At 37.4% G+C, this 72,089-nt stretch overlaps 1 protein-coding gene and 1 non-coding gene across 2 annotated transcripts; one reads left to right on the plus strand and one right to left on the minus strand.

Moving 5' to 3' along the window:
• Positions 1-3,408: 3,408 nt before the first annotated feature.
• CYTIP (cytohesin 1 interacting protein) lies at positions 3,409-33,225 on the plus strand. Its single transcript, XM_055572518.1, has 8 exons — positions 3,409-3,624; positions 11,288-11,337; positions 11,574-11,628; positions 15,540-15,642; positions 15,851-15,944; positions 18,725-18,794; positions 27,174-27,240; positions 29,876-33,225. The coding sequence occupies exons 1-8, from the start codon at positions 3,448-3,450 to the stop codon at positions 30,334-30,336; spliced, it is 1,077 nt and encodes a 358-aa protein (XP_055428493.1). The 5' UTR covers positions 3,409-3,447; the 3' UTR covers positions 30,337-33,225.
• Positions 33,226-51,149: 17,924 nt separating this feature from the next.
• On the minus strand, positions 51,150-51,344 carry LOC129648115 (U2 spliceosomal RNA). The gene has a single exon (XR_008712698.1). It is a non-coding gene; the product is annotated as a U2 spliceosomal RNA (small nuclear RNA).
• Positions 51,345-72,089: the final 20,745 nt, after the last annotated feature.

Genomic DNA, 72,089 nt, shown 5'->3' on the forward strand with positions numbered 1-72,089 from the left:
AATTTTATAGAAAATGAAGTAAATAGTAAAAAAATCTTTGTAAATCAAGATTTGAAGGTTGAAATCACATTTGTATGGAAACATTAGTTTTCCCCCACATTTATCACAAAGGATGCTTTTGATCAGGGTAGTTATTAAAATGAAAAATTTCTAACTGTGGTGCTGGAGAAGACTCTTGAGAGTCCCTTGGGCAGCAAGGAGATCAAACCAGTCAATCTTAAAGGAAATCAATCCTGAATATTTACTGGAAGGATTGATGCTGAAGCTGAAACTCCAATACTTTGGCCATCTGATATGAAGAGCCTACTCAATGGAAGAGACCCTGATACTGGGAAAGACTGAGGGCTGGAGGATAAGGGGGCAACAGAAGATGAGATAGTTGGATGGCATCATCGACTCCGTAGACATGAGTTTGAGCAAACTCAGGGAGACTGTGAAGGACAGGGAAGCCTGACATGCAGCAGTCCATGGGGTCACAAAGAATTCGACACAACTGAGAGACTGAAAAATGAAGTTATTAAAATATTTACTAATTAGTGTGATACATGTCCTGATAATCAGAACAGGGAACTGATCTATTTTGATCAAAATAGACTAAGTCATAAACATGTGAAAGGTTGTTGTTGAATCACGCAAAGACACCGGGATTCTTGGCCCCCAGAGGAGACGAATTCAATCCGGGGCCAGAGATGAGGCTTGATCGCTCAGAGCTTTTGTGTAATAAAATTTTATTAAAGTATAAAGGAGATAGAGAAAGCTTCTGACATAGGCATCAGAAGGGGGCAGAAGAGTACCCCCCTGCTAGTCTTCAGCTGGATGTTATGTAGTCACTAGCAGTCTGTTAATGAAAGAAAGGAATGTCTTAAAATTCAGAATGGCACCAGGCCCCTCACCCATAAGATGCATTTTGGGATAATCTTGGCACCAAATGGTTTATCCTGGGCCATAAAATGATTAACTTGAATCTTGAAGAAGGGCAGACCACCATACAAATAGTTTCATTTACATAGATTAGGGGAACAATATCTGAGTATAACATACTGGTTTGTCAAGTAGGTTCTGAGCCAAGAGGCAGAACCGACTTGAAGACAGAGTTTGGGGGTAAATGCATAGTACATTACCATAGCTTAAGACAAACATTTCCATAAGAAAAAGGCATTGGTTAACTTCAGGTGAAACCAGGTGTCATTATGGCAACACAGTATTTTAAGAGAAACCTCCTTTTAAATTTGTATAGAGAAGGAAAATATATTGCTAGTTTGTTTCCACCTGCCGCTTTAGAGAGATAAAAATGTCTGACACTTGCAGTCTATTTCCACCATTTCGAGACCCCTGGCCTTCCTGCCTGTTACCCTCTCACATATAATTAACAAGGGTGACCATACTGGTATGTACGGGCTGAATGTCAAATTTGCCCTTGACTCCGATTTTACAGTCATGGGATCTCATAATCTAAAATATTCTACTAGTTAAACACATTTCATAAATCTAGTAAAATTTTTATTTTCCAATTTCTGAATTTAATGTATTTCTCTAGAATCTATTCTTTCAATAGATTTCTATAATTTATACTGGTTTAAGATTAGTATCACACAACTTAATTGATACAATTTTAACATCTGTCTGTAAAACCTGATTGTTGGTTGGCTTAGTGTCCTTATATCAGACAAACATGTCATGTATATTTGGTTTCTTGAAATATTAAAATGTTTACCTAATTTTATAAAATTCCCAGAAGACGGGTGGACTGCTGTCCTCAAGTAATAGTGTTAATTTATTTCATGTTCCTTATAGTAACCTGGAGATACTTTAAAACTCAATCTCTCTCTCATCTCTCTCTCTCTCTCTCACACACACACACCCCCGATAAATGTCTTTATAATTGATCATATTCATTAGTTGCCAAAGTCTCTACCACTCCCTTTTGTATTACACATTTATATTATTTTATCCAACTAAACCTTGAAGGCATATGTGTTTGTCATCCCTGATTTAGATCTTTATAGGGCTTCCCTGGTGGCTCAGATGGTAAAGAATCGCCTGCAATGTGGGAGACTTGGGTTCGATTCCTGGATTAGGAAGATCCCCTGGAGAAGAGAATGGCTACCCACTCCAGTATTCTGACCTGGAAAATCCCTATGGACAGAAGAGCCTGGCAGGCTACAGTCCATGGGGAAGCAAAGAGTTGGGCACAACTGAATGACTTTTATTCATTCATTCAGGTCTTTGGAGACATCATTTTGTTCATGTCATTATATAGTTCCAATCGTAATGAGTCATGCTATGATAGGGTTTTAAAAATTTCTGAGGTGACTCCATCTCTTAAGCACCATTAACTCTGAAGATTTTATGATTTACATTTGGCAGATTTTGCTCGAGCTGAATTTACTTTGACTTCCATTTTAAAGACTTTTGACTCTTTAATATTCTACTGTTGAACTTCCCAATGATTTTGAAAATGACAATTCACTTTTTATACTATACAAAACTTCTCATTTTGACTTTATTTTGAATCTTTCTTCTATTTATGTCTTCTGCTCCTCCTCTGAAACTAATTTCCTTAAAACTGCCTTTCTCCAACTTCCACCAATAAAAGCATCAGTGAAAGTGAGTAATTCATGTTGTTGCCCTTGGTGCATATACATTGGCAGGGACCAAATGGAAATGTTCTTGTGCCTGTTTGGTTTGCCTGTTACTTTTATGCCCTCTCCATTCCTCCCTTGGACCACTTGCTGATGTTGTAACTAAGTCTAGCCTGAGACATGGCCAACTTTGTGCTCTAAATGTGCTTCCCCTCCCATTGCTTTTTGTAGACATGATGGATAATTTTAGTGAGGATGAACTAGTGGAAGTACAACCAGAGGAATGCTGAACGGTCACAGCCCAAGTGGCAGATATAATGTTTTTTCATGAACATTAATGAGCTAAGATGTACTTTGGCAAAAGTACATTACAAGGACTTCGTGAGAGGACATTGTGACTGGACCCTGTAGGTCTTGCTTATACTCATGAGGAATCAGTATCCGCACATCCTGACCTTTACACTACACTGGACCATATTAAGTAGGAGAGTGGATGTCAAACTAATGGCAGAATTTGGGGAAATTTTTTTTTCTTTTACAAAAAGGTAGATGGTGTTTTGAACACAACTTGCCATAGAACGTGAAAGCGTAAGAGTTCTGGCTGTTTGAAGAGAAAAAAATAGAAATCTATTTATTTTAATGCTAGAAACTAGCCTTCTCTCAGGGGCCTAAAGAAAAAAGCACTGAGAAATGGGAGTGAACTGCAAAATAGTGTTTGTGTAACAAGTAACCTCAAACCACAGAAGTCACATGGGCTCTTTCTGCTTTGCTACTTTGGATTACTTGTCAGAGGGTTATACTTTTAGCTTCCCCCACCCTGCAAGGCCACTCAACCATGTGCTAGCTGGAGTTATCTTTACTCACAATGTCTTTACAAAAGCTCAGGAAACAGAGCAGCAATGGCAATTTCATGGAGTACTGTGCTGGTCCAGGGCACAGCTCTTACTCCACACTCGCAGGCAGTTTTACCGTGGATGATGATAATAGAAGGCTTCAAATGCTGGCAGATACTGTGGCTACTTTGCCTCGGGGAAGAAAGCAGGTATGAGTGCTATTTTTTACCTTTTACAGTGTTCTTGTTCTCTTGAGAGCAGAGTGATATGTTTGTCTGACTGCATGTTAAAAATGTTATTTCAGATCCTTTGATATTAGTGGCTCAGAGTATGGGTGAAGAGAGAGGCAAGGAGCCCAGAGAACTCACACTCTAGTCATTAAGTCTTAAGATTTAAGACCATAAGAAAACATTTTTAAGGCAAAACCTGAAAGAAGATTATTTTCTCACTACAAGAGGTATTCTGATGACTTAAAAATCATTAAGCATATCAACTTGAAGATGGTGTGTATTGTAGACACAACCAGTTTGAGAATTATTGTTCCTTTTTCTTGTATGTCTCCCATTGAGTCCTTCCCTCCCAGCCTCTCTCCCAGTCTCTAATAGTCATGTCAATTCATAATCCAAGGAGAATACATTATTTTTTAGTGTAAGTTTTATTGACAAAATTATCTTTAGTTCTGGGCACTGGCATGTACCTCACATTATTGGGAATTAAGACTTTTATTGGATAAATGAGTGCAAGATCTGCCACTTAGTAGCTGTGGAACCTTGAGTAAGTCATTTTCTTCTCTAAGATTCAGTTTGCTTTTTTTCTGAAATGAAGATAGTAATAGAACCATCCTACGGAGCTCTTCTGCAGTGTAAGTGAAGAAATGCACAGTGTTTAACAGAATGACTGATATGTAGTATGTGCTAAATAACTCAGTGATTATGTTATTATTTTAATTGTGATTGCAAAGTATTTCCCTAGAGAGGAAAACTCATTTGGGAAAATCCATGTCCAGCTGGATTTGTTGCAAGTTTTTTCAATTTCCAACTTGTAAAAAAGAATTAAACCAAAAAATCTCTTTAGATTTTGGTTAGTTAGCTTGCTATAATGCTCCACGTACACATCTGAATACAAAAATATTTAAAATTTTTTTAAAGCATGAAGTTTTGCCCTTAAATCTTGCATGCACATTGTATGTTCCTCTTAAGCCTTCTAATTTCAGGATTACAGAGTTATAATAGTGGAAGAGTCATGATCTTTTTTCAGTGATGCACATAGCTGATTCTTGGGTATGTTTCAAAAGAGATAAGGGAATAATTTGTTCTGGTTTGGATGACTGATCTTTTTCAACTCCAAAGTGCCTTTATGACATTAAATTTAATAAAAAACATTCCTATCGAGTTACTGTCTGAAAATAAAGCCCCTGTGGGAAGTACCAAAACCTTTATTCACTTTTCAGGTGTATAGCAGTGTAGGGTGTATAAAGATGAGAAGGAAAACTTCCTGGCCTTATAGGGTTTACGATTGAGTAGACAGAACAAGTAGGTGTTATACAACATAAAGTAACATACATGCTCTAACCCAAGTACATGTCTGAATACAACCTTCAAGGATAGATATACTGGATATTGAAGGGTATTCCAGAGCAAAGGGATAATTAAAATGCTGAGGTACAGATCTTGGGGCCCTTAGGGCAGTTTAAGTAACGGTACATCACTGTGTTAGGTAGACCCGATAAGTGTCTGTGTGGGAGAGGAGGGGAGACCTCAGAGCTGGGCTGCTTTTCATAAGATTTGGACACTTACCCGAGGAAGTAGTAATCTGACCAGCACACAGGGAACCAACTGAGCATGACTGAATACAAGGTTTTCAGTCTAAGGTTCAGTCCAGAACCTTACTCTGGAAACTTGCTTGTTGATAAGTGGGTAGAGACTGGTCGTGCGGGAGCAATTTTTGCAGTAGTTGGAGAAAGAGGAGCTGAAGGAATGGAGAAGAGACACAAAGACTTGGCTGTGAAAAGCAGTGAAGAAGAGGGAGCCACATTTGGTTTTAAGTCTGAGTGAAGAAAGCATGAACTGAAAAGAAGCAATCAGGGAGGCTATAGGAGAAGATGAGAACGATTTAGGTATATGAGATACAGATGTGGGGTGTGTGTGTGTGTGTGTGTGTGTGTGTGTGTGTGTGTGTGTAATCTGTATATCTATGTACACATACACACACACTTCCTCACCAATTATTTTATTTATATGTTCACATCTTTTGTAGATCCTTTCTTCTCCCTCTCCTCTTATTCTTTCCTGTGGTGAGACTCCTCCTATTTAGATGGCTTTTTGTTACCGTTGTGAAATTTACTGAAGGAAAATAAAAAGCAAAACAAAGCATTTGTATATGATATATTTGATTCTGTACAATTATCATCAATGAGACTTGATGCAAGTTTATTCCAACCATTTAGAATTTTCCAAATGGATGTTCATTTCCTTTAACTGGTCTTTAGAGAATAACTCTTCATTTGGCACTGAGTGCATTGCAGGCAACGAGATCTCTGTGAAGCAATCCCACAGCAGGTGTTTTCTGCCCACTGTTATTTTCAACCCTTTCAGTGCTGACGTCAACAATTCATACTTCTTGTTATCGCTGGCTCTGGTTTGTGCAAAGCTGTATCTGGTTAGCCTGTAGTTTCAGATTAATCTTCAGAATCATTGGGTGTTTGCACTCAACATTATTTAAAAATAGATTTCTCTGTGTTTATATTATCTCGATACCTGTATTTGTAGGTGACATACTCCCAGTGAGGTCTCCTACTTTTGAACACAGTTTTAGGGAAAAAAAATCCCTGTAATGGAAAATGCTGTAGGAAGGAGATGGTATGAAGTAAGGTTATCTTGATGAATGTTGTGATACTAAGAGAGTAGCCATGGGCCTTACACCCATTTCCCCAAGGGCAGTAGGTCACCCTTGGAAAGCAGTTTTCACTGAATGCTATAGTGAAAAACTGACAAACAGAGGGGAAGACTGAATCTGCATTCGTGGAACCACAAACTGCTTCTCTTTGTTTGCTTTTCTTTGGTTATCAAATTATTACTAAATAGACAACTTCTGGAAGGGTGATTTCAGTTTTAAGTCAGATATAGAATATTGTGCTGACTTTGTATGTATTTTTGAGATGGGTTCTGCCCTTCAGGAGCTTTTATTTTATTTCTGGCCACACACTCATCTGTCACCAAAATTCCTAAGTGTTCTTGATGACAACAAGATATTTTGATCATTTAATGAATACTTTTAGTAGAAAACTGTTAACTTCATTACAAAAGAATTTGATAAGTATTCTCTAATCCATATTGTGGTGCGCTTGGAGAATATATCCAAAAATTTTTCTTGAAAGAGATTCATGAGCCCACAATAAGATTTTCTTGAGAAGCTGCAGCGTTGTACAGTATTTACATTCCTCAAGAGCACTTATAGTTAAGAAATTGAGTTCAGCTCCATTATTTTGTTAGTCTTAAAATATTTCTGCAGAGCCATGTTATTCTAAGCCTCCTGACTCGAAAAGGGGAAAAACCTGTATTCATGGAAGAATTGGGAGAATGAGGTAGGGTACTGGAAAGGGAGCAGAACACATAATTTGTGGACTTTTGAAACAAACAACAAAAATATCTCATCTGTGAATAGGTATCTGCCCCTTCCCCCACTCATGACACTTTCAGGAAATGAGTACACAGTGGGGAGAGGAAGTAGCAGGCTGTTACTTAGCAGCAGAAGTGTCTACAGTATGAAACTACAAGCTCCTCTACAGGGCTGACTATCTGGCTCTGCTACAGAGTATTCCTATTTTTTGCAAACTGACTGTTGAAATATTTGGTATTTGTTTCCCACTAAAGAGGGACATTGTGAATCATCTCATAGCAGCAAAAACTACGTTACATTTTTTGGTGAGCTTTTAAATCACCTGACTAAAAACACAAGAGTTGGGATCCTCAGCCCAAACCCTAGGCATCTTTATATTAGAAGCTGAAAAAAAGTGAAAGCGTTCGTTGCTCAGTCATGTCCGATTCTTTGTGACCCCATGGACTGTAGCCCACCAGGCTCCTCTGTCCATGAAATTCTCCAGGCAAGAATACTGAAGTGGGTAGCCATTCCCTTCTCCAGAGGATCTTCCCACCCCAGGGATCAGAAACTAGCAAGGGGTTAAGGAGCTTTGTCTTCTCAGGAGACATAATTGAATGTGCAGTTTGCAGCCCTGCCAAATTGCTAAACCTAGACTTCTCATATTAGATAATGTGTAATAAAAGACAGCTGTTGCCAGCATATGCTGTTTGTTGCATACCAGTTCCTCATTCAAGAGTTTTGGTGTCATCCCTCCAGCCCCGAGATAAGACTCGGGTTGGGAGGGCAGTCTAGGGAGCAGAGACTCCACTGGTCAGATTCTAAAAGAAGGCTGCTCACTCCAGGGAGAGGGCTGCAGACAAAACTTGTTCTAAAATGTAAAATCTTCGATAAGACTTCAGATATACTTCTTTTCACTTAGACAGATAGTTTGGTTGAACCCTAAGAACATTCTTTTGGTTGAACCCTAAGAACATTCCACATTGCCTGAGTCTGAGAGTTCAGATCAAAAATAAGTAGGTACTGTGTCTGGATGTGGCATGTGTCAAAGAATTTGATGGTTTTAATTTAAATGTTAGGTGCCTATGACAGGCTCATTGCTGATCCAGAGTGGAAACTAATTTATAATTTGATTTAGTTTGAGTTTTTTCTTTTTCTCACTGAACCCAAGTCAGTCCACAAGAACTGAGTTTCTGCTCTGCATCTCATGCTGTGCTAGGTAGAAATTTCCATTTTAATCTAATTAGCTAGAGTAGAAAGGTTAGCCCAAGAGAGGTGGGGAAATTTCCTTTTCTACAGAGGTCTTGGATTTGTCTTGTGGACTTAATTTTGTATTTGAATCTATCTAGAATGATTTTTTTGATTTAGAAGGCAGGTTAATGGAGGATGAGATGAAATCTTGAGATTCTCATCAATGCTATGATTATTTGCTTAGCAAAGGTGTATTTAAAATTGATGAGGAAAAAGTCTCAAAACTTTAAGAATTCATTAATTCCTGCTAAATGAATGAAAATGAACTATTCATTCATTTATCAGTTGTGTATTTAATGTTAAGTGCCTATGACAGGCTCATTGCTGATCCTGAGTGGAAACTAATTCATAATTTGATTTAGTCTGACTTTTTTCTTTGTTTCACTGATGACCCAAGTCAATCCGCAAGTGCTGAGTATCTGCTCTGCATATCATATTATTCTAGGCAGATATTTCCATTTTAATCAGGTCAATTAGCTAGAGTTTGACTGACTTTGTTTTCTATTAGTTCTTTTGCTATGGTTCTTGCTGTTTTAGAATTAAGGTGTGTGTGTTTTTGTTTTTAATCCTTGTTTGTTTTCTTCCATTTTAAATTTTATTTTATATTTTTAAAGTCTACCTTTGAGCTTTTCCTATGAATATTTAATTTAATGGACAGAGTTGAAGACTCTTTTATAAAACTTTGCATCTCCCACTACCACTTACTTGATTGTATTGTTATCTAGTGGTTTACTTCTGTTTTTCTGTTTAGCTGTTTATATGGTTGCATTCTATTCCAAACCCTGTGCTAGGTGTTGGGGTAGAAATAAAATGAATACATCCCCTAAAAGGCCCAAAGGCTACAAGTAATTCTGAACAGAAGTGAGGTATTTAATCCCATCTGCCCTTCATATAAGTATACATATATGCTTCCACATATATAAATATGAGACATAATCTGATGAGTATTGATAGCAAGAATAATATTTTTAAATATAAACACATTATGATTTACAGATAGCATGATATGACCTGCCTAAGTACTTTACATCTGAAATAAGGATACAAGCCAAGCAAATGGAGATAATGAAAATAAATTAAGAAAATATGAATACAGTATAGTTGAGAGGTTGAGAATGCTTGGGCATATCAAGTTTATTGTTCTCTTCCACGAGAAGGCAGCCCACTGCATAGCTGAATGGTCCCCACCCTTGTTAATGGTACTTATCAGGACAAAATCAGGCTGAAACAAACCATACAAACTGTAATAGGCCTTCCACAGTTAGTCCTTATAAATTAAAAATAGATTGTTGTTCACTCGCTGTCGTGTCTGATTCTTTGGGACCCCATGGATGCAACATGCCAGGCTTCCTGTCCTTCACTGTCTCCTGGAGTTTGCTCCGATTCATGTCCATTGAATCAGTGTTGCTATCTAACCGTATCATCCTCTGCTGCCCTCTTTTCCTTTTGCCTTCAATCTTTCCCACCATTAGGGTTTTTTTTTTAAGCAAATATAGAGAAATGTTTGTTTGTTTGTTTTTTTCCTCTGTTCTGAGCCTTCTCTTGTTCTGGTCTTCAAGATGATATAAATGATTTCAGTCCAGAACTAATAAAAGAGGAAAGTATAATAAATTTATTATTATTGTAGGAAGATGTCAGTTTTTTCACGGGGTTAGCAATACTGACCAGTGGCCAAATTCTGAACACTGAACCATTCAAGAAAATTCGTGAGAATGCTGGCATTTTATACTTGGTAATTCAAATTCCTTACAGTGATGTAGCTTCTCTAACAAATGCCTTAATGAAGATTTCATTTGTGCATTAATTTCTTCTGCATACTTTTCTCAATTTGGCTGTTAGCTTCTATTTTACCTTTATTTGTTTGGACTCCTGCATTATCTCCTGGTATTTTCTGTAGTCACTGATACATAAGAAGCATAATAGGTTGCCACTTAAATAAACACCTTGGAATAACCAGTAGCATGAACTTCTGTTTTGGAACCCTGGACCAACACTTGAGAAAGAGCTGATTAACATTTGTTAATGCCTAAGCAAAGAACCAACACAAAACACACAAAACTCACTATAATTACCTTAAAAAAAAGATGATACCTTTCAGCAACTTTTCCTTTATTTATAATGATAGACTGTATCCTGGAAGCTTATCTTTAAATGATCTCTTCCCAAAACATGCAGAGGAGTAAAGTGAGAGTGTTAGTTGCTCAGTCCTGTCTGACTCTTTGCGACCCCATGGACTATAGCCTGCCAGGCTCATCTGTCAATGGGATTCTCCAGGCAAGAATACCAGAGTGGGTAGCCATTCTCATCTCCAGGGGATCTTCCTGACCCAGGGATCAAACCCAGGTCTCCCAAATTGCAGGCAGATTCTTTACTGTCTGAGCTACCAGGGAAGCAAAAGTTTATGCCATTTACAATGTTTATACCATTCTGAAGTTCCTTTCCTTTCTTGGATAGAAATCTTACTGTACTCTTTTAAAATGATTGCAAAAATAAATCATAAAAATTATTGAGGTTTTGAGTCCCTCATTTTACCCAAATTATGCTTCTAGGTATTAGATGATTTTATCCTTCTAAAAACAGTAACATATTGAACGATTACAATAAACAGTCATTTCATGAGCATCTCCCCAAACTATCAACTATTTGGTTTTATATGCCATTCTATGGGTGTTATTTTTCCTTTGGATTTCACTGTGATTATAAACTGCTGTGGTTAAACTTTCAGAGGCTATTTTAGATACAGATTAGATATGAAGTTCTTTTTGGAAGCTTTGGAATTTTGCCACATTACATTAACTCTTTTGCCATAGGGTGTTATTAATCGAAGCCTGTTTTAATCTTTCAAATGGAATACCTGAATGGTTCCTTTCCCAGCTGTCCTTTGCTATCACTAGAGAATGGAAATTACTGTCTTTCTGTAACAATTTCCCAGGAGTGGGGCCAAAGAAGAGTCCTTTGTGATTTAGAACATTTTACAGTTGTGTCTTAAGGATCTTTCAATAACTGTGTACTTTTATTTTTCAGCTTGCTCTGACAAGGTCAAGTTCTGTAGGTGACTTTTCCTGGTCTCAAAGGTAAAGAATTTCATTTATTTTTTGGTGTCTCATCAAGATGTTTAGGAATACAGCTTTCCAGGACATTGATATCTCATACACACACACACACACACACACACACACACAGTCATACATACTACAGTTTATACAAACATCAGCTATTTTTTATTGACAGTTATTTGTAATGATAGATATGTGCCAAATGTGACACTTTGATCTTCATTCCTAGCTTTTTTTTTTTTTTTTTTTTACAGAAAGCTTGTTATTGTGGAAAAACAAGATAATGGAACATTTGGATTTGAAATTCAGGTGGGCAGTTTTCAAATTTTCCAGACTTTTAATTAAGAAAGTGGCACTGGCAATGTCATGATATTTACAAAGAAAGAATGTAGAGGCTGTGACTTGTGTTCTATGTGTGGCTGTTTTTGGTAGTTTTTCGGTTTGTTGGGTACCATCAAGGAAAGAAAACATTCAAGCAGATAAAATAATCACCCTGAGATTTGCTCAACTTCTTGTTTCTCTTTGCTTTATTATTCTTGTCGGTCTGAGACTGATCAGAAATTCTTGCTATCAGTCAGCTCATAAATAAGAGAATGACGTACTCTTTATAAGTGAATCTTATATATTTGCATTAGTGATGGGTTTTGCCTAATAATTTCTTATAGTGTGCATCAGATTTTGCCTACACTTCAGTATTCAGAGATAGTTGAAGGAAATATATTTGTGTATATGGACTGTATCTATTCATTTATAGTTATTATTACATTTGAAAATACTAAAGTTTTCATATTGGACTCTATGAGAAGTTTGTACTCTTTTCCTTAGTGATAACATTTTATAACTATTATTTGAAAATACTTAATATTTGGCTCTATGTGTGTATTGCCTCATGCTGTAGGAAATTTTAAGTCTTTATGGATTTCTATTTAAAAGCCTAAGAATTTAATATCTTATTTGCTGTCTGCTTTTTCACAGCTATATTTGTAAGTATGATGCATTAGGTCAAACAAAGTCTTGTCTAATTAAGCGCAACAGAGTAGTTTAAGTATTACTGTGTTCTTTTTCCAGTACACTTTTGCATTTCTTTTAGAAGCAGTCTGCATAATCATATCCTCATACAAAACATCAGTTTTTATATCTTAACTTTGGTGTTGGCTTCAGAAAACTTTGGTGACTAATTATCAGCACAACAATTGGAAACTCAGTGTGTTTTAAGATTAGGAACAGGATGCTGCTCTGTAAGATGCATTTGAAGAATAAACAAAATGGAACTTTAGCTGCAATGGGCAGGGAGAAGGCTCTCAGAGAAAAGAAGAGACCTTCTCCTTTCTGAATTCTACTTTTGAATTTGGTGAAATCTCTAATTCTTTCATTGGGCTTTAGAAGCATAGTACTTTCTCTTATTACTCATTCGCATGAAACACTCCCTATTCTGTATTGTTGAGACACTGTGCTTTTTGTGACCACTTCTTTTCAAATGAGAATTATGCCCGAGGATGTGCAGTGATTGCTACTGAAAACAGAAGCAGAGACTACTCATTTATCCTTACTTAATGTGACCAAGGAGAATCTCTTCTCATCTTTCTATAGATGTATCACTGCTTCTCCCACATTTCTCCTTCATACCATAAACACTACATGGAGCAAGAATCAAAACTTTCATTAGTAGACAGCAGGTTATAGTGGCCTGAACCTTTGTGGATTCATGTGAATGATGGCTTCACCTCTGGACTGTAGCATATTATTTTAGTGATGCAAGGGTCCATTCCTCTGCAAATTCCCTATGGGTGTATGCTTTCCATTACTAGCTCTATGCGTTACCTATTACCTAGTACTCACAAGGTTTATAGTGATTGTCAAATAGGGGGCATGCTCTGAGAATATTTTAAAGGCCAAGTAGAAACTCATATACCCTTATTGTGCCTCCATTTGTTAACATGTATTTGGGTCCTGGTCAGTGGGGCACAGGGCATGCTGGGAGAGAACAAGTCGACCTCCTCTGGTTTCCATGGATGTTAGTGTTTTGCTGATATGGAGAGTAATGTAGCAAGACCAGAACACATACCTTAGATTCATTTACAACTGAATTTGTGTTCTTTCAGTGCTACTTTAGTAGGTTCTTAGGCATTTTAAATGAGATAACATATGTGAAGTACTTAGTAATGTGCCTGATTCCAGTAGAAGGTAGGCAAATGACAAGTGTTAGAATGAAGGCATGAGAAAGTAGTGTACTTTTGTGTCTCTAGGAAATGACTGAGCAAAAGAAAAATATCCAACTGATTAGTTCTTTCCAAAGCTTTGGGACCTCTGCCTATCTCTAACCACAAATTTTACACCTGTGGCAAACATATACGCAAGTGTGCGCTACATCAACTAACGTTTCCCCTTCACGGTACTTACTTTGCTTCCTGGACATGGAGCATAAATTCTCACTGCTAATGAGAATCATTATAACAGTGGTTTCCCAAAGGAAGGTCTCTCATAGCTTTGGTCCATGTGTTGTATGAACCAGACCATGCTTCATTTCTGGAAGGGCCTGGGCAGTGGCAAGAAGATTCCCTGGGGAAAAAAAAAAAAAAAATCTGTTAAAGGAATCTGTGATATTGATGGAAAGTAAATTCAGTTCAGTTCAGTTCAGTTTGCCAGTCATGTCCGACTCTTTGTGACTCCATAGACTGCAGCATGCTGGGCTTCCCTGTCCATCACCAACTCCTGGAGCTTGCTCAAACTCATGTCCATCGAGTCAGTGACACCATCCAACCATCTCATCCTCTGTTATCTCCTTCTCCTCCTGCCTTCAATCTTTCCTAGCATCAGGGTCTTGAAAGTAGATTACATGATCTCTAAAAGTCTCATCTGCCTTTAAGATAGGGGGACTCTAAATGCCTTTCAGAGTGAATAGAAATCCCTTCAAGGTTAACAAAGTCAAGTTTCTAGAAGTTTCTTGCATTGATTGACTTCTGGTTCTGCTGGTTCTGGAAACTGTATGTCTAAAATATAAAGGAATGGACACTGGACATTAGTTTTTCCACAAGGCAGCAGTACTGGGATGTGGTTTAATTTTAGGAAACAGATATTAGGAAGACTTACTCAGAATGCTGATTTTGATTCTAAATGGAACTAGACCTCATAACTTTAATATGTGAAAAAGAAGAATATAGATCACTGGGCCACTCTATTCATCAAACACTGGTGCTGTGTTCTTGGTACAAATCGAAAGGAAAAACAAAACCAAGTTGCTTTTGCCAAATTGAGGCAAGAGGCGAAGCATAACTTTTTATCTTTTAGTCGAGTGGCTAATGAATTGGTGAGTATTCAGGGCAGGTGTACCAACGAGCGTTCAGGAATGAAGATAATTGAGTCAATTATAATACTTTTGAATTAATGAAGGGCAGATTGTCATTATTTGCAGAACTCTGATTTAAAATAATTAATGTTGGCATATCTCCCTTGCTGGATGTGTAATGTTTCCTACGCTCCTGTAATAAGTACTTTAGCTTGGAAGAACCACATAGAGATTTTTCTCTCTGCTCTTGGCTACTGTTGTTTTATCCTACTGGGGAAAGAGAAACTGAATTTTTCTTGTTAAATACACAATAGCATCAGGTGGTCTCTTAGGCATGAAAGTCTTACATCTTAAACCAGTCTTACACTGCTTTCTTTCTTAAGCGAGATGTGTTTTTTTTTAACATTTATTCATTAATTTTTGGTTGTGCTGGTTCTTTGTTGCTGTGTTGCTTTTCTCTAGTTGTAGTGAGTGGGGACTACTCTCTAGTCTCAGTGAGTGGGCTTCTCATTGCAGTGGCTTCTCTTTTTACAAAGCACAGGCTCTAGAGCATGTGGGCTTCAGTAGTTGCGACTCGCAGGCTCTAGAGCATGGGCTCAGTAGTTGTGGCACGTGGGCTTAGTTGCCCCTGGCATGCGGGATCATACTGGACCAGGGATCCAACTTGTGTCTCCTGCATTGGCAGGCAGGTTCTTTACCACTGAGCCACCAGGGAAGCCCCAGAGGTGTTTTTTTATGAATGGGGTCAGCTACAGAATGTGTGGGAGAAGTGTCAGATTGGTCCTTATATTCAATTTATACTCAGAAAAGCTTCCCGAATTGTTCTTTGTACTTATGTATCATGTTATGTAAGGTAATTGACACTGCTTAATTTTTTTTGACAAATAGATTTTGAGTTTTTTAATAGTAATTATGTATCTTTCTCATTTTACAGACTTACAGGCTCCCAAACCAGAACACCTGCTCCGCAGATATGTGCACCCTGATCTGCAAAATCCAGGAGGACAGCCCAGCACACTGCGCTGGTCTGCAAGCTGGTAAGTCAGAACTATGCTTATGTTTGGAATTATTTAAATAGCAAGAAAAAAATTTTTTTTCGATGGTGAAGGTCAGGATGTTGCTTTGAATTTCCTCAGCTCCTTTATGTTGCCAAGGTTTGGGGCTTGTGTGTTTTGTTTCATATGTGGGTCAGGAAAGATTATTTAACCAACCATTTTAACACTCATTTTTCTTGGCATCTCCCAGGTGATGTCCTTGCAAAAATCAATGGTGTGAGCACAGAAGGCTTTACCCACAAACAAGTTGTTGACCTGATCAGATCGGCAGGAAACCTGTTAACGTAACTATCTGGTTGCTTCCCATGGGGCTTAAAAAATTGTTACGGTCTCTCATAATGCCTGTTGAGTGAATGAATAGGTTTTTTGTTCAGGATCACAAGGGAGGCAGCACACCATAGCTTGGGGATTGGGTACAGACGTTTCTATCGGTTCCTTTTGTTTCTCAAGGTTTCCTCAAACTTGAACATGTTGTCAACATCTGAAGTCAGAGGGCATCAGTAGCCCAACGTCTGAGTGGGAAGGATAGCATTTTTAAAATTTTATTTTTGATACAAATTAAACTGGCCCACATTCTCTTTAGACAGAGAGGAATGAATCCAGTTTCCATGGCTGACATAATCCTGTGGTTAGAGCAAACGAAAGTTCAGAAGGGCTGAGCTTTTTCTTCTTAGACCACCAGCCAGTTGTTTTTCCCTCCTAGGGTTCTGTCTGAAAGAGCAGTCTGCTCAGCCCTCCTGGCCTGCAACATGTACACTGACACCTGCTGCTATTCCCAACTTACTAATGGGAGGCTTGCTTCCCCAGTAGAGATTCAACTGACGTTTCCACCCTTAGAACCTAACAAGACAAAGATGGAATTCACCCATTCATTAAAATAATATTTATTGAGCAAATACTATATTTCCAGCTCTGTGATAGGCTCGGGGAGACAAAGACTCTTCTATTGCTTTATTAATTATGGAAAGAGATAGGTAAGAAAAGCCCACAAAAATAAGATATTTTGATATTTAAATTATGATAACTATTATGGAGAAAGTAGCAAAAGGGATGGGATAAAACACTGAGTGAGAAGGCTGCATTTTTAGCTTAAGGGTTAAAAGTGGTCCTTTCTGAGAAGGTGAATTTTGAGCTGAGAGTGAAATGATGAGAAGGGTTGGTTCGATGAACTCCTGGTGAGAACATTTCAGGTAAAAAGAGGTTTGAGTTATCAAAGTAGGCTTGGCATGTTCAAGGGATAGAGAGATAGCCAGTATAATTAATTGGTGGCTGGTGAATTAAGAAGAGTAGAGTAAGAAATGAAGACAGAGCGTTCTCCAGCAAGCAGAGCATGGGTCTCACCAGTCAGGTTTGATAGTTTAGAATTTATTCTGATTATCTCATTTATTCTTTACAGTCATCTTGTGAAGTTGATTTTATTCCTATTTATAAACGAAGTGACTCAGGCTGAAATGAGGTTTAGTTAAAACCAACCACCTAGTAAGTGCCTGAGCTGGGATCTGACCATCTGCTCTGGATGCCAGGATCCTTTCTCCAGCTCTCCCACAGCTGTTCCTTGCAAGCTGCCAATAAAAAATTCCCTGGACACTCTTTTGTGATTCTAGTCTAAAACTTCAAAGGGTGTTTTTTTTGGGGGGGGTGGGGGAGGTTGTGTGAGAGTAATTTTGAAAGATGACTGGTGGTGGAAGAGGCCCGTGTCCAACTCTATGGTTGCTATGAGTTCAGGATAAAGGATGGGGCCCACTCTAGCTCCAGAGAAATTTCAATCCATGAGGTAGGAACATGTTCAAGGGAACGTGCTGGTGGTTAGAATCAGAAACCTGTATTCCAAATGGGTGAAGTGGGCAGACTGCAGGTGTATAATTAAAGAGTAGTGGGTGGAGACAGGTGGAAATCCAGAGATCAGGGAAATGAGAGACAATTTGTACAAATACTGAAGACAGCGGCCAATCTATGCCTACAGTTCTGCCCACAGATATCTGTTGCTTGGGTAGGTCAGATCAACAGGAAGGTACCAAACAGATTCACATGGTCCTCCCTAACATCTAGAGTCAAGAGCCCGTAATGAGAAAGCTGATGTGTTGGCTTGCTATCATCTCATTGTCTTGAGTATAATGCTATTGGAAACAGCATTATACCCAATAGATTGCATTTAATATTATTATTTTACCAGGCCTTGACAAATTTCTTGCATCCTTATAGAGTTGCAGCTTATTTATCAGAATGGCTTAGAACCAATGCTTAAAAAGATGCTTAGTTTTGTAACTCATACGTCATATTTATCTTATTCAGAATGACGGTTTAGTAGTCAAAATAAAGTCTTCTAACTTGAGCCCACAAAACAAATAAATCACTCAGGATAGAACAAGTCTCTTTATTTTTAGAAAGGCATTTGGTATAGGGAGAAAGAACACCATTAAATTGATAATTCAAGGATTAAAAGTTGTACACTTAAAAGTTTTGAGATGAGTCATTTGAAAGTTAATATCTCAGTAGTGTTGATCCTATTTGTTCTAGTTCTAAATTTCGGGCAATTTACAGAGGTAAAATTTTCTAGACTCTTAAGGTAGAAGAGATTTTCCCATTTCAATAAGTAGTTTTTTGATTTCATTGTTTGAAAGGCCCTAGTGCGGGTTTTCAATTGCTGTATTCCTCACGCTTAGCATGATGTCTAGAGTCTGGCTCATAGTAGATGCCCAATGAATACCCACCAAATGAAAGAGGTGGTTCAGCCAGACCACACAATACGTTCTAGTAGAGAACAACCATCATTGCCCTAGAGTGGCTTCTATAAAATGAGCTACAGTTTACAAATAAACCAGGGCCTTTTCTTCTAGTCACCCTCTCAAAAGGTGTGTTTTTTTTTTTCCATATTCGTTCTTTGAATGTTGTCAGAAGGTTTGGCTTACATCCAGATACTTGAAGTGCCATGAGAATGGTGACATTTATGTTGCTTTTTGAGGATAGTCTGTGCTCAGAGTGTAGTACTCCGTAAGGGATGGTGCTTGTTTGAGAGAATCACTCATGTTATTTCCCACCCCCCTCCTTTTTTTTCTTAAAACAGGATAGAGACTCTTAATGGAACAATGATTCTCAAAAGAACAGAGCTTGAGGCAAAGCTGCAAGTTTTAAAGGTAATTTAATTTAATACAGTGAGGCAAATTTTTCATCCTTGAATGTGTGAGTGGAAGAATAAAGATCTATTTGAACAACTGAGATAGCCCTTGAAGATGAAATGTCGTGATGAGTCTAAACTGCTGAATTATCAAGAGCCATACAATTACCTTTGCAGGAATATTAAATTTACAAACCAGGGCAAATCACTTCCTTCCTTCCTCCTTCTGTGTGTCTATGGGGCTCAGAAAGGCAACAGGAAAGCACATCTCTTTGAAGAAGTTTTCATTAATGCACCTGTGACCTCTTTTGATTTACATTCTGTTTGGAAAAAAACAAAGATGGAGGAGCTGTCATTTTCCCAAGTGCTGTACATGGGTGTAGGAAGGCCTGGGACTTTCGTTTTCCGTTGTTCTTCATTTCGCCTCCTTCTTACTACAAAGATCAAGTTCCTCTACTCCTGTGGATATCTTTGAATCTACTTTTGCTGGCAAATACACTGTCAACTCTGGAGAAGAAATTGAAGTTTTCAGGAGATACTGCACAATGCAGGATGTTCAGTGAATATTCTCTGGGCTCTTTGAGGGTCTTAAAAATCTGTTTCCTAGAGTGAGGAAGTTCTGGCAGGCCATGAAATCTAGGACCTCACTTATGTGCATCTTAATTATTGAGCCCAAGAGGGTAGAGTTACCATATTTCTGTATTATCTTGTATTCCTCCCTTCTCCCACATCTAATTTATCAACAAGCCCTGTTTTCTTCTTTCTCAACATTAGTTTTATATTCTTATCATTTTACTTATTCCTCTGATCTTTTGAATCAATTTATAAAATTCTTTGAAAAAAATATCCTCTGTTAGATTGTGATAAGAATTGAATTGTCTTTATAGAATAAATGAGATCAATGAACATTTTTATGATTTTTGCTTTCCTTACTTCAAACACAGGGTCTGTGTCTTTCCATTCAAGTCTTTTATGTACTTCAAAAACATTCTGTATTTTCTTCATCCATTTTATATTTACACTGATTATACATTATATAATGTATATTACATATGCACTGATAGATTTATTCCTATATAATAAATAAATTTAAATCGTATTTTTAATTAATAAATATAATTATTTCTAAATTTTTCTTGCTATAATTAATGTGGTCTTTTAATTTTTCAATTGCTTATTGCTATTGATATTTATATAAAGTTTTAAATCCAAGAGTCTTGCTGAATTCCCTTTATTCTGGCTATATGTGTTTGCAGATTCCCTTGGATTTTTTATATAAACATATTATCTGAACATAATAAAAGTTTGCCCCTTTACTCCCAATTATTCAACTAGTTTATTTTTTTCTTCTCTTATAATATTGGTTAGGACCTTCAGGATATTGCAAATAGTGAGTGTTAGTTTTCAAGTTAAAAAAAGTCTCTAACATTTTATCATTGAAGTTTTGTAAGGAGTAAATAGCTCATCATATTATCTTTAGGTTTTTTAAAACTGTCGAAAGCTAATTTGTTTCTGCAGAAGAGAGTCTTAGTGAGAATCTTTTTTGAAAAAGTAAAACTGGCTGTTTCAGCCTTTTGTAAGAAAAAAAGGAAAGAAATGTAGAATATAAGCTAGTAATGTTATTTAAAACATAAGTGAAAAATAGGTTTATGTTTCATGGAATAAAGAACTCTCTTGCACGACACATATTTGCATGTTTATAAGCATTTTCTGTGCTTTGAACATTTTCTCTTAAAGTTTTAATATATATACTTTAGTGTTTTTCTAACCTAGAAAATTTTCAACACCTCCATCCTCTCCCAGAATATCACGAATCTTAACATCTTTAAACATCCATTTAAGACTCCATCTTCCTTATTATTGCTTACTTTAGAAAATTCTATCAATTTTCAAAATAAAAGACAGGTTTTTATTCCTAACTGCTGGTAATGAGCAAGTATACCAACCTGTGAACTGATGGGCTTGCCCCGTTTCTCATATTCTGTTCTTTACTTTTGGGTTCACTTTCCTTCTTGCCATAGTGTTTCTTTCAGTGAGAGTGGGTGGGTCTTTATTGAAAAATATTTATTTTACTGCTGCTATTTAAAGAGTTTTATAGGTAATTGGATTATTCTAAGGTGATGTTTTGTCTCCTTAGCACTTTGATTCTATTGTTCTTTGATATTTTGTTTGTGAGGGATCTCCTAATTGTTTATCTTTTGTAGGTAATTTGCATTTTCTATATTTTCTTCCAAAAAATTTAAAGTGTTATTTTTTAATATTGAAGTCTTTAATTTACTTAGAATTAATTTTTTATGTAGTATAAGTTAGGATTCCAATTTTATTTTATTTTTTCTCTTTGGAAACTCAGTTCTCCCAGTACCATTTATTTTATACAGTCTTTACTTTTCCCCAGTGGACCTGAAATGAAACTTCTGTTTTTACACTAGTTCCATATATGAATGGGTCTTACAGGCTTATAATTCTGATTCATTGATTAACTTGTTTCCCTTAGACTCAGCTATTCTACCTTTGTAATAAATATTGATGTTTGATTGGGCAAGATTTTTAGGTTATTCTTGGCTCTTTAATTGTCTGTGCACATTTTAGAATCAGATTGTCAAATTCTATAACTAATTTTGGAGTTTTGATAGGTAGCATCGTTTTATATAAATCAATTTGAGGAAAGCTGATATCTGTATGCTATTGAGCTTTCTTACTGACAGACTATCTCACTAGATAATTTTAAATTATTTTTTGTATTTCAATAAGGTCCTATATTTTTATGTAGATAGATCTTATGAATCTTTTATTAGATTTATTCCTTTGTAAAATGATTTTTATTGTTATATAGTTACTTTATTAAAAATATTGTTTTGAGGTTTATGCATAGCTGTGTGAAATAAATTTTTCTACGCTGTTATTATACTCAAACACTTTGCCAGACTATATAATTTCTAATTATCTATAGATTATTTTGAGTTTCTCATGAAGATAGTAACTATCTATTAGGAATGATATTCAGCCCTTATTTTGCTATGTTGGGTAAGGTCTATAATACAATGATGAATAGAAACTAAACTAGTAGGCATCCTTGCTTTGCTCTTGATCATAAAGGGAGTTCTTTTGACTCTTTCTTATCTCTAGGGATATACTTTTCATGTTAAGAAGGCTCCCTTCTATACCAAGTTTGCTGGTCTTTTTTACTTGTGTAAAAAAGTGCTTGTATATTATCTTGTATCAGATACATTTTTTTCCTGTAAGTGTTGAGATGGTCTTATTTATTTTTAAAAATCTGTCAGTTTGGTGAATAACATTTAAAGATTTTTTAATGTAAAAACACCCTTGCATTTCTATAATAAATCCATAATTTACATAAGTATAATAAGTATAGCATAATTATGTAAATTATGGTCATAATTTATATTTTTTATATACTTGTAGATTTGGCCTGCTGACATTTTCTTTAGAATTGTTGAGGGTAACTTCATTTTACAGGTAGAACGGCCTGTAATTTTCTTCTCTCAGACTATCTTTTTTTTAATCTTCTTTTTTAGTTTTGGTATCGAATTTACTAGGCCCTTAGCATGAGCTGAGGAATCTCTTCCCCTTTTTGTCCTCTGGTAGAATTCTTGTAACAGTATCTGAATCACCTGGCCTTGGGGTTCTTTTTGATATGAATACTTCTAAACTTGGTTTTGGTTTCTTTATTAAGACTACTCGAGGTTTCTGCTTTTGTTTGTTTGTTTGCTTGAGCCAGCTGTATTGAAGGATGTTTTTGCTAGTAAAGTTTTGAAATTTTCAAATTTATTGCACAAAGTTGATAATAAACATTCTATTTTCATCTTTTTCTTTTCTAACAAGCTGTGCTTATGTCCCCATTTTCATTTGTACTACTTTTTATGTCTTTTTTTTTTTTTCCCCTTGGCAATTCTCTCTAGAGGATTCCCCATTTGGGGATCTTTTAAAAACCCAGTATTTCAATTTTGGTCAATTATTCATCTTTTTCCTGATTGCTTTTAAGGAGTTTTTTGTGTTTCCTGATCTATAGTTTCACCACAGTCTCATTAGGCTTGGATTCATTTCCAAATTTATCCTGCTGGGAACTTGCAGTGTCCTCAGTTTTTGTGACTTTCTTCGGTTTGGGGTAATTATCAGCTTGACCTCTGTGAATATACCTTCCTCATCATTCCCTGGATAATCTTCTGAAACTCCTGCTAGGCGCATTTCAGAATCTTTTGATTTACCTTCCATGCTTCTTAACCACCCTTTCAGATTTTGTATCACATTATGTTTTTGTTTAATTTTTTAACTGAAGTATAATTGATTTGCAGTCAATTTGGTTAGTTTCAGGTGTACAGCAAAGTGATTCATTTATACATATATATGTGTATGTATCTACCATATCTGCATTCTTTTTTCAATTCTTTTCATTGTTATGTTATTTTTTAATTCCTTCATAATATCTTCAGTAATGTTGTCTGTGTTCTGTATAGAATGTGTTCTTTCTATTGAGTTTTAAAAATTAATTTTTTATTTTCAAATAATTCTTTTTCATGCCTATCTTTTCTTTTCTTCCTTTGTTTAAAATTTCTTGTTCTTAGGAACATCACATTTCTCTCTCAGGATTGCAAATACTCTTTATTTTAAAGTCTTTGAACACTTTTCTATTTTTTGTTTGGAGAGAATTCATGTACTGATTATCAGTTTTGTTGTCTTTCTTATCATTAAACTTCTGTGGAGTTCTGGAGAGTGTGGATTGCCTGCTTCTCTTGGCCTCTCTGTGCCACTCAGTGTGAGTTGGGCAGTGGCCTCTGCTCTGCAACTCAAGACTTCCAGTACAGAGCCAGGTCTGGCAGCTTGGATGCCTTCCCTGGGGGCCAGTATGCAGCTTGGGTCGTGAGGCTGCGTTCATGTGCTCCTGGCCCTGTGGGTACATGCTTTCCATGAGCTATAGTCACCCTTAGCAGCTTTGTTCAGCCTCCTTTTCATGGTGGTAGAGCTTAACCAAGGTTCTTCTCTCAAGCAGGAAACCTGTCTTTGTCTCTGCCTCACATAGGGTCTAATTTTCTCTTGACTTCTTTCTTTTTCTCCAGGTCTAGTAGAACTTTGGGTTCATTCCTATTCATCATCTTTCATTTCTGTTGCCTTTCTAATCTTGTAATTGTGAGGTTTCCAGCTCATCACTTGGGCTAGAAATGTCTGGGTCTGACCTATTAACCAGAGTCAGGTTGGCTTCCCCTTCACGCAATGACATTTAGTTTGCGCATCCTGCTGCGTTAGTGGCATTGTGTCTCACAAAGGTTCCTTGTGTGGCCACGACCTCTTCTTCAGAAACAATGGTCCCTTTTGAGCTAAATTTTCAGGGATTCCCTTTCTTGTGACCTATGATTCAAATGTTTGACATGAAAACAGCACATCTAATGGGCTAACTAAGGGAGCTATTCTCTGATATTTACTGAGTTTGTAGCCCTTGGGAATCATTTTGCCACATTGAACCTTTATTTTTTAATCTGGAACTTTTAGGACAGTTATTTATGAAAACATGATAAAAGTAGTGTTAGTTGCTCAGTCTTGTCTTACCCTTTGTGACCCCACAGACCATAGCCCATCAGGCTCCTCTGGCCATGGAATTCTCCAGGCAAAAATACCGGAGTGGGTAGCCATTCCATTCTCCAGGGGATCTTCCTGACCCAGGGTTCAAACCCAGGGTCTCCTGCATTGCACTGCAGGCAGACTGTTTTCTGTCTGGGCCACCAGGGAAGCCCAGGTGGTATATAAGTAGTAAAGTGCCACGGAAATGTTTATCTAAAGTCTCATGGAGAATGAAAACATTGGAGACATATTCAACCAAATATCCAGTCTGTGACAGCTGAGTGTTGTTTCAGGAAGCCACCCTTTCATTTTATTCAACATTTAAGGAGCAGCTTCAGTATGATAGGCACTGACTTAGGCACAGTGAGCTGAGCTGATGTGGCCTAGTAGGGTTAGATCTCACCTATGCTTCAAATTTCTTCTAATAATGAGAGGTTAGATTTGTCCAAATACACCACTGTGATGTTAATAATAGACCAAAACAGACTTTGAACAAAATAAGGAAGCTTCAGTACAGACTAAAAGCTCTTAGTCACTTTGACACAGCTGCTCTTTACACTGGTATTTTCTTGGTTTAAGTGACGACATACTGAGATGACTGGGACAAATCAACAGATTTGATACTTAAAAACCTTTATTTTCGCAGAAACTATTTGGCAAGTCCTGACTTTGTATTTATAGGTAGTAAGTACAGAAATACAACTTCCTCTTCTGCCTATAATTAGTGTTGAGTATTGGTCTATCCTTATGCTCCCCAATTGGACTCTATTCTCTTGTTAGAGATAAACCTCTTTAAGAAAGAAAAAAGGGCTTAGTGTATATGCCAGATCCCTGCGGGTTCTGTACTTCCTGGTTTCCTGACTCTGACCTTCACATGACCTCAGGTTTATAAGAGCTATAATTCAGGTAGCCCAGCAGTCTTAGAGCCAGGTAGACTATGTTATAGTATAGAAAGAACAAGGAATTGACTGAGCGAGGTATTTTATGTCTTTGATTTATTGATTACATATTATACTGACGGGCATAAGGAGTGCTGTTATATATTACTGTTATCAAGGCTGAGAAAGTCCTGCCCAGTGATTGTTCATTCCCTGAACAGCCAGAGTCCCCCTTAAACATTTAATGGCATTCTTGTAATATTTTCTTTTCCTTTAGTCTTCCTCTTCCAAATGTACTTTTCCCCCACTCTCCCATTTTAGCCTTCGTCTACCCCTTCCAGACTGATCTGTACAAAGGACCACTTGTTTCTAATTAGGCTGCCTTTCCTTCCTGATAAATGTCCACAGGCAAATCTGAGTGGTGGGGTACCTAAATCTGGGGGCTTGCTGTGGACCTGAAGTGGCAAAGAAGGGGTGGAGTGAAAAGCAGAGAGAAGGGAGAAGGAGCCTTTTTGTCTCGTCAGGTGCCTTCTCCTTTGTTGACGTTCGACTCCCATCCGCAGCCTGGCTGTGGGCTAGGCCAGGCCTCATGTGCAGTCGTGACCATTATAGCAGCCCCTTCATACCTCCGTGGGCCACTGTTCTCATGCACGGGGCAGCCAAGGAAGGAAGCAGTTAAGAAGTCAAGAACTGTTAAGAAATGTTCTAAGTTTAGTCCTCCAAGGATATCTTTTACAGTTGGTCAGCTTCCCTTGGAGGGGAGGGAGGAGAGAGGAGGGTTCAGGATGGGGAACACATGTATACCTGTGGCGGATTCATTTTGATGTATGGCAAAACCAATACAATATTGTAAAGTTAAAAAATAAAATTAAATTAAATTTAAAAAAAAAAAGAAAAGAAATAGATATCCAGCAGAAAAGATAGTGTTAGTGATCCAGGCTTATAGAATGATGGTGGTATTTTTTTTAATCAAAATACAGTTGATTTACAATATTGTGTGAGTTTTGGATGTACAGCAAAGTGATCCAGTTATACATATATATATTTTTCAGATTTCTTTCTATTACATGTCACTATAAGCTACTGAATGTAGTTCTCTGTGGTATATGATAAATTCTTGTTGTTCATCTGTTTTATGTATAATAGTGTGTATGTCTTAATCCTATACTCCTAATTTATCCCTCCCCTGCCCCATTTCCCTTTGATAAGCATGTTTGTTTTCTGTCTGTGAATCTGTTTCTGTTTTATAAATAAGCTTATTGGTATCATTTTTTAGATTCCACATATAAGTGATATCATATAGTATTTGTCTTTCTCTTTCTGACTTGCTTTTTGCTTAGTGTGACAATCTCTAGGCCCAACCATGTTGCTGCAAATGGCATTGTTTCATTCTTTTTCATAGCTGAGTAATATTTCATTGTATACATGTACCACATTTCTGTGTCCATTCAAAATGATCATGGCATTTTTTGAACATTTACTAAGCTGTATCCACCATTCCACCCATTTTCATCTACTAATGCTTATAATCCTCATGAAAATCCAAGGGTTTAGGTTCTTTTGTCCTCATGTTATAGATGAGAGAAGCCTAGAGTTTAAAGTCTTGCTGAATCAGCTAGTAAATGGACACAAACCCAAGCAATCTGCTTTTCCAATAATTTAAAATGAAAAAACATAAATGTCATTGTTTCTATTTTCTGTCATCTCTATTGAAACAATGTCATTGTTTCAATTCGTTGGTGCTACTAGACTATTTCTTGAGAAATTGGTGTTCCCTATATTCCCCTATCACACAGAAAAAAAAAATCTTTCAAATGAATGAGAGGGACTGTTAGTGCTAGAAAGAAATGAAAAAAAAATGAATTGACAAATCTGAACCCCTGAAAGTACATTGCTGTGTTCTCTGGGGTTTCCTAATAATTAGCACTTTTTTTCTTCTTTCTCAGCAAACCTTGAAGAAGAAATGGGTGGAGTTCAGATCTCTGCAGTTACAGGAACAGCGCCTGCTTCATGGTAAATGTGATTTCCGGTTCAGAAACCACACTTAAATTTCATTCTTTCAGTACTTCTGTGTCTAAATTGTTTTAAGATTGTCATCATTACAAGGAAAAAATTGTCTAGCATGGGTCAAAAATAGTCTGTATTCCTTTGGCTTGGCTTTTGGAGTGACCAGTGTATTTGGAGGAGGGGTAAGTCAGATGACGCCCCCTCTTCCACACACATGAAAACATGGACACACATGCACGCACATACTCGCAAGAAGCACCTGGGGATTTTAGAAGAGCAATATGAATGGTGGCCTCATTTTCTTGTTACTTTGGCAGATGAATTAAATTCCTGAGAATACCTATGGCTCAGGGGCTGCGTAGTTCTGAGAAACTCTTGAAACTGGAAAGGTAGCATGCTTCTTGGGTGGAGCTTGTATTATTTGCTCAAATTATGTAAGTTACAATAATGCAGAGGTATTCTCCTTCATGGCCCTCAAACCCAGGAAATGTGAAGGATCTTTAAAATAGTAAATGCATGCTTCTTGCCATTGTATGCATTCTGAGAAGAAGGGTTGAGTTTAAAATTCGTTGACTTGGCATTTGCTGTGTGACTGGTATAACCTGAGGAATGAACTTACGTGTGCAAATAATGCACTGAAACCACTAGCTATGTGGGTGTGAAATATAGCTTATATCCTTGTTAGATAAGTCTGACCTAAAGTCTCTATTTATAACCTTACAATATGTTTGTTTTAGTGATCATCTGTTTATAGAAAAAAGATACATTTAATTCTTAATTTGGCACTAATTTATGACAGAAGTTTGTGTTCAAGTTCTTTCTTTTCAGAAAATGAAACATATATGAGTTACTTCTCTATTTGTGTTTACAAAGTAATATTCTTAAAAATGTATAACAGGGTTTTTTTGAGGGATCTAAAATTTGCTAACAAGTCAAAGGCACAAATACATGGCTACTTCCTGGATTTCTGTAAACTTCAGGGTGTTAGGGATATCTTTGCCTCCACTTGCAGAGGAGTATCCTAAAGGGGACATGGGGTTTGATTTGATAAGTGTAGGCAGTTCTGTGGTTCTGTGGGCATGGCCTTGTATCGACAAAGTCCTTTGTTCAGGATCAAGGAGATTGGCTCCTCATAAGGCCATTGTCTATATTTTTTGAGAGATTAAAAGAGTTCTTTAGTTTACTTTTTATAGACCTAGAATAAATATCCAGGGCTTGAGATTCTACAAGCCAAATGCTCTCCAATCAAAAGACATTCATCAACTTGTTGCCAGATGAAATAAAGTAGGTTTTGTTAACAAAAAAGAACACATTATAACTGGTCACCATAGGGCTGACCCTTCTCAACCTTGCAGATCAAATGGAAAAATAAACAAACAGTCTCTTTTAATATTGTCAACCAAGGGCAAAGGAGAGCAGCAGTAGAGACAATCAGCATAAGGTTAAAAAAACACATTTCTGAGTGTGTAATGTCCTATTATTACTTTTCCTGAAGCAAAGTCACCTTCAAATGATTTTTTTTTCTGGCTAGTATTACAAATAATCTCCTTTCTTTTAGCAGCATACCAAACAACTCAGATAGTACAGAAGCAAGTGGGATATGAACAGGCTGTCGGTGTGAGATTAAAATTTGAGTTTGGAGAGCCCAGATGTAGGTTATAAAAGGTTGATGAAGAAATTTAGCCAAGCAGATAACATTCAATTTTTTCAAATGATTATTTATTTTAGGACAGGGATGTTTTCTGGTACACTACCATTTCAAAGAATATAAGTATTAAAGTATTCTAAGAATAAACTGGGAATATCGAGGCGCTAAGATATCCTTTCTGTTCTAAGCATCTTTGAATTCTCTAATAATCAGTCCGTAAGGTGTAGGTTTTATAACTGTGATTTCCATACGCTTCAAGTGATGTTATAATAATTTTACAATTATTTACAAATGCAGTAACTAAAAACCAGAGGAACTAAAATAGAGAAAATCCATAAGAGGGCATTTCTCCAAGTATATTCTTTGGAACCCATTTCTATGATGATTTTAATAAAAGGTGGCAGGGCCACTTTAATGTGAGAAATGATTCTTTTGGAAATTCAAAAGTTGCACTGGAATACTGTTAGATGAGTTGAACTATTCTAATGTGAAGATTTTGTTTCAATTTATTTAATCTAGACCATTTTTTGTGACCATGGAATCCTTTACATGAAACTAATCCATAAACAAGGTTTTCCCAGGTGGCACAGTGCTAAAGAATCCGCTCACCAATGCAGGAGATGCAAGAGACGGAGGTTTGGTCCCTGGGTCAGGAAGATTCCTGGAGTAGAAAATGGCAACCCAGTCTAGTATTCTTGCCTGGAAAACTCCATGGACAGAAGAGCCTGGCAGTCTAGAGTCACAGGGTCACAGAGAGTCAAACACAACCACGTAACTGAGCACACACGGTCTATGGACAAATAGCTTGAAAAATCATACTCTTAAGCTTATCAAATGATCTCATAGACAGTCACTTATTTGTGCAAGCTTGGTGAAAAGAATTATTTAGCCTTACTCTTTCTTGTGCCTTTCAAAGAGAAATTTTGATGTATTTACTTGTAAGGAGTGATGCTTAGATCTATTTCACAGGAGGCTTTCTTTTCTGCATTGTAGGTGATGCGACTAACTGCCCAAGCTTGGAAAATATGGACGTAGATGAATTCACCCTGCTTGGACCGCTGCCTGGCGTGGCCCTCCGGGACCGGAACCGATTATCCAGCGCCAGCAGCTGTAAGAGCTGGCTGAGCTCCATGACGATAGACAGTGAGGATGGGTACCAAACCGCTGTGTCTGAAGACTCCAGTCGGGACGCCTTCAGCCGCCAAACAAGCACAGATGACGAGTGCTTTGTCCCCAGGGAAGGAGACGACTTTCTGAAGAGGTCTTCTTCGAGGAGGAATCGCAGCATTAGTTCTGCCAGCAGTGGGTCCATGTCTCCTTTGTGCGAGGGTAACTTCTCAGGCATGTATGGGACCCTGCCCAGGAAAAGCAGAAGGGGAAGCGTCCGGAAACAGCTCTTGAAATTCATCCCAGGCCTTCACCACGCTGTGGAAGAGGAAGAGAGTCGCTTTTAATGGGTTGTCGTGCCCTTTCCTATTAGCTTATTTTGTAAATATCTTCAGATTCCTTTAGATCAACTCCACCCAGTTTAGTGGGAAAGAGCAGATGGATTGCAAAACTGACATCTCATTTCATGGCTGTAGTGAACTTTATTTAAACTTTTGTACTACCATGTATCTTTTGCAATCTTTTTTTAACCAGAACGGTTCAAGTTCTAAGCAGGCAGTAGGAAAATTAAATAATAGTAAATTACAAAATATAACAAATTAACTCCATTGCCTGCTCATTTTAATGCTGCCTGTGAAAGCAAGGGTAATATTTATTTTCTAGATTAGTCATGTGAAAAGTTGAGAACTTTTTAGAATCAAGTGTAAATAACAATGTGACAGAATGTAATTATTTGGAATACCTTCTGTAGATTAACTGGTGGGTTACAAAACTTATATTTGCTTAAGCTCAGTAGACTATGGGGAAGCTTATTAATAGGTGATTTTGAATGTTTCTGTTCAAATTTATGAAAGATTAGAAGTGAAGATGATCATCAGCCCTTTTTTTTATATCCACAGTGATAATAAAGCAGGAAGTAGATTTAATAGGAGGATTTAAGCTTTATAAAATCCATTGAAAGATGTTTTCTAAGATGGGTACTAAATAAGACTATAATAAGGTCTTTTTTTATTGGTGGCCTAAACAAAATGGATGAGGATGTCTTTCTTACCTGATTCAACTTTTGCTCTTCCTAAACATTGATGAGAAGTCTGTAACTCTCAAGATCCTACAGCCTTGTGATGTTTTTTGAACAAATATCTAAAACTTGAAAAATTAGAGTTAGGAAAAAGATTTTCCTCCTGTGAAATTTTTTTACATTACTCCTCACTTTATATTATATATTCTTAGTAGTTATTGCTGCAACACTCTCTTGTCTATTAGTTATGTTGGTATCACTTTTACTCCTCATCTTTCAATCACATTTTTATTCAATGCCAATTAAAGTTCATGATTTCTCTGTTCAGGTGATACAGCTGCTCATTACCTATATTCTAGGGTAGATAATCTGGACAATGCAATATACAGTCCCTACTGATTGTGTGTGTATGTGTGAGAGATAGATGACTTTGAGTGCAACTGATACACTTAAATAAACTGAGTAAAGAGTGACTCATTTTGAGGAAAAAAGAGATGAGGGCAAGGAAGCTTGTAGGGTAAGAAATAAATGATAAAATAAAATAGGAAAATATTTCTAATGGGACATACTTTCTATTAATTCTTTGAATTCAGGAGTATCCAGTGGGCTCTGTATAAGAATCATTCATGTGAAGAGTAGAGCTTTCACAGGAACAATGGCAATCTTGTCTGTCATTTACTGAATGCATAATAGGTGAAAGATGTTGTCCATGTGATCCCAGAAATAAACCTGTAGAGAGACATTAGGCATATAGATAAGGAAGCAGGTTTTAAGAGAAGCCCCCATGGTCACTGGGAGGGCTAATATTGGAAGCCAGTTTTTCCCAGCTCTAGCTTACCTGCTTGGTCTCTCTGGATGTTGTTCACCTCTTTGCTGGTTCTGTGTAGTTACCACCACAGGACTACCATTTGCCCCAACCCCAATATTTAAAATGTACAATTGTAGATATTGCATGAATAAGGATATTGTAAATAGGAGAAAAAACCCTATTTGGTAAATAGAAAGGCAAACATATAAGGTGACTCTTCTCAGGTCTACAAACAAGTTTTCAGATATTAGCACATAACTTATAATAACTATATGGTTAGCAACACATTTATTTTCAACAGGGGCTTGCAAATCAATTGTGATTTGACAGATATTGCTTATTTCTCACCACAGGCTAGAATTGTCATGTTAAAGATCTGCTTACATGAGTGTAGCATTATCTGTTTGTCCTCTTTCACCAAGTCCAGGGGCAAAAATACTATCTTTATTTTAGGAAAGATGATTTTAAAGTATTCTACATGAACAATGTTTTAAGAACTACCGCAGTTCATCTGGAAAAGCAGACAACATGTCATTTGCTTTTCTGTGGTTTTAAGCGTTAAATATAGTATGATACCATCTTACAGTAAACATCAAACCCAAAATGGTAGAGGGAAGGAGCACAGCATGCTGCACTGTCACCTGCGATAAGAAGCATGAGAGCCGAGTTAGACATGTTCTGGAAAAAAAGTTAAGCGTTTTTTAACCAAAGTACAGGAAGGAAGGGTATCGCATGTTTTGTGTGTTCACAAGTTGTAAGAAACCTTTGTTGAGTGGAAATGTGGGTAAATTTCTCATAGCATAGTTTTTCAACCTGAATCTGACCTCAATGAGGCTTTAGAAGATGTCATTTCTCTAATTTTCTGGTGCACAATGACCACAGTGACTTACTTTGATATAATTTACTGGGAAAAGAAAAGTGAAGAGTTTTTTTTTTTAACCCCAAAGTTGTCAAATATGTAATATTGGTGAATTTATTAATTGAAAATTTGTTATGAAAATGCATTTTTCTAATATGGCTTTGATTAATAAATCAAATTTGAATCAAACCTATTGGGAATCACGCTTGTCATGTGACTATAGGAACACCACCATGTCAAGCAGGTTGGAACTATATTTTTTGAAATGAATTTTATTTATCATTTCTACTTTTTAATGCTTTTCCATCTTAGTGCATGATACAAACAATATTAAAAATCCTAGTCTGAACTGAAGATCAAACTTGGAAACAGCTTGTGTATACTAATCATAAAGTATAAGTATTGATGGATGTATACAGTCTAAGCATAGTAAATAACACATAACAACTATACTATACTTTGGATCACAAAATTATTGGTGCTTTATATCCAATTCCTTACAGAACTAAGGGCAATAAAATAAAATTTTGACACCTTTCTGAAATAAAGAATGCTACTCTTCAATGACAGAACTTTCTGCTGTCTCTCTCTGTCTTTACTTACTTTAAATGAAATGGAATTTAAAAAATCTAGAGTGACCTATTAACACCTATCTCTTTGAGGTTCTTAAAATATATTACCTATTTAATTGAGGCTTTGCACTTGTATTAGCTTTCTGTTGTTGTTTGACAAACTGCTGCAAACACAGAGGTTTAAAACACAATATCTCAAAGGTTTGTGGGTCAGGAGTATGGGCAATATTTAGCTGGGTCTCCTTGAAACGAAGCAGGACGCTGTGGTCCTTGACCCCCAACCCCCACAACATCCTCTGCCTGCTTTTGTCTGTGGAAAACTTCAGTCAAAGAATAAGTTTAATCAGAGAAATGAAAATGTATAAACAAAGGAAAACAGTCAAAGGAGATCAAATAATAATAATGTAGTCATTAAACATAGTTAAGGACCTTTGTTTCCTTCTCAAGGACTATAGATAATATTCTGAACCATATCCCAGGAGCTGTCTTATAGATAATAAAACACCAGGTGAAAAAATTAACTACATGATGACCAGATTATACCCATGACATAAGCTGCCACAATTCCAAGAATTGGCCTCAAAGAAATGGGAGGAAATAGACCCTGGAACTGAAAATTAACTGTACCTAAAACAACCAAGTTGACATTGATTAGACCACTGATGACCAATTTGAAGATGACTGTCAAAGATGACTGTGCTGTTTCTGTATGTAACCTCATTTCTGTCTCTAAAAGCTCTTGCCCCTCTGGTTGTGTGTGTGTGTGGGGGTCTGCCAGTTGTCGGGGGGTATAGCCTTTGGACAGATGTCTGCCCACCACCCCTCTAGTTGCTGAAATCTGAAATAAAGCAAGCTTTCCTTTCCACGAAACTGGCCTGTTTATTGGCTTTTGAACTGTGGGCAGCCAGACCCCACAATCTTTGTAACATCCTCAGAGTTTCACAGAGCAGCAATCATGATGTCACCCAGGACTGAGTTCTTATCTACAGGCTTGACTGGGGAAGGATTTCCTATCACAATTCCTCAGGGTTGTTGTCAGAAGCATTCCTTATAGCCATAGGTTTCATGGCAACTTGCTTATCAAAACCCAACAATAGAGAGAAAGAGATACTACAAGCATTAGTTGCTCAATCATGTCCAACTCTTTGTGACCCCATGGACTGTAGCCTGCCAGGCTTTTCTGTCCGTCAAATTCTCCAGGCAAGATACTGGAGGGGGTAGCCATTTCCTTCTCCGGAAGATTTTCCCCAACTCAGGGATTGAACCTGAGTTTCCCACATTGCAGGCAGATTCTTTACCATCTGAGCCACCAGGGAAGTGAGACAGAGCCCTAAATAATGCAATGTAACCAGACTGACATCCCAGTACCTTTGCCATAGAAGAGAACATAATCATAAGACTGATATCCCATCAATTGTGCCATCTATTTGTTAGATACAAGTCAAAGGACCTACCCACACTCACAGAGCTGGACTTACACAAAGGCATGAACATCAGGAGGAGGGGTTGGGAGCTACCTTAGAAGCTATTCACAACACTATTCAAGGAGTTCACAAATTGATAATTTAAGATACTGAGTCTTCTCTAAACTTCTTTGAGCAAAAGAAAGTGTGAATGTCACCGTTTTTAATTTTTACATAGAGCAATGTTAAGATTAACGACTTTTTAATATAAAGAAATTGGCCAAGATTGTATAACCAGCCAAAAAGCTGAGGAGGAAACTATATCCAGCTCTGTAACAGACCTCCCAGCTTTGTCCCCCAGGTGCATGAAACGACAGAAGATTTTAAAAGAATGTTAAAGAGTGAACCAGTTACTTGCTTCTAAATTCTGCTCAGGGAATCTGAATGTATTTAAGTGAATTCACTGATTTATATACTGGACTTTATCAAGTCTATGTGGGTACATCTTTGTGAGCAGATGAAACGAATTCCACAGAGAAATAAAACTTTCATGATCAAAACTATAAAACACAAAATAATATGATTAATTATGAGCAAATTGTCAGGTGATCTTGCAAATAGCACATTTATTAGAACTTGGGAAAATAAGACAGTTTGAAGGATAGAAAGCATGTATGTCTTAGGAGTAGACGATAAGCCCCACAACTTGATAAAGAACATCTATAAAAACCCTACTAGCTAATATTATGACACGAGAAACTGGATGCTTTGCCCCTAAGATGAGGTACAAACAAAGGATATCCCCTCACCACTTCTATTTACCACTATACTGAAAATCCTAGTTAGTTCACTAAGACAAGGAAAGGAAATACAAGATACAAATTGGGAAGGAAGACATGAAATTTCCTTTGTTTTCAGATAATAGGATTGTCAATGTGAAAAATCCCCCCAAATCAACAACAAACATTCTGAAACTAATAAGTGAGTATAGCAAGGTTATAGGACACAAATCACTATACAAAAATATGGTAACTGGTTTCCTGTATACAAGAAATGGACAACTAAGATTTTAAACTCAACCATCAATACTGTTCACAATAGTACCAAAAAAATGAAACACTTAGGTATAAACTTGACAAAATATGTACAGATCTATACAGATCTATTTATATCTCAATGCTGATGAAATAAATCCAAGAAAATCTAAATAGATATTCTGTGTTCATGGGTTGAAAGACTCAATAGTGTTGATATTAGTTCTTCCTAACTTAATCTATAGATTCACTGACATCCCAATCAACATTCCTGCAAGCTATTTTGTAATCATTGAGAAACAGATTCTAAAATTTCTATGAAAAAGCAAAAGATAGAATAGCCAATGTAACACCAAAGAAGAAGTATAAGAATGAGCAGGAGGAAGAGAAGAAGATGAAAATTAGAGGAATCATAATGCACAATTTCTAGATGCCCTATAAATCTATAATGATTGAGACAACATGGTTTTGGCAAAAGAATAGACTTGTAGATCAATGAAACAGATTAAAGTACCCAGATATAGACCTGCACAAATATAGTCACTGATCTTTGACAAAGAAGTAAATGTAGTTTCATGGAGAAAGGACAGTATTTTCAAAAATGGTTCTTGAACAATTGGACATCCATATGCAAGACTTTACACATTTCATGAAATTAACTTAAATGAATCATAGACCTAGATGCAGAACATAAAACTGTAACATTTCTGGATGATGACATAGGAGAACATCTAGGTAACCTTGGATTTGATGATAACTTTTTACATACACCAAAAAGGTGATTTGTAAAAGCAAAAACAGATATATTGGATTTTATTAAAATTAAATACTTCCACTTTAGGAAAGATACTGTTAAAAGAATCAAAAGAAAAATCTTAAACTGGGAGAAAATATTTGCAAAACACATATTTGAAAAAGAACTTGCATCCAAAATATAAAAAGAACTTTTAAAATTCAAAAATAAGAATGCAAACAACCCAATTAAAGCATGCTCAAAAGATGTGAGCAAGCACATCTCCAAAGATGGTATGTAGGTGGCAAATAAGTGCATTAAAAGAGCTCAATATCCCAAGTAGTAACAAGATACTACTCTATGGATGTTAGGATGACTAAAATCCAGATAAATGACAATACAAATTGCTGGCAAGGATGCGGACTAACAGGAATATTCCTTCATTGCTGATGGGAATGCAAACTAGTATAGTGCTTTGGAAGACAGTTTGGCGGTATTTTTACAAAGCTAAACATAATTTTACCGTATGAGCTAGCATTTGTACTTTTAGGAACAGACATACCTTGCTTAATTGCACTATATTTTGTTACACTTCACCGATATTGTTTTCTTTTTTTTGTTTTGTTTTGTTTTTTTTTACAAATTGAAGGTTTTTAAAAAAATTGAAGGCAACCCCACATTAAGCAAGTCTATCAGCAAACTGCATTTGCTCACTTCACATCTCGGTGTCACATTTTGCAAATTCTTGCAATATTTAATTTTTTTCATTACAATTATATTTTATATTTGTTATGATGATCTGTGATCAGTGATCTTTGATGTTATTACTGCAGTTGTTTTGAGTTGCCACAAACTGTGTTCATATAAGATGGAAAACTTAATTGATAAATGGTATGTGTATTCTGACTGTTCCACCAACCAACTGTTCCCCATCTCTCCCCATTGCCTCAGCCCTCCCTAGTCTCTGAGATACACAATATTGAAATTAGGCCAGTGAATAACTCCGCAGTGGGCCTCTAAGTGTTCAGATGAAAGGAAGAGTCACACACCTTCTCCTTTAAATCAAAAGCTAGAAATGATACAGTTTAGTGAGGAAGCCATACTGAAAGCTGAGATAGGTCAAAAGTTAGGACCTTTTCCTGAATAGTTAGCCAAGTTGTGAATGCAAAGGAAAAAAGATACTGAAGAAAATGAAAGGTCCTATGAGAAAGACACATGAATAAGAGAGTGAAACAGTGTTATCGATGATACAGGAAAAGTTTGAGTGGTCTGGATAGAAGCTCAAACTAGCCACAATATTTCATTAAGCCAAAGCCTAATCCAGAGCATTCATTAATTCTATGAAGGCCAAGAGATGTGAGGAAGCTACAGAAGAAACGTTTGAAGGTAGTAGAAGTTGGTTTCTGAAGTTTTAGGAAAGAAGCCATCTCTAACATCAAAGTGCAAGGTGAAGAAGCAATGCTGATGCAGAAGCTGCAGCAAGTTATTCAGAAGATCTGGCTAAGATCATTAATGAAGGTGATTACACTAACCAATAGATTTTCCATATAGATGATCAGCTTTATTGGAAGAAGATTCCATCTAGGACTTTCATAGCTAGAGAGGAGAAGTCAATGCCTGGCTTCAGAGCCTCAAACGACAGACTGACTCTCTTGTTAGAGGCTCATGCATCAACTGTCTTTAAGTTGAAACCATTCCGAAAATCCTAGAGCCCTTCCGAAGTATGTTAAACTACTTTGCCTGTGCTCTATCAATGGAAAAATACAGAGCTTACATGGCAGAACATCTGCTTACAACATGGTTTGCTAACTATTTTAAACTCACTGTTAAGACCTACTGTTCAGAAAAAAAAAAAAAAAGATTTCTTTCAGAACATTACTGCTCACTGACAATGTGTGTGATATCCCAAGAGCTCTGTTGGAGATATCAATAAGATTCATGCTGTTTTCATGCCTGCTAACACAACCTTCATTGTGCAGCTCATGGATCAAGGAATAATTTTGAATTCTAAGTATTATTACTTAAGAAATACATTTTGTAAGGTTGTAGCTGCCCTAGATAGTGATTCTTCTAATGGACCTGGCCAAAGAAACTTGAGGAAAACATTTGCCATTCTAAATGCCATTAAGAACAACTGTGATACATGGGAAGAGGCCAAAATATGAACATTAGCAAGAGTTTGGAAGAAGGTAATTCCACCCCCTGTATGTGATTTTGAGGGGCTCAAAACTTCAGTAGAGGAGATAGCTGCAGATTTGGTGGAAATAGCAAGAAAATCTGAAGTAGAAATGAAACCTGAAGATGTGTCTGTAATGCTGCAATCTCATGATAAAATTTTAATTGACGAGGAGTTACTTCTTAGAGATGAGCAAAGAAAGTGATTTATTGAGGTGGAATCTACTCCTGGTCATGATGCTGTGAAGATTGTTGAAATGATCACAAAGAATTTATTACATAAACTTATTTGATAAAGCAGCTGTAGGGTTTGAAAGGACTGACTCCAACTATGAAAGAAGTTCTACTATTGGTAGAATGCTATCAGATAGCATTGCATGTTATAGAGAAATCATTCCAAAAAGGAAGAGCCAATCGATGTGGTAAACTTTATTTTTGTCTTATTTTAAAAAATTCCGCAGTTATCCCAACTTTCGACAATCATCACCGTGATCAGTCAGCAGCCATCAACATCAAGGCAAGACACCCCACCTACAAAAGCATTACAACACACTGAAAGTACAGATGATGGTTAGCATTTTTTAGCAATAAAGTATTTTTAAATTAAGGTATATACATTGGTGGGTATTTTTAATCCTATTCTTTTTTTTTCTTTTTTTACTAATTAGCTTATTCATTTATTTTTGGTTGCACTGGGCCTTTGTTGTGGCATGCAGGCTTTCTCTAGTTGAGGTGATCTGGGGCTAGCCTTCATTGCAGTGCATGGGCTTCTCATTATGGTGACTTCTCTTATTGCAGAGCATGGGCTCTAAGTGCGTGGGCTTTAGGGATTACAGCATGTGGACTCAGTTCTGCTGCATGTAAAATCTTCCCTGACCAGGGAATCGAGCCTGTGTCCCCTGCATTGGTGACACAGGTGACCTTGGTGTCCCCTACACACTGTACCACCAGGGAAGTCCCCTTGGCCATTGTTTTAAATAATGTTATTGCACAATTAATAGACAGCATATAGTTTAAATATAACTTTTATATGGACTGGGAAACCAAAAATTCATGTAACTCTATTTATTGTGCTGTTTACTTTATTAGGGCTTCCCAAATGGTGCTAGTGGTAAAGAACACGCCTATCAATGCAGGAGACTTAAGAGTCGCAGGTTCAATCCCTGGGTCGGGAAGAACCCCTGGAGAAGGAAATGGCTACCCACTCCAGTATTCTTGCCAGAGAATCCCATGGATGGAGAAGCCTGGCAGGCTTCAGTCCATAGGGTTGCAAAGAGTCAGACACAACTGAAGTGACTTAGCATGCACACATTTACTTTATTTCAGAGTCTGGAACTGAACCTGCAGTATCTCCTAAGTATGCCTATATTTGGGGCTTCTAGAGAAGGCAATGGCACCCCACTCCAGTACTCTTGCCTGGAAAATCCCATGGACAGAGGAGCCTGGTAGGCTGCAGAGGGGTCGCGAAGAATCAGACACGACTGAGCAACTTCACTGTCACTTTTCCCTTTCATGCATTGAAGAGGGAAATGGCAACCCACTCCAGTGTTCTTGCCTGGAGAATCCCAGGGACAGGGGAGCCTGGTGGGCCACTGTCTATGGGGTCGCACAGAGTCGGACACGACTGAAGTAACGCAGCAGCAGCAGCAGCAGCAGCATGGTACTCAGACTAGAGAAGGAAATGGCAACCCACTCCATTATTCTTGCCTGGAGAATCCCAGGGATGGGGCAGCCTGGTGGGCTGCCATCTGTGGGGTCGCACAGAGTCGGACACGACTGAAGTAACGCAGCAGCAGCAGCAGCAGCAGCATGGTACTCAGACAGTAAGAAACTGCCTGCAGAGCAGCAGACCCAGGTTCAATCCCTGGGTCAGGAAGATCCCCTGGAGAAGGCAACCTGCCCCTGTTTTCTTGCCTGGTAGAGGAGCCTGGCAGGCTACAGTCCATGAAGTCGTAAACAGTTGGACACAGCTGAGTGACTAACACTTTCACTTTTTTCATGCTTATATTTACCTGATTGACTTGAAAACATGTCCTCACAAAAACAAAAACAAATATTTGTGGCAGTTTTATTCTCAATCACAGAAAAAAGTGGAATGATCTGAAATGCCCTTTAATAGGTTAATGGATAAACGAACAGAATATTATTCAACTATTGTAAAAATGACTTATCAAGCCAAGAAAAGTCTTGATGAACCTTAAATACATGTAGATTAGTGAAAGAAGCTAGTCTGAAAGGGTTATATAGTATAGTTCCACTTACATGACATTCTGGAGGAGACAATACTGTAGTGACTGTGAAAAGATCAGTGGTTTGCAGGGGTTTGGAGGGGTGGTGTGGGTGTTTGGGTATGTGGAGAAGGTTGAATAGATGGAGCACTCGTGAGTTTTATAGCATTGTCTTAGTCTGCCTGGGCTATCAAAATAAAATACCACAGACTAGGTGGTGAAACAACAGATATCTATTTTTTATCTATTATTTCCCAGATATCTATTTTTTTTCTCATAGTTCTGGAGGCTGACTGCCTAGCGGAGCCTTGGGGTAGGGAAGCTGTCTGATGACAAAATCACTTGCAAGCCAAGAAAAGAGCTCTAACCAAAAACTGAACCCTCCCCAAATAGATCTTGGAGTAGATCTGGAACCAGCATTGAGAACAAAGAGAAAAATTTCTGTTGCATACGCTACCCAGTCTGTGGAATTTTGTTGTGGGAGCTGAGCAGACTAAGAACAGCAAACAACTCTGTATGACATTATAATTATGAATATATGACACTATGCATTTGTCAATACCCATAGATTTTCAGCACAAAGAATGACTCAATGTATGCAAATTATTAAAACCCACTTAGAAAGTTGGGGGATCCCAGAATTTGCAGAATGTGACAAGTCAATATAACTGTGTTAATAATGTATGAAACAACTTAAGAAAGTGGAAGGAAAAGAAGCTGACCTAAGTAACTTTGGAAATGACTTATCTATAATATTAAAGGCAAAAAAAGAATGACACATAAACATGTACTGTAACTGAAACACTTGTTTCCCATGGGAGTGATAGTTAAACATTCTGACACTGGTATACATGTATATTGTAATTAAACTATTAATAAATAAATGGCTGATTATGGGAACCAGGCTTTTCACTGTTAGAGTGAAAATTTACAGATAAGCAACAGAAGAGCCTAGAATGATTCATATGGAAAAGGTAACTAGAGTTGGAGACATCAGAATTTACCTACTATAATATCAATATAGATAAAGATGATTATACAGAGAAATACTTATAGATATGTTATATACATGGGTTAATATACACACATATAGTTACTTGCTCTGTCAGCTGAGAGGGCCCAGAAACAAAGATATCTTAGTAGCAATGAGCACACCTAAGATCTTGGTTTCTAATACTATCCTCCAATAAAAGAAAACAGCATTCCCTGGGAAAATAATTGATTCTAGGATTGGCACAAGAAATGTACAAAAAGATCCTCAAGTGTTTTATGGTGCTAGAAAATAAGGAAGTATTAAAGAAAAAGAAAAAAACCTCACAGTGATGGGAATATATTGGAGACACAGAAGCCAATTGAATAAGCTTCCAGTGGCCAAATATGGAACACTTTGAACCACAAAATAAAAGAATAGTAGATTGTAGTCCAAAATACAAAATAAATATCCTTGCATGAGTCCATCCATACTGATATAAATAGACGACTGAATAAATAATAAATGGGGTAAAAGACACAAATCTCCTGTGTGAAAGGATTCCCATGTAATTAATGCACTCAAAGCCTCTTGATGAAAGTGAAAGAGGAGAGTGAAAAAGTTGGCTTAAAGCTCAACATTCAGAAAACGAAGATCATGGCATCTGGTCCCATCACTTCATGGGAAATAGATGGGGAAACAGTGGAAACAGTGGCTAACTTTATTTTTTTAGGCTCCAAAATCACCGCAGATGGTGACTGCAGCCATGAAATTAAAAGATGCTTACTCCTTGGAAGAAAAGTGATGACCAACCTAGATAGCATATTCAAAAGCAGAGACATTACTTTGCCAACAAAGGTCCATCTAGTCAAGGCTATGGTTTTTCCAGTGGTCATGTATGGATGTGAGAGTTGGACTGTGAAGAAGGCTGAGCGCCGAAGAATTGATGCTTTTGAACTGTGGTGTTGGAGAAAACTCTTGAGAGTCCCTTGGACTGCAAGGAGGTCCAACAAGTCTCTCCTAAAGGAGATCAGCCCTGGGAATTCTTTGGAAGGACTGATGCTAAAGCTGAAACTCCAGTACTTTGGCCACCTCATGGGAAGAGTTGACTCATTGGGAAAGACTCTGATGCTGGGAGGGATTGGGGGCAGGAGGAGAAGGGGACAACAGAAGATGAGATGGCAGGATGGCATCACTGACTCGATGGACGTGAGTCTGGGTGAACTCCGGGAATTGGTGATGGACAGGGAGGCCTGGCGTGCTGTGATTCATGGGGTTGCAGAGTCGGACATGACTGAGTGACTGAACTGAACTGAACTGAACTTTCAAGGAAATGGAGCAGAAGTCCTATTTCTTAAGCAAGGTGACTTTCTTCCAAAGAGCAGAATGTAGAAAGGGGAGGAAAAAAAGTAACTAGACAGTAGAGATACTCGATAAACACTATTTCAGTCAGATGCTCAAGATCAGCATCAGTAATGACAGGGCATTTTGATAATATGTATACTTGATATGACATAGCAAATGGCACTTTATCTCTGTGTTCTTCCTCCCCTAAATCTTTACCCTGAGTCTAACAACAAAAACATAAAAAAAAAAAAATTGTAGTTAAAAGACATTCTACAAAATGCCAACTGATACTTCTCAAAACTGTTAAGGTTTTCAAAACAAGTAAAGGCTGAGAAACTGTCATAGCCAAGAGTAGCCTATGTAGATATGATGAATAAATATAATGTGATATCCAAATAGCATCCTGGAACAGAAAAGGACATTAGGTAAAAGAAATTCTGAATTAAGTATGGACATTAGTTAATGTCCACTAGATCCCATTTATGTAGTTAATATAATAATATATTAATATTGGCTTATTAAATATAAGAAATGTACCATACTAATGTATGATGTCAGTAAGAGGGGAGACTGGGTGCAAGGTATACAGGAACTCTGTGTACAATCTTCACAACTTTTCTGTAGATATAAAATTGTTCTAAAAATAAAGTTTATTAAATATAAGGATTTTGAAATTGATTAAAGAGAATAAAAAGAATAAAAATCATTTTGGAATAGTAATAGCAACATTAATTGGGAAGATATAAATAAATAATATCCAATATACATCTAATGGATATTTGGAAAGACGAAATAGAGAAAATGAGAGGAGGGCAATATTTGAAGATCTGACTGAGAATTTAGCAGAATTGGTAAACACCCAAGAACAACTCGAGGGGAGTAAATAAAAATAAACCCACTCTCACACATTAGAGTAGAATCATGGAACATTTAAGCCAATGAGAAAAAATTTAAAAGCAACCAAAGAGAAAAGACAAATCACAAGAAACAATAGTGATGCTGATACAATCAAATTTCTCCATCTCTAACAGGGAGGAGACCTACCTACAAATTCTGATGGTAAAGAATGCCACTTCATGACATCTTTTGTGAGATTTCCACTAGCCTTTCCTAGGTGCACAACTTAACTTACAAGGGTGGCATGTACACTTCCTTTTTTCTTATATTTCTGCAGATACTAGACGAAGAAAATATTTATTAAAGAGACAAGACTTTGGGTAGAGTTCTCTTAGAAGACATATATTTATATCATAGAATGATACTTTTTTTTTTTTTTTTGACCACACTATGCGGCATGCGGGATCTTTGTTCTCCAACCAGGGAAGTGTGGATCCCCCCAGCAGTGAAAGTGTGGAGTTCTAGCCAGTGGACTACCAGGGAATTCCTCATGATAAATTCTAGGGTAAAGATATGTAATGTATTTTAAGAACTTATACGAGGGCCACTAAACTCAGACTGGAGTTAGAAATATGATTATTATTTTTCACAAATCCTTCAGAAGAGGAGAACAAAGAATTTCACTTATGTTATGACGTTAAGTCAGATGGATTTCCCAGGTGGCAGTAGTAGTAAAGAACCCGCCTGCCAACCCAGGAGATATGGGGGATGTGGATTCGATCCCTGTGTCAGGAAGATTCCCCTGGAGGAGGGCATGGCAACCTACTCTACTATCCTTGCCTGGAGAATCCCACGGACAGAGGACCCTGGAGGGCTACAGTCCATAAGGTTGCAAAGAGTTGGACATAACTGAAGCCATTTAGCTTGCATGAAAGTCAGACATACGAGAAAGGAAACTACGAAGTTTTTCATGTAAGCAAATCACTTGAATTTGAAGTGAGCTTTCCTTTTCTTCACAACAATGTCAGTTTGGTAATGTTGACATGAGAGCATTCTGCCCATATCAGAAATTCATTACTGATGAAAGTGTCTGTGCTCAGACTGAAGAGCAGAGAAGGTGGAATGGTACCCACCTTCTCAATGGCCAACACAAAGTGTCTTCCATTTTTGCCACACTTGTTTCCTACTTGAATCTCTAAGTACCAATGAACCAATTAAACCAGAGAGGAAATGAGCAAAGGAATAGTGTTTGCACTGTTTGGAGAGTAAAATTCTATAATTGTCTTGTCCCCAAATGCCCAGAATTAAGTAACTAGGTTGATACATCTTCAAATCTAATTGACTAAACAATGCAGGTTACTATTATAACTATGCTTCAATATTGTAATCCTACCATTCTTGACCATCTGTAAATAAGTGGATTTTAAACTATTTTTTAAAGATAAAAAATAACAAAATCATAGAAGATGAGCTTGGGTTTGAGTCTGATCCTAGCTAGCTGCACTTGAAGGCACAGTTGCCATTTCCTCACCACAATGTGTGACACTTTTATTTCAGTTTTAAAACTGTAGACATAGCCACTGATTAAAAACAGGATGTGGGTGAATAGTCATGCATAGGACTTGCTGGACTAGACATGAGCTAAGATAGTGGTTCTGAAACAGCATCATCAGACCAGTGCTGGCTTGCTGCGCAAGAATCACCTGAGAAACTTGTTAGGATGCAGATTCCCAGGCACCAGATACCAGATAATCTGTCAGATAGGTCTGGGCGGGGTGCAGGAATCTTCCTTTTAAACAAGCTCCCCAAGAGATTCTCAGAGAGATAGTCAGGAAACACTGTTCTAGAAACTTACTATTTGTTTGCCAGCTCTGGATGTGTTAAAGGGTTAGATTTTGAGTTATAAGAAGAGAAGTATACTAAAAATTATGAGAAATACAAAGATTATTAAAAATGTCTTTAGAAAAAAGCTGAATTTCTCCTATGAATTTCCTGTTTGATTTCCCATCATGGCTGAGTGAAATCTTTACACTTTCCATCCTCTATTTCTCCTCATTTTTCGTGTGTAACCCTAACCCCTAATTCACTGCAGTGGAAGTCACCTGAAAGGAGTTTCTTTAATTCCTTTCTTCCAACGACTTCTGTCTCTTTCCCTTTGCCCCTGGTTCAGAGATAAGGTACTGACAGAAGTGAAACCATGTTTTCCATCTTTCACATCTTTTAACTTAACCATTGATGTCTTCTTCCATCAGGCCTGCACATGTTTGTTTGTTTTTTTTTAATTTTTTCTTATTCTGATTTTTACCAGTTAGACCTGCTTTTCCAGCATGAAATTAAATAAAATCGTATCTCTTCAATATTTAATTTTATGAATCCACAATCTGCTCAGCTTTGAAGGAGCAGACTTTGATTCATGGGTCCTGTTTCACCTTCATTTCTAAATTCCCTGAGAATAATGGGACCTTCCTTACTTGATAGTGCTTCCAAATTTCCTGAAAAAAGAAGTGGAGAATTTGAAATGCCACTAGTGGGCCCAGGTTCTGTTACTTGCTTTTGCTACGGTCACAAAACATCATTACTGAAATCCTGCCCTGTAGCGTTCAAAAGACGGACATCATCTCTTGTCCTGAGACTTCAGGATCTTGAAGTTTTTTGGAAAGAGACCAGTCTAGGTAGTTAATGCAGCCAAAAAAATGTGAGTTTCTAAGATTTCAGTTCTCTTAATTTTCATTCATATGTTGTATCTGTTTTTAAACTAGATATACATGTTTTTAATTAAAAATATAATTTATATGTACTCCATCTTTTGTCTTCAAGACACCTTTCTTAATTGGATGGCTGAATTGGAAGGAGCTGTGGTCTAATTTTGCACACTGGAGCAACCCCTCTCTGCAGACCCAGCAAGGTTCTGGTATTAAGCAAAACCCAACAGCTGAGACTGCTCCTTTCCCTGTGGTGAAATCTCTTTGTGATCTTTTCCTGTTAGTGGACTTCATTAAGGACAATTTCAATTCCTGAAAGGTCTTAAAGAGCTGGCTTTAGAGTCTAGATAAAGGGAACCAGTGTTTCTTTTCTGACTTATTGATTCTCCTCCAATGATATCCAACTTCATATACCAAAGATGCTCGTTGTTTGCTGATGAAAGGTCCTGTTTTTTTTACACCTGGTAAGACAAGGCACTGGCACCCCACTCCAGTACTCTTGCCTGGAGAATCCCAGGGATGGCGGAACCTGCTGGGCTGCCGTCTATGGGGTCGCACAGAGTCAGACACGATTGAAGTGACTTAGCAGCAGCAGGGTAGGTTGTGACTTGTGTTACAACTAGTTCATTAAAGAGCCAGGCTAGTGATTCTTCCCTTATTAACAAAATCATATTCCAAGATTACTTGCTGTCTCCACTTCCAAACTTAGAGAAATTTGTCATAACATATTTCCCTTAAATATATGTGTATATATACAGATACATGTATATATTTGTGTGTATATATGTATATATACATACATACATATGTATACATCTGTATATATACATCTTCTCTTGACTGATTTCTTCTTGCATCTGTTGCTGTACCTTTTCCCTTCTGTTAACAGCTAATCTTGGAAAAGTGTCATTGACAACCTTCTAAAGAACAAGGCTATGGTTCTTTCAATTAAACTTTATCTTCCTCAACCACTTTGTAACATTTGATACCAGCAGTCAGACTCTTTCCTTTATGAAACACTACTGCCTTCTTGATTATTCCTTTTCTGATTTCTCTTTCAGCCACCTACGTGAGAGATTCCTTAGGTTCTCTACTCTCTATATTCTTTTCTTGGGGTTCTCATCTTCTGTTATAATTTCACATACCACTGATGTGTACCTCAGCAGTTTTCCCAGACATAATTTCTTGCTTTTAATCTAACTGTCTGACCCTATCTTTCCCTGTTTGTCCTACATATCCTGTATTTCAATTATACTGAATGAACAGTGATTTTCTATAATTACAGAGATTAGGGAGAATATATACATGAGTGATATGGGCTGGATCACAAATAATTTTGAAGAGACACTCTCTCTCCATGTCAGGACAGCAGGGAAAGGTAGGTGAGACCCAGGAGGTCATGGCCAGGAAGCCAGCTGCTGCTCAGCCCTGCTGAATTGTTTTTCAGACTTCCCTCCCTCCTTCCCTCTTTCTTTCTTTTCATCCTTCCTTCCTCCCTTCCTCACTTTCTTTCTTTCTACATGATCCCCTGGTTTCTAAATGTTCAAAACTAAATTTTAAATTTTAGAAGACACATGGCAAGCCAACCATAATATATTTGCCAGCTGTTTGTAGCCTGATGAAAAGCAGTTTGCAACTTCTGGCCTCAACCTAGATTATTGACAAAACTCCCTGCACAATCCATGCTCTAACTCAAGTCTCTGCCTATTCTGCTCACCTTACAAAGTTGCTAGATCTATCTTCCAAAGGTTGAAGTGAACTGCAAGTCATTTTCCAGTAAAACATTTTGTTGTTGGTCAAACCAATCATAAAACCTTAGCAGAATTCTGAATGTTCTTCTCAACATGGTCACAATTTTCCTGTCCAGCCTTATTTTCCCTGCTTCTCTGTCTGTGTCTCTGCCTTAGTGACTTTCTCAACAGACATCTGCTTAACTGCCCTACCAGAGTGACTCAAGCTCTCTGTTCCTACCTTCATCCACCTTTGGTATGCTCACACACCTCTGCTCCTGCTAGTGGGGATATGCCATTCAAGGTTTCTTTGTTTTTATTCTCAACTGGGCTTGTAATTTTAAAACTGTTGTTGAGAATCGACTGGACAATATAAAACGTTAGAAGAAAATAGCAAAAATCCAAAATTCTGCAATTAGATTTCTTTACAAGGGTCTTCTAATTTTCCTTTCATTTTAAAGAAGCTAGGACTGAATATTCTGGATAATGCTTTTACAAGAAGGATAACGTTGGAGTGCCAGTTAGTGGATCTATACTAAAAGAAGAGTACATGGCCTTAGGTCAAAATGGCGATGAGTGAATCTATACCTGTATGCATGCATGCAAAGTCAGTTCAGTCATGTCTGACTCTTTGTAACCCTAGGGACTGTAACCCACCAGGTTCCTCTGTCCATGGGATTCTCCAGGCAAGAATACTAGAGTGGGTAGTCATTCCTTTCTCCAGGGGATCTTTTGGACCTTGGGATTGAAACTGGATATCTTATTTCTTCTGCATTGGCAGATGGGTTCTTTACCACTAGTGCATTCTGGGAAGCCCCTGTACATGTATACTTTAGGTTAAAATAAATGTATGTCATTTCATGATTATCTGCTTTAATAGACTTTAGATTGATCAACTATGTGTCAAAAGTACCTCAGATTGTATTTGGTAGTCTGCAACCTCCCTCCCTCTGAAAGGAGAGTGAAAAAGCTGGTTTAAAACTCAACATTCAAAAAACAAAGATTGTGGCATCTGGTCCCGATAGGGACACAATGGAAACAGTGACAGAATTTATTTTCTTGAGCTCCAAAATCACTGCAGATTGTGACTGTAGCTATGAAATTAAAAGACGCTTGCTCCTGGGAAGAAAAGCTATGACTAAGCTTTGCTGACAAAGGTCCATCTAGTCTAAGCTATGTTTTTTTCCAGTAGTCATGTATGGATGTGATAGCTGTACCATAAAGAAAGCTGAGTGCCAAAGAATTGATGCTTTTGAACTGTGGTGTTGCAGAAGACTCTTGAGAGTCCCTTGGACTTCAAGGCAATCAAACTATTCAATTCTAAAGGAAAATAGTCCTGAGTATTCATTGGAAGGACTGATGCTGAAGCTGAAGCTCAAGTACTTTGGCAACCTGATGCAAAGAACTAACTCATTGGAAAAGACCAGATGCTGGGAAAGATTGAAGGCAGAATGAGAAGGGGATGGCAGAGGATGAGAAGGTTGGATGGCATCACTGACTCGATGGCCATGAGTCTGAGCAAGCTCCAAGAGATGGTGATGGACAGGGAAGGCTGACGTGCTGCAGTCTGTGTGGTCCCAAAGAGTCGGACACAACTGAGTGACTGAACTGAACTGAATTGAACTTCCCTTCATCCAAATTTCCTTGACATTATTATTTTATTTACTCTGCTCCTTCAGGCTATAGGTCCCCCTCTTCATGTCTGATTTTCTGAAATTCATTATTTATAAATTGGCTCAAATGTCACACTCATCACTCTGCTGCTGCTGCTGCTGCTGCTGCTAAGTCGCTTCAGTCGTGTCCGACTCTGTGCGACCCCATAGATGGAAGCCCACCAGGCTCCCCCGTCCCTGGGATGTCCCCCAGAACACTAGAGTGGGTTGCCATTTCCTTCTCCAATGCATGAAAGTGAAACGTGAAAGGGAAGTCGCTCAGTCATGTCCGACTCCTAGCGACCCCATGGACTATAGCCCACCAGGCTCCTCCATCCATGGGATTCTCCAGGCAAGAGTACTGGAGTGAGGTGCCATTGCCTTCTCCGCTCATCACTCTACATGTGTGCCAATATACATATGCATGCACACCCATACCACACCCACAATTTTCCATTTGAATTTTCTTGATATGAACTCTCTATCCTTTACCTATCTTTGGTCTTTTTGCTTCTCTTTCCTGATATTAATAGTACTGATTCTCTTCTTTGTTATACTGAATAGTGACTTGTATTTTTATCTTATGCCTTATTATTTGAAGGCAGATTTATTTATGTATTCATTTCTATGTTTCCCACTGTACCAACCATTGTATATATACATGGGAAGTATCTAGACCGGTTTGGTTTCTTACACCCCCAAACTCCTCTCTCTCCTTTTACTTAAGATCAAAGGATGTTGGCTGTCAGCTTCATCTGGACCTCTAATGGGTGCTCAAATCTGTTGAATGATTGTATTTAAATACCCAAGAGACTAAAATCTGTCACAGAATTGGCAGGCCAGTAATAAAGAATTTCTTCCCTTTCTCTGTCATCAGAGTTGACAAACTTGGGGAAAAAGATACACTGAGTTTAGAAGTGGTATATTGCCAGGCCAATACTGAGTTGATATTCACTGCTTTTAGCAAAATCTTTGGATTTAATGCATGTTCATGTTTGCAGTATGTATGTTGATTTTATAATTTGAGATTGTATGTAAATCCACATGCTTTACTTCTGTGCAATTGGAGGTTTTTGATTATCGCTATTTCAAGGGGAAGAATTTCACATTCAAAGTGGTCCAAAAGATATTTATTGATGTTTTTGCCTTAAAAACAAACAACAACAACAACAACAAAATATTGTGTATGTATCGCTAGCCATGGAACAGATTAAAAACTTGGCAGTCATTTTAAACTGATAACAACAGATACTATACTTTATCTTAGCCAAAAGGCCAAGAAGTGATGACAATCATTTTAGAAAGGCAATAGAAATATGTGTGCCCACTGGGCTTATTTTGGAAACAAAAAAGAATTTGAAAATGTCAAGTTTACAAGAGCAGAATCCCTTTGTAAGGTGCCAGAACATGGAACATGCTTAACAAGAATCAAGCATGGATTATTGACATTCCTCAAATTGTTAGGGGAAGCACACTAACTGAAACCACCCACCCTGGCCAGGCACCATAGTAACCATTTGCATGAGCTGTTTTACGACAGGAGACAAAATAAGTGAACAGGTGGAACATCGAACTAATAAGCCACCACCACCCGGGAGAGTTCAGGAAAGGTCAAAATACGACACCACGTGTCCAACCATCTCCCAGAATCCTTCTCACTGGCATCCATCTTGGCTGAACAAGGCGTGCACCACCAGGAAGGACTCTGAGTTAGAATGACAGGCTGAAGACAACCTGGAAACTAATCCTATCACCATAAAACCTCTGCAAGCCATGTGGCCAAGCAGTTCTCCTGGGTTCCTTTACCCTATTCTATTGCTCTCTGCCCGGGCAGCCCTTCCCAGTAAAATCTCTTGCTTTGTCAACACATGTGTCTCCTCAGATGATTCATTTCTGAGTGTTAGACAAGAGCCCACTTTCAGGCCCTGGAAGGGGTCCCCCCTCCTGCAACAAAATGAGAGTGTTCATGAGCATAGTTGCCTGGCAGTGAGAAAAAAATTTGTGTTTTTATTAAATCATATTAAAAATATTCACAGTTAACTCCTACTCACTTGCTCAGAGGAGTTTTTGTCAACACTTTAGTGAGCTTTCTTACAGGCCTTTGTCTGGTCATTGATATATTAAATTGTGGCCTAAAAAAATATATGTATATATATATGTGTGTGTGTATGTGTATATATATATAATCGTAGTTTTTAATATCCCCCAAACCAAAAACATTCAATATATTTATATAAATGAGTTATACCATATATAATGCTCAAAAAATTGATGTTTTAAATTTCATCAGTCTACTTATTTTTATAAAATTTAGAATCAAGTTTTTAATATCTAAACCTTTTAAAATTTATTTCACCTTGAAATTTCTTATTAAGTTTAAAAAATTTTTTCCTTCTCATTAGCATTTTAACTATTTTAATGAATCCCTTTCTTAAGCTAATGATTTCTTGATTTTCTTCCTTCATGTGTGTGTTGGTTACAGATCCAATCACCCCACTCCCACGCCATCCTCCTTATACTAGTTGAGGTTTGCTGTTATTGTTCAGTCTCTGAGTGGTGTCCTGACTCTTTGTGATCCCGTGGACTGTAGTATGTAGCACGCCAGTCTTCCCTGTCTTTCACTATCTCCCAGAGTTTGCTCAAATTCACGTCCATTGAGTTGGTGATGCTATGTAACCATTTCATCTTCTGTCACCCCCTTCTTTTACCTTCAGTCTTTCCCAGCATCAGGGTCTTTTCCAATGAACTGGCTCTTCACATCAGGTAAAATATTGGAGCTTCAGCTTCAGCATAAGTGCTTCCAATGAATATTCAGGATTGATTTCCTTGAGGATTGACTGGTTTGATTTCCTTGCTTTTTAAGGGGCTCTCTAGAGTCTTCTCCAGCACCACAATTCGAAAGCATCAATTCTGTGGTGCTCTTTATAGTCCAACTGTCAACATCAGTAGCATCTTCCCAAGTGGCACAGTGGTAACAAAACTGCCTGCCATCGCAGGAAGTGCAAAGAGATACAGGTTCAATTCCTGGGTCGGGGAGATGCTGTGGAGTAGGAAATGGCAAACCACTCCAGTATTCTAACCTGGAAAATTCTATGGACAGAGGAGCCTGGTGGGCTAGAGTCCATGGGGCCACAAAGAGTTAGACACGACTGAGGGAATGCCCACACACATTGTCACATCCCTACATGACTACTGGAAAAGCCATAGCTTTGACTATAGGGATCTTTGTTGACAAAGTCATGTCTTTGCTTTTTAATACAGTGTCTAGGTTTGTCATAGCTTTCCTTCAAAGGAGCAAACATCTTTTAATTTCATGGCTGTAGTCACCTTCCACATTGATTTTTGGAGCCCAAGAAGGTAAAATCTGTCACTGCTTCCACTTTTTCCCCCTTTATTTGCCATGAAATGATGGGACCAGATGCCATGATTTTAGTTTTGAGAATGTTGCATTTTAAGCCAGCTTTTTCACTCTGCCTCTTCAATCTCATCAAGAGGCTCTTTAGTTCTTCACTTTCTGCCTTTAGAGTGGTGTCATCTGCATATCTGAGGCTGTTGATATGCTTTGTTTATGATCCAACGAATATTTGAGGTTTAAGATTATACAAAACTTTCTAGTACTGACTCTTTACTGAATCATTTTCCTCATTGTGGCCCTGTGGACTATCAAGGTAATTCTAGAGTTAGCAAGAACTGAACAATGTCTGTCTTTTTCTGTTCTCCCAGAGAGTTTCTGAAAGGCTGGCATAGTCTGGTCCCCAAAGGATTGATAGAACTCAACTTTAAAATCACCTAGGTTTACTATTTACTTTGCAGAAAATCTTTAAAAATTTGTTTTGATTTTTCTCAACTATTTTTAGGATTATTCAAGAACTATTTCTTCTTGAGAACTTTTTAATAATTTATTTCTAGAACTCTTCATTTTGTATCATTTTTCAAAGTTTTTAACATAATATTTTTCACAGTATCATTTTATTTTCTTTCTACCTTTTTGGTTGTGCATATGTGTGTGCTAAGTCACTTCAGTTGTTTGACTCTTTGTGACTCCATGGACTGTAGCCTGCCAGGCTCTTCTGTTGATGGGATTCTCCAGGCAAGAATACCGGAGTGGGTTGCCATGCCCTTCTCCAGGGAATCTTCCTGGCCCAGGGATTGAACCCAGATCTCTTATTTCTCCTGCATTGGCAGGCAGATTCTTTACCACTGGCACCACCTGGGAAGCTCACCTTTTTTATTGGTTACATTACCTTTAAAATAAAATCATAATATTGTTTATTTGTCTCTTTTCATTTTCCTCCTTCAATCTTGGTAGAAGCTCAGCTATTTTATTAGTCTTTGAGAATAAACTTTTATCTTTGTTGAATTTATTGTATTTTCGTTTGATTGTGGGGCTTACCAGGTGATGCTAGTGATAAAGAATACATCTGCCAACGCAAGAGATTCAGGTTTGATCCTTGGGTTGGGAAGATTCCCTGGAGTAGAAAATAGCAACCCACTCCAGTATTCTTGCCTGGAAAATTCCATAGGCAACGGAGACTGGGGCCGCAAAGAGGTGGACACGACTGAGCATACAGCACATTAATTTTAGCTCTTCTAAAATTTTCTTCTTCCTACTAGTTTCTTCAAACTTAGCCTACTGTTATATTTCTAATTTCTTATTATGGATTTGTATTTTCTAAAGTAATAATTTAAGATCATAGATTTCTTTCTAATGATTAGTTTGGATGCATCCCATAGGTCTTGTCCCATACTCGATCTTTGTATTTTTTATTGTTTAGTACTAAATATTTTAACTTTGCATTACTACTTATTTTATAATTATAGAATTGTGTTTTATATCTTCAAATGTATGGGATACTTTATTTAACTTTTTGTTATTTATTTCTTAATTAAAATGAAAGTCACTCAGTCGTGTCCAACTCTTTGTGACCCCATGGACTATACAGGCCATGGAATTCTCCAGGCCAGAATAATGGAGTAGTCTTACCCTTCTCCAGGGGATCTTCCCAACCCAGGGATCAAATCCAGATCTCCCGCATTGCAAGCAGATTCTTTACCAGCTGAGCCAGGAGGGAAGCCCATTTCTTAATTAACTACACTGCAAATAAAATGGTTTGCATCATGTATTTTGTTTAATATTAACTGAGATTTTTTTTATCTTGTTACAGATCAAGATTTTCTTGTTCCTCATGTACTGGAGCAGATGTATATTCTCTAATTTCTGGCTACAAAATTATATATAATTCACCATTCTGTGCTTGGTCAATGAGACATGTATTTGAAAATCTTCCACTTTGCTTTATGTATTCTGAAGTTATCTTATTAGATGTATAAAAGTGTAGAATTAATACATCTTTCTGATGACTGGCAACATTCATCACTTTGTAGAGATGTCTTTATCCCCAGAGTAATTTTTGTATTAAAGTCCATATTTCTGATATTAATATAGGCACTTTCAGGATTTTTAATTTGTTATTTGCCTGGTGTATCACTTTCCATGCTTCCAATGTTTTTGGATCTTTAACTTTTAGATGTCTCTTATAAACAGAATGTAGCTCAATTTTAAAAGAAGCTTATCAAAGATAAGGTGTCCATATGTGCGTGGATTTATCTCTGGGCTTTCTGTTTTGTTCCATTGATCTATATTCCTGTCTTTGTGCCAGTACCATACTGTCTTGATAACTGTGGCTTTGTAGTAGAGCTGAAGTCAGGTAGGTTGATTCCTCCAGTTTCATTCTTCTTTCTCAAGATCGCTTTGGCTATTCGAGGTTTTTTGTATTTCCATACAAATTGTGAAATTATTTGTTCTAGCTCTGTGAAGAATACTGTTGGTAGCTTGATAGGGATTGCATTGAATCTATAAATTGCTTTGGGTAGTATACTCATTTTCACTATATTGATTCTTCCAATCCATGAACATGGTATATTTCTCCATCTATTAGTATCCTCTTTGATTTCTTTCACCAGTGTTTTATAGTTTTCTATATATAGGTCTTTACCTTATCTTTGACAAAGGAGGCAAGAATATACAATGGATTAAAGACAATCTCTTTAACAAGTGGTGCTGGGAAATCTGGTCAACCACTTGTAAAAGAATGAAACTAGAACACTTTCTAACACCATACACAAAAATAAACTCAAAATGGATTAAAGATCTAAACATAAGACCAGAAACTATAAAACTCCTAGAGGAGAACATAGGCAAAACACTCTCTGACATCCATCACAGCAGGATCCTCTATGACCCACCTCCCAGAATATTGGAAATAAAAGCAAAAATAAACAAATGGGACCTAATTAACCTTAAAAGCTTCTGCACATCAAAGGAAACTATTAGCAAGGTGAAAAGACAGCCTTCAGAATGGGAGAAAATAATAGCAAATGAAGCAACTGACAAACAACTAATCTCAAAAATATACAAGCAACTCCTACAGCTCAACTCCAGAAAAATAAATGACCCAATCAAAAAATGGGCCAAAGAACTAAATAGACATTTCTCCAAAGAAGACATACAGATGGCTAACAAACACATGAAAAGATGCTCAACATCACTCATTATCAGAGAAATGCAAATCAAAACCACTATGAGGTACCATTTCACACCAGTCAGAATGGCTGCAATCCAAAAGTCTACAAGTAATAAATGCTGGAGAGGGTGTGGAGAAAAGGGAACCCTCTTACACTGTTGGTGGGAATGCAAACTAGTACAGCCACTATGGAGATCAGTGTGGAGATTCCTTAAAAAACTGGAAATAGAACTGCCTTATGATCCAGCAATCCCACTGCTGGGCATACACACTGAGGAAACCAGAAGGGAAAGAGACACGTGTACCCCGATGTTCATTGCAGCACTGTTTATAATAGCTAGGACATGGAAGCAACCTAGATGTCCATCAGCAGATGAAAGGATAAGAAAGCAGTGGTACATATACACAATGGAGTATTACTCAGCCATTAAAAAGAATACATTTGAATCAGTTCTAATGAGGTGGATGAAACTGGAGCCTATTATACAGAGTGAAGTAAGCCAGAAAGAAAAACACCAATACAGTATACTAACGCATATATATGGAATTTAGAAAGATGGTAACAATAATCCTGTGTACGAGACAGCAAGAGACACTGATGTATAGAACAGTCTTATGGACTCTGTGGGAGAGGGAGAGGGTGGGAAGATTCGGGAGAATGGCATTGAAACATGTAAAATATCATGTATGAAACGAGTTGCCAGTCCAGGTTCGATGCACCATACTGGATGCTTGGGGCTAGTGCACTGGGACAACCCAGAGGGATGGTATGGGAGGGAGGAGGGAGGCGGGTTCAGGATGGGGAACACATGTATACCTGTGGCAGATTCATTTTGATATTTGGCAAAACTAATACAATTTTGTGAAGTTTAAAAATAAAAAAAAAAAATAAAAAAATAAAAGAAGCTTATCCTTAAAAAGTCTACTTTTTTTGTTGTAATATATAGCTTCATTTTATTTATTTTGATAAGTGAATTTTTTGTCCTAGTATTTTATATGGTGCTGGAGCTATTGATTTGTTTTTTCTATGCTTCTGAAAATGCTCTTTTATGTGAATGGATTTTCTTTTTGTGTTTCCATCTATTGGGTTGAATTTGAAATTATTTTACCTTCTATTTTAACTCTATTTTAACTTGTATTTTAACTCTTTTAATGGGCACCCTTAAACTCGTACCTTGTGCACTTAACAACCTAGAAAAGTCTGAAGTTCATAAAAACATTTAACCTCCTCTTTTGATGAAAGAAAGAATATTATACAAAATATTATCCATTAACTTTGATCATCCTCCTCTTGACTTTCATTCTATTATTTTCCAGTATTTCAATTCTGTCTAATTATACAAATTAAATATAACAACTATTATTTGTAAAGATAATCTTTATTACCCTTATCTTGATTAATTTTTACTATTTCTTGAATCTCAGGCAGTCCTGAGATCATTTTCTCTTTTCCAAATATTGATCCAGAAAAAGATCTTTTAGTAAAAATCTAGTGGTGAATCCCCTTTTTTTTTTAATATAAAAGCAATCTTCATTTCACATTTTTCAAAATAAAGATTTTTTATAGATTCATAATTTTAGGCATGTAGTATATTCTCTCAACACACTGAAGAGTTTATTTTACAGCTTTATTAAATTTTTGCCATTCAAAGATCTGCTATCACTTTATTTTCCTTTCTAGTTTTTTTTTCTAAGTGAATAATTTTGGTATCTTCTTCTTGTCTATTCTTATCTACCCTTTTTACTGCTATATGTCTAGGTGTTGATTTCGTTTATCTTGACTGGTATATATTTTGCTTTCTATATCTAGGACTTCTTTTTTTTATCAGCTCTGGAAATTTTTCAGCTATATCTCTTGAATATCCCCTTGCCTCCATTTTATTTTTCTCCTTCTGCATATTTAATTAGATGTGTGTTAGATAATGCCATTCTGTGCTTCTGTGTTTTTATCTCTATTTTGTATTTTCCGTCTCCTAGTTTCACTATGTTTCCATCTTGATTTCTTCACATTTAACTAATTCTGGATAATTTCTTCAGACTATTCTTTCATCTGGATCTAAACTCCTGTTTAATCCATCCACTGAATGTTTAATTTCAGTGGTTATGTTCTCTAAATGTTCTACTTGGTTCTTTTTAAAATTTTCATCATTACTTAGTACTCTTTTGTCCCTTGCTCATTTAAAAAAGCAATATTTTTATTTTTAAAAATATATAGTACATATCTATTTTTTATTCTGTACTTAATAGTTTCAACTGAAGACTTTGATGATACAATCTATTGTTTCTGGTTACTCTTAACCAGGGTGATTTATTTCTTTGGTGTGTTCTTGATCACTGTAGCTCTTCATTGAGTCCCTTTTCAGAGTTCATAATCCTTTTAATTTTATAAGAGTGTAGGGTAGTAGAGCTGAATTTTTTTCCATTTCATAGGGTACTCTTAGTTTTTTTTGCTGTTCTTATCTTTTTATTCTTTAAAAAAATATTGTGGCTTTTGGTTGAGGTTTCCACGTTGGAATCTTTAAGTTTCTTATTCCTCTTCCTGAATGAGGAAGTTAATGTTCACCTGTGCCTTAATTAAGAGTAGTGTGGAACATGCACCCCAGGTCTGAGCTGGAGTCATGGACAGCTTCAGATCAGGAATGGTGCCTCACAAGTCCTCATCAATTCAACATAGTTTTCTGACTTGATAGCATGTTTCCTTTCAATGTGAGCAGGTGAACTAGGCAGAGACCATATCGGGTTTCAGTAGAGCATATTGGCTTACCATGGTCTTGAAAGTGATCATTCTGGATTTATTTCTGCTCAGTTGCATTCATCCTTAACTGCAAATCTGGTTTTTGTTCCTGTTTTATCCTCCTCCTCATGTTACCTCCAGATGGTAGTTAGAGGTCAGATATCCCAGCCTTCATGGCAGTTTCTCCTGTTCTGTTTGCATGGTGTTGGCTTTGACTTTCTTTCTTTTTTTTTTTTTAAATTTTATTTTATTTTTAAACTTTACATAACTGTATTAGTTTTGCCAAATGTCAAAATGAATCCGCCACAGGTATACATGTGTTCCCCATCCTGAACCCTCCTCCCTCCTCCCTCCCCATTCCATCCCTCTGGGTCGTCCCAGTGCACCAGCCCCAAGCATCCAGTATGGTGCATCGAACCTGGACTGGCTTTGACTTTCTTAGGACTGTACCATGAGTCTTCTTCAGAAGCCATGCCCTTAATCCTCCTTATGTTATATAAAATGCCATTGGAAGAGTCTTTGAGTGATCCTTTGGCTTACTTCAAGATGCTTAAGTTTATATCTTCCTCCTTCATTTTTGGCTACATTTTACCGAACCGAACTCAGTAGCTTTTGTGTGATTGTTCCCCTTGATTTTTTTTTTTTTTAAAGTGTTTGTTTACTAGCTGTTTTCTGAACTTGTGAGTGTAATGTTCCTCCCCATTAAAACTTTTGGGGCACTTTTGGTAGATTTCAAGGAAAACTAAAGAATAAATGTAACTTTGACATATTTTCCTGAAATGCCAAACCAAATGATTTTAGAAAGATGGGGTTAAATTCAAGGCCTGCTTCTTTTTCAATGTAAGCCTGCAGGATGGTCCTTTGCTGTGGTTTGAAATGAGATACCATCTAAGGAGGCAAGCCCAAACAACAAAGCAAGAGGAAGGGTTTAAACACTATGAACTTCTTCCCAGAAAAACGTTTTTAGGGGACTGTCTTTCCTCCATGTTACTTTGATCATAGAGAGTGACACCTTGCATTTCTGTTTTTTCCCATCAGGGTCTTACAGATATTTTGGGTCACAAAAATACTGTGGGAGCTTTTACTTATAGCTTCATCTCTCCTTAGGACTTGGACAGTAGCTCACATGGAGAGTGAGGTTTGAGCCAAAAGACAAGTCCAAGAAAGATTAACCAACACCAAGAGTAGCATTTTAACAGTACATAATTAGATAGAAGTCTTTCCAGGAAGCTTCTCTGTCCTGCCATTATTGAAACTTGGTGTTCATAAAATCTGAGATACACTCAAACATATTTGTATAGTGTTTATCATTTCTATTAAAAAAAAGTGCTGGGTAGAATTAAAATTTTAGTTTGTATTTATTTAATACTTACTACATATATTCTAATACTCTTTAAGCTACCACACATACATTATCTCATATTTCCTGGTCATAATCTAAGAGCTAGTTATTAGGTTGGCCAAAAAATTCATTTGGATTTTTCATAAGCTATTACAGAAAGCCTGAGCAAACTTTTTGGCCAATCCAATATATCATCATTCCCATTTTTCATATGAGGAGATTGTGAGTCATTAAGGTTTTCTGTCTTATCCAAGGTACACTCAGCTAATGAAAAGTGACATTAACCCAACTTTATAATGACTAAAATTTTGAACTTGTAGTCCCATAGCTCTGGAATCACACCCTATCTCTTTCTGCAAGCTTTATAATGTTGGACAAGACACTTAACTTTTCTGAGTCTCAGTTTCTTCAGACATAACACAGAGATAATAGCAACATATATCTATAGAGGTTTGTGAGGATCAAATTGAGTAAGTTATGCATCGAGCTTAGCACTGTGCCTGACACATACTTAGACTCAATAAATGCTGCCTATAAAAAGAAATAATTTATATCTTCATTGAAAGCAAGAGATTACATAAGAAGAGGGGATTCCTGCAAATCAACCTAATAAATCAGAGTTTCCTGAAATTCATACCTACTGATACTTGCAAGAGGAAAGGAAAATGGAATTTTTAAAAATGAATTCACTTGGGAAAAAACATAAGCTCAATCTGGAGACTTTCACAAGCTTCTGAAGAAAATGAACACAAATTATCAGACTGTGTCCAATATTATACTGCTCATTTTGAAGACTTTGATCCTGTAAGTTATGGTTAAACATCAGGAGGCTTTTATTAAGTGAGTGGAAATGTTTGAGCAGAAGCTCATGAGATCTACTGGTGTTGTTAAAGAGCATAGTGAAAGGGTTGAATGCTTGGACTTTGGAATCAGATGCTAGTGTTTGTGTCTCATAATTTTTTGATCTTGGCCTATTCTTTATGCTTAAAATCAAGGTCAAAATTTATTACACAGATCACAAAGCTATTGGGTGATGAAATGAGATTGTTAATGTAAGCTCTCAGTTTAGTGCCTGGTCTATAGGGAAGATTCACTAAACATTCATTATGTTTAAAAACTGCCACACTTTGGCTTTTATCTCCCCAACTCTTTTAAAAGTGTGAAAGTTGGAAAATTCTTTATTGATCCTAGAATTTCTCTTTATTTATAAATAACCTTACTTGAGTATTTATAACTTAGACCATTACTTTCCAAATATGTTCACCTTAAATAAGCCCACACTTCGTGCTCTTCTCTAGATACTCGCTTTTAAAATGCCTTTGAGACAGAAGAAATCATCTATTCTTGTAGCCTTTTACTTTCACTTATTCCATTTATCCCTAAGTGTATTAAAAAAGGCAAGTTTCTCACTATCCTTTGTCCTGAGCTTCTAAGCTAAAAAGATGTGTATTTGTGTAAAGAGATGGTTAGTTCATAGTTAAGGACTGAGCACACACAACTCATTGCTAATAATAAAGTGCCTCAGTATAATTATAGAGTAGCATTCAGTACTTTAAGGGAAAATAAAATTATGGGACTCATTTAATTTTCTTATTTCTCGAATAGGTGCTGTTCTCCTGTAGGTAGAAATTGATATAGTCTTGCCAACTATAATAGTGATGATGCAGTGAATTAGATGTAAAGGTATTCTAGGCATTATGTGTGTGTGTGTGTGTGTGTGTGTGTGTTAGTTGCTCAGTTGTGTCCGATTCTTTGTGACCCCGTGGGCTATAGAGTAGCTCACCAGGCTCCTCTGTCCAAGGGATTCTCCAGGCAAGAATACTGGAGTAGCCAGTAGCCATTCCCTTCTCCAGGAGATCTTCCTGACCCAGGGATCGAACCTAGGTCTACTGCATTGCAGGCAGGTTCTTTACCACCTGAGCCACCAGGGAAGCCCCGAAGCATTACATAACATGAGTCAAATGTTTCCAAGGTGATGTTTCATTTACATCTTTGAGCAACTCCAATGAGGTTAATTTCTGAGTCTTAATTTTACAGTTAAGGACACTGGGGCTCAGAAAAGTAAAGCAACTGGCCTGAGATGACCTGGCTGGTTAGTGATGGAGCATGGAGACAAACATGTCTTTCTTACTATATACTCTGTGCTCTTTTTGCGGTAGGGCATGCCCCCCAGTAAAGTAGCTTATGCTTGTGTGCTAAGTCATGTCAGTCGTGTCTGACGCTTTGCAACCCCATGGACTGTAGCGTGCTAGGCTCCTCTGTCCATGTGGATTCTCCAGGCAAGAATACTGGAGTGTGTTGCCATTTCCTCCTCCAGGGGATCTTTCCAGGGATTGAACTCACATCTCTTACATCTCCTGCATTGGTAGATAGGTTATTTACCACTAGCGTCACCTGGGAAGCCCCCAGATGTTTAAAGCAGCTTAAACATGTGAATTAACCTTTAGATTTTGACATTTTTTCTCCAGGGTTACTTTAACCATCCAGATATACTAGTTATTTTTCCCCCATTGATGGAAAATATTTTTTTCCAGAGGGGCACACCGGTACTTGCTGATGACCAATAAAAAGGAAAATTTGTTCTCTCTTTTAATGTCACTACTTTTATATTTTATATAAAAATAATGTGTATCTCTCCAACTGACCCCACTATCCCATTTACCTTGGCCATTTCACTATGAAAAGTTCTATATAAATATTCCATTTTAACTCAAGTACCACTTTATTTTATTTACTTATGTTGACAAAATATTTTCTGTAACTGTTTGAAAAACTGGGTAAGAAGAGTTTAGAGCTTTGAAACTTTAAATTTCTCTTACTCTTTATCCATGGTTAAAAGGAGCTGACTGTTTCCCATATTAATGAGGTGGTAAAATCAGATGCTTACAATTACCTTGAGACTTAAAGAAGTAAAGCTTTGTAATGTTTTCTACAATCCGTCTACTTTCATGAGATTCTTACTAAAATTTCCTTGTGGCATTTATAAGGCTATGAAACTTGGTTTACCAAAATACCAAGGTCTAAGCAGATCTTCCATGGGAAGTCTTGTGCAATCATACTTGTATTAATACTTCAAGGACATGGCCAGAGATCCTGGGCTATTCTGTCTCTAGCACAAAGGGTTCTGGGGATTATCCTTGTAGAACTAATACAGATTGCAGACTCGTTCTCCTGGTTTTTATTGTTCACCTCCACAAATACAAGATTTGATAGACATAATGTGATTTTTTTCAAATGTCTATCACAAAGCATTCATACCTTTGTATTGCCTAGAAGCCTGATGCATAGTTTCTAGGTTAACCAACAAAGAGGATGAAAAAAAAAAATAGAAAGGCCTGAAGTGCAGTGGTTTAGAGTCTCAACTCTCTGTAGACGTTTTCTTTCAGTATTTTGTAAAATTTGTTTCACTAGACTCTTCTTTCAATAAGAAAACTAACTTATGAACCAAATGTTAGGTTCAGTTTTTGTTTTTTTTTTTTTTGCTGAGAAGCTTATTACAAGACTTCTAAATTTGCCTCCCTCAAGTAGACTCATTTAAAATTTTTCTATTAACAAAGACATGTTATCAGTCTTGGCCACCTTTTTAGCTCACTCAGCTCAAAACTTCCTTGGTTCAAAAGTACACAAGAGCTGATGATTAGAAATGAATTTGCTTTGTAATTTCCAGGCATGTTTCAGGCTTTCCCCCTCTATTTCTTTCATCCCCTTTGCCTTTACATATTTTTTTACTTTCATTTTGTTTTAGCTTTTCTTTGTCCATATCTATGCTGACAAAATTTTATCAAAATTATATAATAAGGTGGTAGCACTTAATGAAACATTGTGAAAAATGTATTATCCTGTTTAAAATATAGAAACTGAGGTAGAATAAATAGAGGAAAGACATGGAAAATCCCACAAATGCAGAAGCCCTGGTCTTTCTACAGTGATCACAGAATTAGAGACAGCCTTTACTTACTTTTATTTCTATACCGGTCTCACAATGCATTCTTCTATAATTCTCTAATATCAAGTAGACCCTTCCTCATTTTAAAACCTTCTCTTACTTCGATACTTTATTTTTGTTATCACTTTTGAATTCCTACCACGCAGTGCAGAGACTGGTATAAAATAGGCTGAAGAATAAAGTACAAAAATTGTTGCCTCAATTCCTCATTTTGATTTCACACATCACATCAATCAAAAAAACCCATTGACTTTACTTCCAAAATATATCCTGACTCTGACCACCTCTTACAGTCACCATTTCTTCTCTGGACCCACTTTCAATGATAGTCCAAGCCATCAACTATTTTTTGTTTGTATTACTGAATGTTTCAAAAGACTAAATAACTTGCCTATTTCCATTCCTATGTGCTAAATAACCAGAGTAAGCTCTTAACAATGTAAGTTAGATCCTCCTGGTCAATTGCTAGAAACTCTCCAGTTGCTTGTTCACTGAAGTGAAGTGAAGTGAAGTCGCTCAGTCATGTCCGACTCTTTGCGACCCCATGGACTGTAGCCTACCAGGCTCCTCAGTCCATGCGATTTTCCGGGCAAGAGTACTGGAGTGGGTTGCCATTTCCTTCTCCAGGGGATCTTCCCGACCCAGGAATTGAACCCGGGTGTCCCACAATGTAGGCAGACACGTTTACCATCTGAGGTACCAGGGAAGCCCCTTAGGTTAAATACAAACTCATTCTCAAGGTTTCCACATCCTTGCAGAATCTGGCTCTTGTTCATCACACTGACCACATCTTCAACCACATTCTGATTTTTGTGCTTTTGCCATAGTGGCCTCTCTTCCCTAAACATGGCATGCTTACCACTGTGGTTCCCTCTACTTTAACCATTTTTCCTTCCAGTGTTCAAGTGGGAGGCTTCTCATCACTCAGTTCTTCATTTCTCAGAGTCTGCTGTGAGAATAGAAATAAGCTCTTCCGTGTCCCGATCTCTGTTGTTTTTCCTTATTCTGTTACCCAGCTTCTTTTCTTTAAAACACTTATCTCTGGAATTATCTATTCATTTACTTCATTGTTCAGTGTCTGCCTTCCTAAATTAGAATTGTGAGAACAGGATACTCATCTGTCTTATTAACTGCAGTATCCTTAGCCTTGGGAACGTGGTACATTGTAGATGCTCAGTCTCTTGGATATTTCCCCTAGAATTTATTATCTGAGTGGTAAATCAATGTGATTTGCAAAAACTAATGAGAAATATAGAATTAGTTGTTGTATACATATGAGTTGTGAAGGGCAATCAAATGGGAAAAGTATGGAGAAGGGAATGGTGAAAATCAAGGCTGAACAATTGGCTAGTGGTGAGTTAGTAATCTAGAAAAGTGCCTGAAATTCAAATGCCCAATTTTCTTCTGAGCACCAAACAAGTACTCTACAGTTGCTTGAAAGAATGTACTTTGATAATTGGAAGGAACTTAATTGTGGGGCAGATCAAAGTTGCTGGAGTAGCAAAGAGGAGAAGCCCAGTCAAAAGCAAAGCCAATCACTGGAGTTGCCGTGTTGGGTCAACAGAACAGTTCTTTGATAGCTAAAGATGTTTGAATTCTGGACATCAGTATATAATGTTCTATTTATTCTTTAAACACAGCTATGGGATTTCTGGGATTTCCCTAGTGGATCAGTGGTAAAGAATCTGCCTGCCAATGAAAGAGATGTGTATTTGACTCCTAAGTCAGGAAGATCCCCTGGAGTAGGAAATGATAATCCATTCCAGTATTCTTGTCTGGGAACATATTTTGATAACTGGAGACTTCCTTTTTCACTAATGAATTTCCAGAGTTAACCTCTATTAAATGAAGTAACTGAAAAATGCCTCTAGTCTTTGGTAACTTCTAAGAGACTATATAAGTAGTCTAATCATTCATCAACCCATAGTTTTCTCAGATATCTTAGTGATCATTTTATCATGTATAATAATAAACTTAATCCCTTGTCACTACAGTTTGTCAGTCCTTGTTCATCACTCTAGAAAAACACCAAGTCTACACCATTATCCTTATAACAATCTATTAACTATGAAAGATAACTACCTCCCCTCAGCAGCCCCAAGACTCTAACCAAATATCATTTAAAACATACCAAATTCCCCAGTAATGTCATGTGACAATATTCCCAGAACTTTAAACATTGTCAATGTCTGATTCTTCTTTAATTTGTAAACATTCTATTTCAAGGTTTTATCCAGGATCAGACAGACATGTCTCACTTGATATTGGCATTATACTCTTATTAATATAGCCTGAGATTTCATTGACTTTCAGCTTTGTTATCATCTTTTGACTCATGATAGCCCTACTTGTGAGCATTTTAAATGACATTGTTGCCCTGAATTTTGTTCCTGCATAATCAGACTTCAAAAATATCCAATTTCTTCTTTAAACAGAGCTATGGAGATTCTGAGACTATCCAATGCCTGATTTAAATTGCCCTCTATTAAATTCCATTTTATTGGCTTAGCTCCATTATGGCTTTTGATATCTTTTCCAAAATGCTTCCCATAGAACATTCGTGTGCTCACAAAGGTAGCAACACACAAACATACACTCACACAAACACACACACATTTCCCATCATGTTATAAGTTTGAGACATTTTGGGTTAAAGGGAGGCTGAAAAGATTTATCTCTGCACAAACTCTCAGAGCTTAATCTCTAGAAGAGAGAAATGTGATAAGCTGTTTTTCAAGAATTATTTACCATGAAATCCTTTTTTGTAAAATACCTACCAATAGTTGCAGAAACAAAAATATCTGTGTGACCTCAAGCACATTATGAATCTTCTAGAATCATGGCCTCCTAACCTAAAAAGTAATAATAATAATATTTATCATATAAAGTTATCACAAATATTAAAGGAAGTGATATATTTGACCTCAAGAAAGAGTTCAATGTTTTCTCTTTTTTATTCTCTTTTGTTAAGATTTTTAGTTCAGTTTATGACTTTTATTGACATATGATTATATTTAGTTTTCTAAGTCCAGCAAAATGTTTATGTTTGTCTTTAATTTTTCAATGAAATTACCAGACTCTTCTATTATTCTTTCTCTATTCGTCTATTCTAGAATTATTTCAGCCTTCTATTTAATATCACATTGATATTCTACTTTATTAGCTAGTTTTGATTAAGTTCAATTCAAGCTGTTTCTTGACCTTTCTCACCAAGCTTGTTCACCTCAGCCTTCTTAGCCATGCATTATGAATCCTCATTCCTCCTCTCCATTCCCCTCTCCTGGGAATGCCCTGGCAGTCCAGTGGTTAGGACTTCTTGCTTTCACGGCCGAGGGCCCAAGGTTCAATCCTCGGTCAGGGAACTAAGATCTTGCAAGCTGAATGTTGTGGCCAAAAAAAAATTGTCCTTTCCCACTTCTTAGGGTGCAATCACATTGAATCTAAGGTTTTTCTGACTCTTTTGACTGTCAATGAATATTTGTTTACATAAGGTATTTTGAGAGCGCAATCTTTAAGTGTTCTTGGCTGATATTTGCAAAGCTTTTTCAAGTTTTTTGGTCTTTTAAATTTTTTTCTGTGGAATAAATTGAAAGAAGAATTAAAGAAACACCTGAAAATAAGACAGGGCTTAGAACCATACTTGCAATTTCTCTGTTTTGGTGACTCTTCTCTTCATGCAGAAATGGCAGCAACTCCTCTGTCTCCCCACCCAGATGTCTGGGGCTGCCCTAGAGAAGGCCCCAGATGCCTCTTTCAGCTGTGATATGCGGTGACCCAGAAAGGGGCAAGGTAGTGAAGAGAAGGGAGCCAGTGTGAAGAAAAGAGCGAGCACATTTGCTTTTAAAATAACTCCATTTGGGAATTTTAGAATCCATTTTACTTCCTCAGTGCCTCTCCTGATAATATTAATAATTAGTCCACAGTAAATTCTCTGTTAGGAACTTACATGTATTGAAATTACTCTGAGTTTATCTTTTCTTCTCCTTTGGGAATCTGTAGTTCCCACCCTGAATGGCAGTGCTCTGGAGAATTTACATGAGCAAGTCACCCACCAGCTCTTCACCTGCCAGACAGTGGGTGCAGATGATCAATGTCCTACTCAGGCACAGAAGGGAAATCAGCATCCCCACTTTTTTATACCTCACAGTTTCCTTTACTATTCAAAACAGACTTGTTTCCTCAATCCTAAAGAAGGAAGCCATGTTAGACACATAATTTTATTCCCACAAACAGACTTGGCTTTGATAAATAACTGGAGTGTGTGTGTGTGTGTGAATTATGTTGGCACAATTTCGAAGGACAGCGTTAATCTTAACACCTCCTTCTACTCTTAATTTCCTTCAAAAAAGGCAGCATCTTCAGGATTTGTCCTCCCTTTCTTAGCAAGACCCGAACCTATTCCTCTCTTGTATCCAGTCCCCAGATTCTTTCTTCCTTTGTAGTAATATGAAAGTGAATGTGTTAATCAAGTAAAATAATTTCTGTACGTATCTCAGAAGATTTGTATCCGTGTTATGGCAATGGCACATTCTCTCTGGGGGATTCTGGCAAGTCTCAATAATTCTGGACCTCAGTTTTCTCATCTGTAAAATGAGACACTGAACTAGAATGACATCTAAGTTGCCCTTAGTACTAAGTGAAACTTTAGTTAGCCATGGGTAGTATATATATGTCCAAGATGGTGAAAATTTCCTTACCGTCATAAATGTGCCATTTATTTCTTTGTAGAAAGAGCATGGGGCTCATGGTCAGATAGCCTTGGTTCTTAATCTCACTTTTTATTAAATTATGTCATTATATCAATCAGAGTTTAACTGGGAAAATAGAAACCACTGTGAGGACATAATGGGCTGCCTATGACCTAGAACCCACTGCTTACTCTTCAAAGAGACACGTGCGTCTGCTCTCTGTGGAACTAAAGAGTGGTGGCGACAAGCAGTTCCATTAAATGATAATAGTAATGGGCTTCCCTTATGATTTTGTTTGTATTTCAGAAAACTCTGGTCTAAGAGCTTCTAAAACTTCATATTTTAGGTGTAGAAATAAAACAGGTGTAGAAATCCTGTTGGGGTCTCTTTTAACAATTGGTTTATTAGAATAATTCAGGGAAGGGTGGTAGAATTGTAGAAGGAGGGCATAATTTGGAAATAATAAACAGAAAGAGTTTTGACCTAAAGTTATGGTGAGGAAGGAAACACTATTTAGGAAAATGAAGATATATATATATATATATAATTTGTATACTACCAGCAGCCTCCAGATGCAATAAGCAGAAGCCAACATGCATTACTAGTCAGAAAATTTGGGAATCACAGACTTCTATATGGAAGTGTTCAGCAGGCAGCCAACTGTTCCAAGTTTTGTTTTTCTCTAGATGAAAGCGTGTCTTTTTTGAGAAAGTGGAAAGGGTCATAGAATATTTCCCCAAGGCTTGGTTATATATACATGGGAGGAGTGGGACTCCCCTGATGGTCCAGTGTTTAAAATTCTGCTCTTCCAGTGCAGGGGGAACAGTTTCAATTCCTGGTTGGGGAATATACCATGCTGCGAGGTATGGCCAAAAAAATTTTTTTTAAAGAAAGAAAGAAAAAATTATTAGAAAATTAAGAGTGGGAGGAGTATTACTTTCAGATTGCTCAAGCTTATTACATTTCCAAGTGCTGTTGGTCTGTAGGAAATACTGTTAAAGAGGTTCAGAAGGAAGATTTTCTTGAATATGATAAAACAGTAACAGCAAAAATTATTAGTGGTAAAGAAAAAAATCAATAATGTAAATAGAAAAACAGAATTTAAACAGAAGCTTAGGAGTCTGAGCAATGGACTAAATTATAAGCATTAGCAAGATGTGAAAGTTGACTTATTTTCTGTATTTCCTGCAGAAAGGACAGAGCATAGCAGACATCCTTGACTATGATCACATGTACATGAAATAACTGTAATAACAATTGAATAGAAGAGCTGTTTTACTATCACAAGTTTGACAGAGGGAATAGGAAATATCTGTTGAGACTGAATTTTCTTATTGAACGGATGGAGAAAAATAGTTGCTTCTTAAGGGAAAGTGAAAGTGAAGTCGCTCAGTCATGTCCGACTCTTTGCGACCCCATGGGCTGTAGCCTACCAGGCTCCTCTGTCCATGGGATTTTCCAGGCAATAGTCTTGGAGTGGATTGCCATTTCCTTCTCCAGGGGATCTTCCCAACCCAGCGATAGAACCCAGGTCTCCTGCATTGTAGACCGACGCTTTACCGTCTGAAACACCAGGGAAGTCTCTTAAGGGAACTGATAAGCTAATATTGGATGCAAGTCAATTGAAATACTTCTTTAAATATTGTAAAACACTCTTAAGATTGACATTATGAATAACACTGTTTTGGAACTGGCTAGTGACCATAGCATATTGAAAAGCAGAGACATTACTTTGCCAACAAAGGTCCAACTAGTCAAGGCTAAGGTTTTTCCAGTGGTCATGTATGGATGTGAGAGTTGGACTGTGAAGAAGGCTGAGTGCAGAAGAGTTGATGCTTTTGAACTGTGGTGTTGGAGAAGACTCTTGAAGAGTCCCTTGAACTGCAAGGGGATCGAACCAGTCCATTCTGAAGGAGATCAGCCCTGGGTGTTCTTTGGAAGGACTGATGCTAAAGCTGAAACTCCAGTACTTTGGCCACCTCATGCGAAGAGTTGACTCATTGGAAAAGACTCTGATGCTGGGAGGGATTGAGGGCAGGAGGAGAAGGGGACGACAGAGGATGAGATGGTTGGATGGCATCATCGACTTGATGGATGTGATTTTGAGTGAACTCTGGGAGTTGGTGATGGACAGGGAGGCCTGGCGTGCTGCCATTCATGGGGTTGCAAAGAGTCGAACATGACTGAGCGACTGAACTGAACTGAACTGAGTGCCTGGAAATCCCATGGACGGAGAAGCCTGGTTAGGCTGCAGTCCATGGGGTCGCTAAGAGTCAGACACGACTGAGCGACTTCACTTTCAGTTTTCACTTTCATGCATCAGAGAAGGAAATGGCAACCCACTCCAGTGTTCTTGCCTGGAGAATCCCAGGGACGGGGGAGCCTGGTGGGCTGCCATCTATGGGGTCGCACAGAGTCGGACACGACTGAAGCGACTTAGCATGCATGCATGCATTGGAGAAGGAAATGGCAACCCACTCCATTATTCTTGCCTGTAGAATCCCATGGACAGAGGAGCCTGGTGGGCTGCCGTCTATGGGGTTGCATAGAGTCGGACATGACTGAAGCGACTTAGCAGCAGCAGTGTAACAGAAAGAAAAGGACTTCTGTAGTTGGACAGACCTGGGTTTTAACTTGCTGCTTTTTCACAAGATCCATAACCTTGAAAAGCTTACTTAGCTTTCAAAGCTCGGGTTTCCTTCTCCCTATAATGCAAATAGTAAGACTTTCTCATTGAGTAGTTGGGAGGATGATGGGAGAAATCACAGAAAAAGGGCAAAATGGAACTTGATCTTTCA

Source organism: Bubalus kerabau, chromosome 3 (assembly GCF_029407905.1).
Source record: "Bubalus kerabau isolate K-KA32 ecotype Philippines breed swamp buffalo chromosome 3, PCC_UOA_SB_1v2, whole genome shotgun sequence".
In the NCBI taxonomy this organism is placed as follows: domain Eukaryota; kingdom Metazoa; phylum Chordata; class Mammalia; order Artiodactyla; family Bovidae; genus Bubalus; species Bubalus kerabau.

Bases quoted from the DNA above. Each gene is read 5' to 3' on its own strand.
- CYTIP (XM_055572518.1), top strand. From the start codon at position 3,448: ATGTCTTTACAAAAGCTCAGGAAACAGAGCAGCAATGGCAATTTCATG. The intron at 11,338-11,573 runs GTAAAGAATTTC...TTTTTTTTACAG, and splicing joins GACTTTTCCTGGTCTCAAAG to AAAGCTTGTTATTGTGGAAA. The intron at 18,795-27,173 runs GTAATTTAATTT...CTTCTTTCTCAG, and splicing joins CAAAGCTGCAAGTTTTAAAG to CAAACCTTGAAGAAGAAATG.